The sequence below is a fragment of the Drosophila teissieri genome, chromosome X, assembly GCF_016746235.2.
Source record: "Drosophila teissieri strain GT53w chromosome X, Prin_Dtei_1.1, whole genome shotgun sequence".
Taxonomy (NCBI): domain Eukaryota; kingdom Metazoa; phylum Arthropoda; class Insecta; order Diptera; family Drosophilidae; genus Drosophila; species Drosophila teissieri.
This window is the reverse complement of record NC_053034.1, coordinates 3705114-3773895: the sequence shown is the minus strand read 5'-3', so window position 1 is coordinate 3773895 and position 68782 is coordinate 3705114. Positions and strand designations below refer to the sequence as shown.

General features: G+C 45.7%; 8 protein-coding genes across 14 annotated transcripts in view; 5 read left to right on the top strand and 3 right to left on the bottom strand.

Annotated features, from left to right (window-relative positions):
- Positions 1 to 6050, top strand: part of LOC122624601 — a 10432-nt gene extending 4382 nt beyond the window's left edge. The window contains exons 3-5 of the mRNA XM_043804241.1: positions 1 to 69; positions 295 to 596; positions 5182 to 6050. The exon at positions 1 to 69 is cut by the window's left edge and continues 418 nt beyond it. Of these exons, the coding sequence (XP_043660176.1) occupies positions 1 to 69; positions 295 to 596; positions 5182 to 6050 (1240 nt within the window). The remainder of the gene's footprint in view (positions 70 to 294; positions 597 to 5181) is intronic.
- Positions 6051 to 8252: 2202 nt separating this feature from the next.
- On the top strand, positions 8253 to 10119 carry LOC122624001 (pH-sensitive chloride channel 2). The gene is made up of 2 exons (XM_043803414.1): positions 8253 to 8764; positions 8828 to 10119. Exons 1-2 carry the CDS (start codon positions 8338 to 8340, stop codon positions 9973 to 9975), a joined length of 1575 nt encoding a protein of 524 aa, XP_043659349.1. The 5' UTR covers positions 8253 to 8337; the 3' UTR covers positions 9976 to 10119.
- A 596-nt stretch (positions 10120 to 10715) lies between these two features.
- Positions 10716 to 16672, top strand: LOC122623363 (gastrula zinc finger protein XlCGF8.2DB). Of its 2 annotated transcripts, XM_043802481.1 has the most exons (6): positions 10716 to 11422; positions 12456 to 12782; positions 14316 to 14448; positions 14529 to 14713; positions 14798 to 15365; positions 15439 to 16672. In XM_043802481.1, exons 1-6 carry the CDS (start codon positions 11384 to 11386, stop codon positions 15732 to 15734), a joined length of 1548 nt encoding a protein of 515 aa, XP_043658416.1. In that variant the 5' UTR covers positions 10716 to 11383; the 3' UTR covers positions 15735 to 16672. The 2 variants fall into 2 exon arrangements, with proteins under 2 accessions (XP_043658416.1, XP_043658417.1); XM_043802482.1 differs by lacking the exons at positions 10716 to 11422; positions 12456 to 12782 and adding an exon at positions 13884 to 14052.
- A 145-nt stretch (positions 16673 to 16817) lies between these two features.
- On the bottom strand, positions 16818 to 20145 carry LOC122623671 (TBC domain-containing protein kinase-like protein). Its single transcript, XM_043802952.1, has 6 exons — positions 19670 to 20145; positions 18073 to 19449; positions 17813 to 18019; positions 17471 to 17742; positions 17115 to 17411; positions 16818 to 17052 (listed from the first exon to the last, which is right to left on the bottom strand). Exons 1-6 carry the CDS (start codon positions 19869 to 19871, stop codon positions 16948 to 16950), a joined length of 2460 nt encoding a protein of 819 aa, XP_043658887.1. The 5' UTR covers positions 19872 to 20145; the 3' UTR covers positions 16818 to 16947.
- Positions 20146 to 20261: 116 nt separating this feature from the next.
- Positions 20262 to 23059, top strand: LOC122624007 (heparan-alpha-glucosaminide N-acetyltransferase). Its single transcript, XM_043803425.1, has 6 exons — positions 20262 to 20759; positions 20877 to 21016; positions 21238 to 21359; positions 21436 to 21610; positions 21673 to 22334; positions 22398 to 23059. The coding sequence occupies exons 1-6, from the start codon at positions 20616 to 20618 to the stop codon at positions 22883 to 22885; spliced, it is 1731 nt and encodes a 576-aa protein (XP_043659360.1). The 5' UTR covers positions 20262 to 20615; the 3' UTR covers positions 22886 to 23059.
- A 12-nt stretch (positions 23060 to 23071) lies between these two features.
- Positions 23072 to 29285, bottom strand: LOC122624006. Of its 3 annotated transcripts, none has more exons than XM_043803423.1 (4): positions 29152 to 29285; positions 25576 to 26118; positions 24420 to 25508; positions 23072 to 24352 (listed from the first exon to the last, which is right to left on the bottom strand). In XM_043803423.1, the coding sequence occupies exons 2-4, from the start codon at positions 25801 to 25803 to the stop codon at positions 23837 to 23839; spliced, it is 1833 nt and encodes a 610-aa protein (XP_043659358.1). In that variant the 5' UTR covers positions 25804 to 26118; positions 29152 to 29285; the 3' UTR covers positions 23072 to 23836. The 3 variants fall into 3 exon arrangements, with proteins under 3 accessions (XP_043659358.1, XP_043659357.1, XP_043659359.1); XM_043803422.1 differs by lacking the exon at positions 29152 to 29285 and adding an exon at positions 27204 to 27355; XM_043803424.1 differs by lacking the exon at positions 29152 to 29285 and adding an exon at positions 27204 to 27355 and having other exon boundaries at positions 23072 to 24349.
- Positions 29286 to 30481: 1196 nt separating this feature from the next.
- On the top strand, positions 30482 to 47772 carry LOC122623258 (tyrosine-protein phosphatase 10D). 4 transcript variants are annotated; one of them, XM_043802303.1, is made up of 12 exons: positions 30482 to 30553; positions 31812 to 32245; positions 39429 to 39675; positions 39758 to 40036; positions 40774 to 41452; positions 41517 to 41965; positions 42314 to 42742; positions 42807 to 44947; positions 45008 to 45266; positions 45339 to 45467; positions 45965 to 46503; positions 46862 to 47772. In XM_043802303.1, exons 2-11 carry the CDS (start codon positions 32030 to 32032, stop codon positions 46480 to 46482), a joined length of 5346 nt encoding a protein of 1781 aa, XP_043658238.1. In that variant the 5' UTR covers positions 30482 to 30553; positions 31812 to 32029; the 3' UTR covers positions 46483 to 46503; positions 46862 to 47772. The 4 variants fall into 4 exon arrangements, with proteins under 4 accessions (XP_043658238.1, XP_043658239.1, XP_043658237.1 ...); XM_043802304.1 differs by having other exon boundaries at positions 30489 to 30620; positions 45983 to 46503; XM_043802302.1 differs by having other exon boundaries at positions 30489 to 30620.
- A 4542-nt stretch (positions 47773 to 52314) lies between these two features.
- On the bottom strand, positions 52315 to 53839 carry LOC122625236. The gene has a single exon (XM_043805250.1). It carries the CDS (start codon positions 53702 to 53704, stop codon positions 52649 to 52651), a length of 1056 nt encoding a protein of 351 aa, XP_043661185.1. The 5' UTR covers positions 53705 to 53839; the 3' UTR covers positions 52315 to 52648.
- Positions 53840 to 68782: the final 14943 nt, after the last annotated feature.

Here is a 68782-nt window from a genome sequence, read left to right as displayed (position 1 = left end):
GCGGACCATCGAGAATATCTGGGACATCACCGTCTCGCTGAACATCCTCTACAAGGAGAACTGGACGAAGTGAGTACTCTTAAATGCTAAAAGCATAAACTAATAAGTTAAAGCAAGTATTTCGATGTGTTAACTAAAAAGTTGATCTTCTTAATCGGGTGCCCCGTGCGTATACTTGATGCAAGCGTACTGGGCGTATACTTGATTTCATATATGCCTCACCGACGTGACTCACTCATTCCTCTCTCTCTCTCTCTCTCTCTCTCTCTCTCTCTTTCGGTATCTCCCTCACAGATTAGCCGCACTTGAAATAGCCAAGTTTCAAGACCAATTAATCAAGAGACTGAACGAGGATGTTATGCTGCAATTATCGCACGACGATGTGGCCAACGCCCCCGCCTCCTCGTCGTCGTCGTCGGGCGCCTCTGGTGTTCCGGGTAGCAACAATCCGGCCACGGAAGCCGTGCTCCTTCACACACACTATCACCATCATCGTGCCGGAGGCGTTGGGGGCGTGGCAGTGGGCGGAGGGCCGCCGCATGAGTGGAATTTTGCCAAAGCGTTTTTGTATTCGCTGACCGTTTTGACCACAATTGGTAAGTGCCAGTGGCCTTCTGCCTTCGCAGACACAAATGGGCGACTTTCCATCCCCATCCCCATCCCCATCTCCATAAGGGAGATGGAAACAATGACCCCCACACCCAGGCATGGCTGTGGGCCATAAATTTGATGTTCCAGCAACGGAAATTTGTTTTACTTGAATGGCGAGTGCGCTCGTGTTTGCAGGATACCAAAGGCAATAGCGGCTGACACTGCAAGAAAACTGCCTATCGTTGTGTATTTCATACAAATTATTGTGATGTGATCATTAAGGTGATGTAACGAATGCACTTAGCTGAGTCTCTTGAACGCCTTTCGCTGGATAGCATTTTTATCCCAGCTGAGTGCCATTTTTGGCCGTGTATAAAAGTGGGAAAAAGGGTTGGGGGCGATGGGGGGCTATGGGCATGACCCGTACACCTTTTGACACCATCGCATGAGTGCATTTGGGGCCGCAGCTACTGCTGTTGTTGATGGCAACCAAGGAGAATAGCGGAGTGGCCCAAAGAGGGGGGCCAGAGGGGGATATGTAAACGGGTGGCGCCAAAAGTGGTGGCTGAAAACGGTGTGCAAGTGGTGGCCACTGGCCAAAAGTAACCTCCGGGTTCGCGTAGCGAGAAGGGGGTGGGGGGCAGGGGACTCGATGATGATGCGCTCCCATGGTCACATCCATGGTGCAGGTTCCACAACGCAGCCAGAGTAATTTGCGCCATAAGAACTGCAGTGGTAATTGATTGATGTGCGCGCTTGAAGCGGGCTTAAAGTGTTATCGTTACCAGACAACGATTACTTATCGTGCGGATTGCAGGTGTCTATCGAAAAAAACGAACATAGTTCTAATAGTTCTAATGGATAAACGTTTTTTGCACATTAAATGTTTAAAAATAGATAATTTAAAGACATTTTCCATCGTCGCACAATCGAGAGCTTTTTGCGAAATAGATTTCCAGCTCTGTACCTTCAATTACCGAAACTAATTCGATAAGTCTTCGATTGCTGACTCTGTCGAGGATTTCTCAATTGGCATTTGTCAGCAGCCAGTGCCCCGAAACTCTGGCCAATTTTAAATATTGGTTTGTGGAGGGCCTAAACTTTTAAGCCCCCCAAAAACATTCATCCATCAGCAGGGGGCTTTCCCGCACCTTCTCCTTCGATTTTCCTCTGTAGCTCTGCAGCTTGGTAGCCACTTGCCGGATTTCCCAGTACGTTTTCCATGTACGTTTTGCCCTCTCACTTGGATGGTAATTTCGTAGGCCCAACAAACGAAAAAAAAAACAAAAAACCAACGAGAGGAGACAAAAAACCAAGCCGAAAGTCAAATATTGATAGAGCAAAACAACAAACGAAGCTATTTGCTTAGCCCGAATGGCCACACACACACACCACACACACACTCGCATTCTTCGGTTTTATGTCCGCATACATATACATATATGCAGGAATACATCGACACGACTTTCCACTTGTGAAAATGCTATAAAATAAAATTTGCAAAAATTTTCTGCTGATCTTGGCAGTTGATGCCAATGCCAAAAGGCCAGAAAGCAAATATAGGGCCAGAAACGGTCCCTCCCATCCATCCCATTACTAACCCACCATCCCCCTCCCCTCCCTTGTCCCTCCTGCAAGTGTGCATAAAAAGGGGCGGTGGGGGCGGGGCAGTTTGCAATTGCGTTAGTCAGCAGACTGCCAGGACATTTATATTAACATGACATCCTGCCAGCTCGCCACCCACTTCTTGTCCTTGTCCCTGCTTATTATTATTATTATTATTGTTTTTGTGGGTTGTGTTTATTTTTATTTTTGCTTTTTGTTTTTTTGTTTTACTTTTCGGCCAGCGAGTGCGGGGCAGCAGGTCTTCATTGTTCTTGGCCGGGCAGCCCGAACAATATGATTATGATTATTGGCCCGTGCCAGAGCTTCTGGCCAGAGGACTAAGCCACTTGAGCACTCGAATGCAGCGCCACATTTTCCGCTGCCTTACTCGGCAGTAATTTGGGCTTTAAAGTTTGCTAGGCTTTGTTGTCAGATCACCGAAAATCTAACTCCAAGTCATGGCACTATAATTATATATTATAATTATATATAGCTGAATTTAATTTCATTATTTGAGTGCCTGGCTTGAGAGCATTTTCATTTTCATTTTCATTCATCGAGAGTATCAGCCAGTTGAGCCTTCCTCAGCTGGCCACATCCTTGTTGCTGGCGTGAGTTCTATGATTGTCTTGGGCATAAATGCGAATTTATAGTCCGGCCAGCTCCTTCCATTGCCTTCCGCTGCCTCGAGATGCCTTCTGCTGTCGCTGGCACAATGAATAGGACCCCGGATCGGGATCGGCCAATCCCCTGGACGGCAATAAGACAAGTAATTTAGCTGCAAAATAATTTTAAATTTCATTTTCCATTTGCACACAGGCCCCTCCTCCCCACACACACACAGAATGAGACTGAGGCTCCATTGCCACATCCACATCCACAGCCACTATCATCAATTGCGCATCTTTGGGGCCCTGCGATTCCGTTTTATGCTCCACCATTTTGTGTTATGTGTGCGCATAACCGAAGGCCCATCGATGTACAAATGGGCCTCAATGAGTCCAAGTCCAAGTCCAAGTCCAAACTGGAAGTGGAAGTGGAAGTCGAAGTCGAAGGCAGATTAGGTCTAGTTGTTTATGGCTGGAGTGTGTGCTTTTGCTGGGAGCGGGTAATTGTATTTGCTTGGCCGCACACGCATATTCGATAAATAATTCACTCGCCTATCGGCTTAGTGCCCCCAATCTACCCCCCTTTCCCCAAGCACAGGCCATAAACACCAATAGCGATTTATTTGCATATTCGATAGATATCTATCGCGAGGCAACTCTGTGGCGTGCCTTCAATACGCAAGGCCATCAAGGTGATTTGCCCCAGTAATGCTACGAGTAATAATAATTATTACTTTCGCCCATAACCCAGTATCCTTACAAGACTGGCGTATCCTGTGGTCTTCATATGAAAATCTTGCAATATCTTTTAATGAAATATGTAGATGCCCCCGCAATCCCCACGACCTTGCCTAAACGTTATCCGTGATATTCCATGATATTCCGTGATATCCCAGCAAATTGACAGCGCGACAGCTGAGTTTTACAGCCCCCTCGAGTCGGGTCAATGGCAATATTATTAGCCATGGGTGGTGGGCATGGTGCTGCTGGTGGGGGGGGGGGGGGGGGGGGGGGGGTAGACTCCGGGTACAGTGGTGCAAATAAATCAGCCAAGTGTGGCCGAAAATCTTGCCCCAGATTGATTTATGCCCCCTCTACCCACTGTGCCGAGAGAGGGGGGCGCTGCCAAAGGGATGTACATAGATACAGAGATATAGATAAATCGAGGGGGGCACTTTCGGGTATGCTGAGCTGTCGTCTGCTTTGTGACACATTGACATTTTGGTCCTGCGGAGTGGGGGATTTCATTTAAATTTGCTGTCAACGCAATTACATGGTTACCAAGGTATTGGAAATCCGCTTCCTGTTTCACTCACTGTTGCTGATTTCGAGTGAAGTACACCCCTCCCCCGCTTACACAGAGAGAAAATCCCGTGATGCACAAGGTCTGTCTGAATACGACTATGACTGTGAGTACCTTATTTCTTTCCGTGCAAGCCGCAAAAAGTTCTCCGTTTTCAGTAGACCGACTGCAGGAGGCACTTGAGCACTGCCACATGTGATAGCCCCATATTGATTCGATTCGTTTTCGCACACAGCTTGCTTCGAATCTCATATGACTCACTTCCTTTGGGGGGGTGGGGGGACAGCATTTGTGCAATAAAAAAGAAAATAGAAGACGCGGCAACCAATAAACCACGCCTTCCCCACGTATAAATAAAAAACATATATCGCAAAACCGCCGACTGCGAAATGAGAGCAAAAAAGAAGCGAGTACAATAAAATTAAGAAATTTTCAAATTTATGCATGACACACCTGACGACGATTTCGTGTGTGCGTGTGTGTGTGTGTGTCCCACGCCCACCTGCTCAATTGCTTCCCCGCCCCTGTTTTCCTTTTTTTTTTTACCTTCCTTAGGGAGTTTCCGGCCTTAAGCTTGTTAAGCATTTTTATTGCCTCTGCCAGCTTAATTATTTTCGGTGCCCTTTACAACGTGGGCAAAAATGGCGAAAAGAAGGCCGGAATGGCGAGGAGTGGGGGTTTACCGGGCTTATATGTGAAGTTACGGCTCATTTGGGTAATGTCAATAAGTCGGATCTCTCGGGGGAGTCGCACAAATTGACTTCTGGCAAATTAATGTGAAAAACAACCAAAAAAAAGTGAAGCACAAAAAAAGGAAATTGTTAACGGAAATTTTGTTGCAGAGGGAAATCTCTTAATAACCAAACAATAAGTGGGGTCTTATATTCACGTACATACAAGTATGTATATGCCAAAAGTTATTTAAATGAAATATATAACGCAATGACTTTACATTGCAAGGGTTCCTTAACATGGTCCTCCGAGCCGGATTATTTATTTACTAGCTCTTAAAGCGTATTAAACGAAATGTATGCCAATTTACCATTGTAATCAATGAACTTCCCCTTTCACCAGGCTATGGAAACGTGGCGCCGCGAACGACGCTCGGGAGGATCGTGACCCTGGCGTACGCCTTCTTCGGCATCCCACTGACCCTGGTCTACCTGAGCAGCACGGGCAGCATTTTGGCCCGGGTGGCACGCGAGGTCTTCTCGAAGGCGCTGTGCTGTTGCCTGTGCTCGAACTGTGGCTACTGCTGCTACGACGAGAAGCGGATGGCCGAAAAGGAGCGCCGGATGCGGCGCAAGAGGCAGCAGGAGGAGCTGCGCAAGCAGCAGGCGGTCATGCAGGAGCCGTACTACGTGCGGGATGTCTTCCATGGCACGCCCGAAAAGGATGCGGCAGGTGGAGCACCGCCGCCGAATGCCGGCGGACCGGGTGGATCCGTTGGTGGCCTGGGCGACATCGATTCGCTCAGTGCCAGCGAGTCCAGGGGCTCCATGCACGGCCTGAGCATCTTGGCCCCCATCCTGCTCTGCTTCTCCATGATGATCATCTACATTGTTTTCGGCGCCGCCGTCTTGTATCGCCTGGAAAACTGGCCCATTCTGGATGGCATCTACTTCTGCTTCATGAGCCTGTCCACCATTGGCTTTGGCGACATGCTGCCGGGACTGCGACGCGAATCGAATGCCACCACCTGGTTTTGTTCGGTGTACATCATGTCGGGCATGACCCTGACGGCCATGTGCTTCAATGTCATACACGAGGAGATTGTCCATCGCATTCGCATTGTGGTCGAGTTCAAGAAGACGAGTGCCGCCAACTCCGGCGGCGGTTTGATCGGCGGCGGCAGTGTGTCGGGTGGTGCAGGTGGTGCTGGTGGCTCCATGATGGACGTGGCGCACGAGGAGGGTAGCCAGTACTATGTGCCGGCGTCCTGACACTACGAGAAGCGAGGACATCTCTACCAGCGCAACCCCACCGAAGAGACCCTGGTGACAGGTGAGCGCGCATTCCCAAATGCATCTCATTAACAATTCGGCTTCAATTCGCGGACCTCTCAGCCGGATTTGTTTCTTAATCCGGCTCAAAGGACCATTGCAACTGTGGTGCTGTAGTACTGTATGCATTGTTAATTGAAATCCCCCTAATTCCCTCAATTCACAGACACACCCACATCGCTGGTGCTGAAGGACTACGTAAACCACGAGCTGGTGCCCATCCTAACAATGGACCCCAATGGCGCCCGCCTGGCCCCCACCCCTGCCCCCGCCTACACGCCCGCCAGCACGGCGACGGGCATGCCCGGTATACCCGGTATGCCCGGTATGCCCGGATCCGGTGAAGTGACCACTCCCGGCAACAGCTGCATCGCCCACGGCAGCGACCCGGGCCTGGGCTACTCCTCGCTGAGCAGTCCGCTCCTCGACGTCCTGAACACGCCGACGGGCGCGAACGCCTCCGGGGTCTACACCCTCGCCGAGGAGACGGAACTCGAGCTGCAGGAGACGCAGGTGGACAGGGAGCGCATCTAAGAGCGAAAGACGCCACCACAGATGACGAAAGTATTTAATCGACGACGGATCAGTATTAGTTAGCGGTTAGCCTTAGACATAGTCCTAAAACTCTAGATCGAATCGGTATAGCGTGTAAAGTGTAATGACTACATTTTTTTTGTTTTTTTTTCCTGCACCCCCGCCCCCCCAAAAATTGTGCGGGTGTATATGCCATAAGAAGAGTAATAAGTGTATGTGTGTGTGTGCATGTAATGGGGAGTTTTCCCCCCATAAAAAAACAAACAAATATGTCCCGTTGGACCAGCAAAAAGATCGTAGCCTAAGACGAACTATCACTGTACATACTATATATTGTAGCGGAGGCAAAGATACATTTCCATAGCTCCTAAGCAGATCGACCGATTGTAAACAGAGGCCCCAATAGCAAAGGAAAATAAAAGAAAACTAGTCAATGTAGGCAGAGATGCGACCCGGATTTAAGTAATAAATACATACAGAAGAGCGCAAGGAAACACGGATGACAACCGATTGAGTGGAGTGAGGTGATCGTACAGGTGTATGTATTAAATGAAACTCTAGGGATTTGGAAAGCTTTCAGTATGGGCTTTATTACTATGCTGTGATAAATGGAACATTTATTATCGCATACACCCAAGTCCCTTTCCGGTTATTTGAAATCCCTAGAGGTATTCGTAAGTGATATTGCCAATTTACATTTACCTAAGTTCGGAATTTGTACAAAACTTCTTGGCTGATCACCACCAAAAGTTTACGTTTGAATACTTTAAGCAACTTTGAGCATTTACTTCACTTTTCGATCAATTCCAAACTACACTTTCTTCAAATACGACTAAATAGAGAAGTTCCCCTTTTTATGTGTGCAAGCAGGCAGCTCCAGAACGCAACTACATAATCCACAATACCCATACCTAATCAAGACACATTTTATACGTAAATCAAGCTTAGAACAATTACAAAATATGTACTTAATACGAAATAAATATGCTACACTTAAATATATATATATATATATATAAATATATATGACTACATCTAGGTAATTGTTTTTTTTTGTAATTGTAATAAGCATGAATTGGATAAGTGGAGAAATAAACTATGCATACATATTATCAATGAATTCGAATTCATAAATTTAAATAAATGTTTAAACTACAAGAGAAAACTACGAAAAACCAAAAAAAAACCAAACCAAACTTGCGTAACTTTGTAAATGTTGAAATATACCCGATTGTATATTTATGACAAGTGCAGCAGTGAAATAAAATCAATAAAAACTTAAATGAGTAAAGGCGTTTCGTGTTTCACTGGAAAGGTATTTCAAATTTGGCGCGCCCCCTAACATACTGTTCCTTAGCAGCTGTAATGCGTAGCATGGTGCTAACATTGCGTTTGGTGCTGTACACTTCTGCTGTGCTGTTATACGCAAAAAATGCTTTTATATTTTGAACATATTTAAGTTTCCACACTTAACAGCCATTACAAGGAATTAGCGAGTTTATTGTTTGGTTTTAAATTACTTAAGTTATTTTATAAATTTAACAAGGATAGAACTATATTTTGAGTGTAGTGTAACATGGCTGTAAAGTTAGCAGTGCATACACTAACAGCACTGTTCCGCCATATTGAAATACCCGTTAGGATTTTATTGGCGTGGCTTTATTTTTAAGTTTATAATACATAGTTTAATATAATGGACTGGTCGCTGATCATATCGATTTTGCTCAACTGCCTCTACGCGTGCGCCTCTGCGCTCGACGAGGATTGCCCCACATTGGACGATGGGGATAGCTTGTCGCAGACACAGCTGCTGGACCGCTTAACCCATGGCTGCCGGTACGATCGCCTGGAGCGACCCATAACTTATTCGGAAACTGGCCAGAGGCTGCCGGTGGACGTCTATATGCGGGCCTACATATACTTCATGCAGAACCTGGAGGCACACGATCTGCAGTTCAAGATCTATGCGCTCCTCCAAATGCGATACCTCGATCCGCGTCTCAACTTTCGCAACGTGAGTCCCAAGCGAAGGCAGCCGATTTTGGGCGAGGAGCACCTGAGGAACTCCCTCTGGATGCCACACATATTCCTCGCCAATGAGCGCGACTCCAGTATTTTGGGTGAGTGGGGAAGAGAGTCTTCAGTATGCTGTATGAACTACTCGATTCCAAACGAATTTGCAGGCCTCACGGAGAAGGACATCCTCACCTCAATTTCGCCCGATGGCACCGTGATTGTTTCGAATCGCATCAAGGCGACACTCTATTGCTGGCTGAACCTCAAGAAGTTCCCATTCGACGAGCAGCACTGCTCGACGGTTCTGGAGAGTTGGATGTACAATACATCGGAACTGGTGCTCCACTGGGAGCAGAAGCGTCCGATCACCTACGATGGGGCACTGCATCTCACCGAGTTTGTGCTGCAGCGTTCCTGGTCGAATGAGACGGTGATCAATGCCGATTTGAGTGACCTGCGCCACGGTGCCTTTGCCGGCAACTACAGCTCCCTCAGCTTCACCGTTCACCTGACGCGAGTGGTCGGCTTCTACCTGATGGACTACTTTCTGCCCTCCATGCTGATTGTGGCCATATCCTGGGTATCGTTTTGGCTGCAGGCGGATCAGGCGCCGCCACGAATTACGCTGGGCACCAGCACCCTGCTGACATTCATAACCCTGGCCTCGGCACAGGGAAAGACCCTGCCAAAGGTTAGCTACATCAAGGTGTCGGAGGTGTGGTTCCTGGGCTGCACCATCTTCATATTTGGCAGCATGGTGGAGTTCGCCTTTGTCAACACGATTTGGCGCCGAAAGAAGAGTGTGCCCGTCAAGAAACTAAACAGCAAACACATCCTGAAGTCAACTCTATCGCCGAATCTGCTCAGGCGTCGCAGTCACGCCAGATCCAGATCGTTTTCGGGCACGGCTCTGCAAAAGGCAGCGGACACCGGTTCCCTGGGCGGTGCTGGTTTCAATAATTACCTAACCGTCAATCTGCCCATCACCACGATTAAGGAGGGCCAAGTTCTGAATCAGCAGAGGACCAGCCGGGGCGTCCAGAAGATGGATGTTAACTTTGTGGAGAGTGCCTTTGGATCCATGGGCGCAGCTCAGTCCACTGGAGCCATCAGTGCTGCCAGCAGCAGCCAAACTTTGACCAATAATAACCGAACCGAAGGTGTGGACCACCAGGAGGAGATCGATCTCAGTGGCTGGACCACGCTAACGCCCCAAGAAATCGCCATGTGGATTGATAGCCGAGCCAGATTCGTTTTTCCGCTGTCCTTTCTCGTCTTTAACCTGTTTTTCTGGACATTTGTCTACTGTATTTAAAAAAGGGTCCACTTCATTTTATTATTAGATTACAAAGTAGAGTTAATATTGTGAACAGTATTTAATTAAATGTGTTTATTATTTGTATCCATCGCTTAGCATAGTATGGTTAATTATTGTATTTATGTTTGTTTGCCACTTTGTTTTGAAAAATGATTTTATATTTATTCTGTTGTAAAATAAAGCTCATGATTTCATGACAGCTAAAAAAAAAACGTTTAAATTTAGAAAAAAATTATTTATTTTTGGCTGCAGGGGCCTATGGCTATGTTGGTTTACAATGGGATTGTATCAATATAGTTAATGGCTAAATAATTGCTGTGTTTGCTGTCTTATTGTTTTCAGATTTTTTAGAATAATTTGGTTGATTTGAGAAAAAGTATGAGTTTTTGTATGTTATCTGGGTTGGGTTTGCTAAGAAGGTCTAGAGGGTTAGCGTTGCCAAATAGGGCTTTTTTGGTTTGTAGGAGGGATGGGCATGAGTTTAATATTTGGCTTATTGAAACCTTGGCAAGAATAAAATGAAATACGTATAACGTAAGATAAAACTTGCGAAATATCAAAAGAAATATTAAAAATGTTTCAAAAACGATTCCATTACCCACCTCGCTATCGATTACTGGAATCGATATACATATCGATAGGCCAGCTAAGGAGCACCGGCCAAGCCAACCTGTGCGTTAGAGCAGCACGACTATACTACCGCGAATTCTTATCGTATTCGTTTTTTCCCCCACACATACACACACACGGCACACGCATACAGCGCAACAATAACATCGGGCCCCAAAAAAAAGGGAAAAAAGACGACGGACAAAAACTTCGTCGTGAATTGTAAAATACAAAAAAAAACGCATTCGAACGCGCTGGTTTGTTTTTTTTCACGTGTAACTACGCCAAAAAAAGGGCAAAGGAATTAAGCAAAAAAAAGAAGCAGAACTTCGCAGCAGCAACAACAACAGCGCCGCATATTTGCTTGTATGTGCAAGTGCAAGGCAAACATAAACAACGCGCGTGTGTGTGTGTACCACGAAAATATCGTATTAATCAAATTTATATATCATTTACTTAGTTTTTGTTTTTGCCATCATAATATGCCATAATATAGCGATCACCGAAATCCAAAGGCAATTCAAACTCTACAAAGTTAGTTTCAAATACAGCCACACACAGTTTGGATCGTGTTCACAAACTCATAGTAAAAAGAAAAAGAAAAAAATAGAAAAAAAAATTGGACAAAATAATATCAACGAAAAAAAAAACGGCACTGAATGTTAACCGGTAAAGATAGCGGTAAATTGCGAGGGAGAAGGACAACAACAACAACGACCGCGGAGGGGGCAAAAACCAACAACAAAGTGCATCTTCCTTCTCCTGCTCCCCATCCTCTTCCTTATTTACTGTTATAATGGACACCATCTGTAGGTTGTGCTTCCAAACGGCAACGGTATGTTAACAAAAAAAAAAGATATACACACATGTGATTTAGGTATATACATTTTGTTATTTCTATTGATTTTTCGTTGTTTTTTTTGGGGGGGAGTTTAAACAATTGAATTCGCGCTACTGTTATTGTGCGGGCGGGTTGTTGGCGCAGGGGGCGAGGGGTTGAAAAGCGCGCGCATTGCCCCCCTTTCCCACACACAAACACACACAGAAATAAGAAATACACACACATACATGCGACCCCAAACTATTGCTGAACAATTTTTATTTTTAGCCAACTCAGCCCGAAAAGTTGTTCAAGCCGACAACTTGAAAAAATATTATTTTTACATTTTGCTTACGCTCGCCACTCGCTTTTCACTTTGACTCCTTTTCAACCTATTCCCCCAACAGCCCCCCTGCCCCTCTCACCCCCCTCCCGCCGCCCATGAACCGCACAAAAAGAAATACATAATAAAACAAAATGACAGAAATTGCGCCAAGGCAGCCAAAACCGCAGTGGCTGCGCGTTGATTTAGTGAAGGGGGGTTACTATTGGGCATCTACGAAGTGATCTTGTATAAAAGTTAAAGTTGAGATAAGACATTGCATGGATTTTAGATTATTATTTAAACAATTACTAGTTTAGCGCTGCGGAGTAATCAAAAACGGACCCCTATTTTTATTGGCGACGCCTCTGCCACGTTGCTGGCAGAGCGGCGGCAAAGCAAAACAAAAAGCGAAAGAATAACAAAACGTTGTACCGAAGAAAAAAATAACATGAAATGAAAACAACAACAAGCTGCTGGTGCTGTTGTTATTGTAGTTTCTTTTCTTTCTTTTTGATTCTCCATGTGTGCGTGTGTGTGTGTGTTTATCTTCTTGGCTGTTATTTCTAGTTGGCGGAAAAGAGAAAGGGCTAGTTGGAAATTTGGGGACGGGGGCTGTATGAAATAAGATTGAGCTGCCATAATAAATAAAGAGCATTATTGCGTTTTTTGTTTTCCAATTGGAAGCTCTCGCTAATCCTTGTGTCCTGTTCTCCCGCCCTACAGTTGTTCCAGGTGCCCGGCTATAGCATACCCACGTGCGTCCGCTGCTCGGAGCAGTTGACAAATAATTCCAACTTCCATCAGTCGGCGGCGGCCGCTGCAGCCGTCGCGGCCTCTGCCTCGGCCGCAGTCGCCGCCTCCGCAGCAGCGGCGGCCACCTCCTCGTCGACGGCCTCCTCCAGCGACAGCGACGCCATCGCGCAGCAGCAGCACCAGAACCCGCAGCAGCAGCAGCATCAGAACTCGCAACAGCAACAACAGCAGCAGCAGCAGCAAATGCAATCATCCAGTTCTTCCGAGAACCTACAGTCGCAGGACGACTCCGAAGACGTAAGTCCTTTTCTGGGATTGGAATGCCATAGCGGGGACAGTGTTGCAAAGAGCATAGCGAGGGATTGCATTGGCTGCCAGTGTTGGGAGAGGCATGGCAAGGCAGTGGCAGTTAATGCAGTGCTGCAAAGAGCTCATCAAAAAAACATGAATAACTGAAGGTCGTAGCTACATATTTGCAAATCGAATATGAACGTCTTGATTTAAAATTTAAACCTAAGGTTTTAATAGTCCACGAAGAGTGCTCTATATTGTAGGAATCAAATCAATACAATTACCTATTCAAATATGAATGATGCCAAAAATGGCCAATTTAAATGTAATTACCGAGTTCACTGCAATCCCCTGTCGATGTATTACGACTGAAATTATGGGGGCTTGAAGACCCCGCTCTGCCGTTTTTAGAAGAGGACTTTGCTCCCCCGGGAGTTCGACTCCTGCTCCTTTTGCTGCACTTGTTTATTATTGTTGTGCTATTTTCTCTTCATTTTCTTACATTTCACTACTCCCCCACTCACAAAAGGCGCACACATACATATACATAAATACATACGGACACACTGCACATTCATAGCTGCTGCTTTTCTTCTTCGCTTCTTATTTCGCCGTTTCTTTGCATGTTCTTGTTGCCTTTCTTTTTCCATCATGCAACAGAGAATTGCAAAAAAAAGTATAAATAAATGTAAGAATGCCTTACGACGACTGTACAATACTCTATTTCAAAACTGCTTAGATACTATTTACTGCCATTGCTACTAATCATGCCAATTGCAATAGATTTTTAGAGGTACAGTTATATTTCATGACGCTGTTGACGAGGGCAGTGCTGGAAAGTTCTTTTGAAATATTAAAAACATACATGCATTGCAAACAGCTTAAAAGTGATGGGCGTGAGAGTATTTTCTATTCCACATGCTACATTTCGCACTGCTCATTTTCTTGTTTTCCTTTATATTTATATATATATGTATATATACACATATATTTTGTGCTTCTTTTTCCATTAATATCTGCTATGTCGACGTCGACGTCGACGTAGAAGTCGACGCAGCTCGGCGTTTTTGTGCGCTGTGTAAAGCGGAAAAAATTCATTTTCAGTTGGCGCTTTTGGTGTGTGGGTGTGCGTGGCACGCAGAAAAATAAATATAATAATAACAATAAAAAAAAAATTGTGAAAATTATTAAATGTGACTCAAGTGATTCCGCAATAAACAAACTGAATTCGCACGGGAATTTGCAATCCGTTCTTTTGGCCGCCAGCTTGTTGAGCGTGAGTGGGAGTGGGAGGGCGATAGTGTCCCAGTGATGTCCACTTGGCTACTGGCTACCTAATCGCCAGATCTATATGTATAGTGCTTAGAAGGACAGGGAAAAGTTTTTTTTTATTATTTTTTGATACATTTTTAAAAGTAATATGGCATATATGTAAGCCTGCATATAAAACCTTTCGATACACTTTCTTTGTACCAAACTTGCTACTTTCTGATGCAAGAGGCAAGCACTTTGGACTGATGCTCTATTTGTTACTTCAAGGTGGATCTGATATTCAACGAGGAGGGCTCCTGCCCGCTATGCAACAAAACTTTCTCGCGCAAATCCTCGCTCATGACGCACATACGAAATCACTCGGCGGAGCGTAAGTTTGTGTGCACCTACTGCCACAAAGGTGAGTCTATATACTGCTCGCACATATGATCTTGTTCTTGACAAATCCTCGACATTTCGTCGAACCTCTTCCACTTGCAGGCTTCACGCAGGCGGCCAACTTGCGGAACCACGAACGCATCCACACGAACGATCGGCCATACCAGTGCGTGGACTGTGGCAAGACCTTCACGCAGATCACCAATCTGAACAATCACCGCCGGCTGCACACCGGAGAACGGCCCTTCGTCTGCAATGAACCGGAGTGCGGTCGCAGTTTCGCCCAGGTCAGTTCCAGACAACCTTTGCGCCCGTGCTCGCAAATTGCAGAAGATTTTTGATCTGTAACTTGAAATGTTCTCGCATTGCAGGTGACGAACCTGAACAACCACATGAAGTCGCACCACAAGGTGCAGCAGTACTGCTGCAACGTGTGCAACAAGAAGTTCACGCAGGTGACCTCGCTGAACCAGCACCTGCAGGCTCACGCCGGGGTCACCGGCTACTACTGTCCGCGGTGTCCGGAGAAGAACTTCAAGCTGCAGTCGCAGCTGCACACGCATATGAAGACCCACGGTCTGGCCTTTCCGTACGAGTGCGACAAGTGTGACGAGAAGTTCCTGCAGCAGGCCCATCTCGATCAGCACCTCAAGATGCACGACGAGTTCAAGTTCAAGTGCGACATCTGCCCGAGCAGCTTCAACCAGGAGTCGCTGCTGAAGAAGCACGTGCAGCGCCATGTCGAGGGTCGCTACCTCTCCTGTCCGGTGGCCAATTGTGCCGAGTCCTTTGCGGTGCGCCAGCACCTCTCCAAGCACCTGCTCACCAACCACGCCCACCACGAGCTGCCGCCTCCGAAGCGCTCCAAGAAGGCGGGCACGCAACAGCCGCTGGCAATGATCGGCCAGCCGTTGTCCCTGCAGCACACGACAGGGCAACGTAAGTGCACGCTTTCCACTCTTCCGCTAGTCCACTATTTACAAAGCTAATTGGCCTTTCGTTGCATATCCAGGTGGACGTCCGCCGAAGAACAAGAACAAGGCGACAACGCTGGCCGCCACGGCCATCAAGATCGAGATCAACGAATCGCTCCACAGCCAGCATATCAGCAATGTCAGTGGCCTGTCCATCCAGCAGCAGATCAACCAGCACATGCAGCAGCAGGCGGCACAGCAGCAGGCGCAGCAGCAGGCACAACAACAGCAGCAGCAGCAGGCGGCGGCGCAACAGCAACAGGCGCAGCAGCAGCAACTGCTGCACTTGCCGATGGGCCAGGCGGTCAAGGCGCGTTTCATACCCACTAAGTAGGCTAGTTAAGGATGGAATGAAGGTCTCTTTTAGCTTAAGCCCCGAACGATCAGCTGCTAAAGTCCCTGATTAGCATAGCCATAGCCAAAGTAGCATCACATTCAGCACATACACACGCAAACTATGATAGATATGGCGCGGATGTTTTGGAGTCTCTGCAGATCTCAAAATAGTGTTGGGTGTCTGAAGTTGGTGAGACATGCTTCCTTCATACCCGTTACCAGTGGAGTAAAAGTGTATACAAAATGGGTAAAAAGGTATGCAGCAGGCAGAAGAAAGCGTTCCCTATCCTCTATTCTGGATCAGGATCGCTGGTCATGTCCGTCTGTCTGTCTGTCTGTTTGAACGCTACTAGCTATGTAACTAGTACCCCGACTTAGCGGTCTCCCTTGTTTATTGTCTCCTGCTTATCAAACGTTTTTGAGTACGCTATTTTGAAATCGGCAAAGGGACTGCCAAAACATCCCGAATTTAGAGTCGGCGGCAAGCTGCTGGTTCAGTTTGGTGTCTGTCTCCCACTTCCGGTTTTAAATTTTGACCAGCCAAAGCAATAGAAAAACCAAATGTCCCGAGAATAAATTTACAAGAAAATAGCAGCAATGCATGACATCGAAAAAGAAAAAGCAGCACCAGATGGACAGACAAAAAAACACAACTGACTTATAATTATGCACATAACACCCACATCTATATATACATTATATTATATAAACATGAGATCGGGTTGAGAAATCTGTAACTTAAATCGAATTAAAATTTTATTGTAATGCAAAGGCACAGCGAAACGGAAAATATAATGTTAAAAATTCAGAAAGCAAATACAAATTACCTACAATTGATAGTAATTACGCATAGAGAAAAGTAACAAAAACAAGAAGTGAAAAACAATTCGATTAAATTCGGTATGTATTTATGTTAGGCATTAGCTTAAGTGTTTTTATTTTTTTTTTAATAAACCATTACAAAAAATCAACATAAAGAAAAGAAACAAATCAAGGCTTTACCGAATGTTTTCTTCTAATTGGGCAAAGTTCTTACGTATTTGGGTTCTTAACTTTAGAAGTCCAAGGCACAAGCGATCAGTTTTATATAATACATATATAGTTTATTTGCAAATACATTCCGTTTAAAAAAGATAATAAATTTACATTGAGCTTAGGCTAGACGAGCAGAAGCGATGAGGCCAACGAGAAACGATCAGCATGTCGGGAGCTCAATTCGAGATGAGTATATTTGGCTCGATGGAGTGCAGGACGTTGAATCCTTTATGGAGGATGCAGGTGCGCTGGACGCCGCAGGCCACCAGAAAGTGCGAGAACTGCAAAATAAGGAATGACTTTAGTTTGCAAGAAGGATTATTTGCTCCAGCGGATGCCCCACCTCCACGGAGTGCTGATGGATGTTGCTCACGCAGACCACGATCTTGCCGCGGAGCTGCGCCTCCAGTTGGGGAACCTGCAGGGCCTCCAGTCGCTGTTCACCCAACTGGACGGTGGCGAAGGGAATGTTGATGCTATGCGGCACATGGACGCGTCCAAACTCCACCACACTGCGCAGATCGACGAGGGCCAGCTCCGCAGGCGAGTTGTCCAGCAGGAATTGCACATCCTTGGCGCTGATCCGGGGGCACTGCTCCTGTTGCAGGTGCTTCAGCTCGACATCCGCCACGCCAATGTCCTGGGGAAAAGAACAACCTGTAATACAAGTCATGGTATGGGTTTCTTCTCGAGACTCACCAACGCCTGTGGCGGCTGGAGGCGCAGCGCGTGCTGGCGGTGAGTAATACTCTTCGGGGTGGCCTCGTACATCTTCTGGGACTCCAGCACACAGCCGTCCATCACGATGTCCGGCAGGTCCGAGAAGAGCAGGATGCACTCGTTGAAGCCGGAGGTGAGCAGCGTGCTCCTCAGCTGGCGCAGTATGGCAATGCCAATGAACAGCGGATACGAACTGTCGCCCAGCATGAGTTTATCCCACAAATGCAGGATCTTGTGCAGCGGGAATACATCTGCAAGAAGAGCGAGTGGGTATTAACGATATCATCTGGGAAACTATCAATGGCGCAGAGAGCAACTTACGCGAGAACATGGTGAGAAACCAGGGGATGGCAAATAACTCGGGTATAAAGCTAATGCTGGCCAAATGCTGGGCGAGAAGCGGTTCATGGAAGGCAGTCAGCTGGGAGAACTTGCTCAGGTACTCCTTGATCACCGCCGAATTATCCTTGAGAAAGAACCACTGCAGATACTTTGGAATGAACTTGAACAAGCTGAGGAAGGCCAACTCTGTGGAAAGGCAAAGCGTTATAGCAAAGAAACCTAAGAAAAGCCAGCCTCACCTTCATTGTTGAAGTTCAGATAGAGAAACGGGGCCGTCAGTGAGTCCAGTCCCTGCCAGTAGACGTACTGCGGATGGGCGGTGACCCAGGCCTTGAGCAGCCGCCTCAGCTTGCGGTGGCCATCCGGCGAGGAGAGCAGCTCGTCGTACTGATGGCAGCGCGGTATGTCCACCTCGATCTGCCTATCCGTGCTCGTAGACGTAAACTTGTCGATCTTCGCGTAACTGCCATTGGGCACCACCTCCAGGAGGGCAGCCCAAATGGGACCCCTTAAAAGCGGCGGCACATCCACGGCTGCCTCGCGCTGCAGCTGCTCCGCCGTATGCGGATAGCCCTGCAGAAGGCGCGTAAACAGCCGCACGCGCTGAAACTGGTACTCGATGTCCTTTTCGCGGATCACCAGCGGCAGTTCCTGCAGTTCGCGGGCAAAGTGGGCGGGAAAACGCGGCGAGTGGAGCAATGGAAAGTAGACAGCGGCTGGCAGGCCACTCAGACGCTGGAGCAGCGCCTTCAGGCGCAGCGGCACCACTCGATCGTCCATCAGTTGCGCCTGACTGCGTCCGGGACAAACGCTGGCACCGCTCAAGCGAACGATTTGCGGCAGACCCAAAATGGGCGCCTCACTCCGGATGAGGCCCTCCTTCTTCAGCTCCGCCTGCACATCGCCGCCGGCCAGTTGCCACAGGTGGTAGATTTGCGACAACGGACATCGCAGCAGCAGTGATAAATGCTCGGTTTCTGGGCTCAAGGGCTGCATCTTCTGCTTCTTCAAATCCAATAGGACTTCCTCGAAAATCGGATGATCCAAGAGCTCCCAGGGCAGTGGTCTCCGTTTGGGCAGGACACTCAAGCAGCTCTCCAGCAGCTGTCGCAGGCGCTGGTCCATTTGCACATAGCGCTCGTGGCACTGGTGCTCGCGCGCAATCTTCTCCAGCACCCCGTTGCTCTTGCCGAAGGCCAGGATTTTCCTAACCACATTCGAGAGCTTTAGCTTGGGCCACAGCTCGATCTGCAGTATCAGCTCCACCATCACCAGGGCCAGCGACCAAACGTCGCTCTTCACATTGCCATTCAGGCCGAGCAGTCGTTCGGGTGCCATGTAGCGAATGTTGCCAATGGGAAAGGGCACATAGGCACCGCCCTTGGTCATGTGATGCAGCCCGTAGTTGAAGAGCTTCACGCGCTGGCCGTCGCTGGAGAGGAGAATGTGCTTGGGCTCCACATTGTGGGCGACCAGATGGTGTCGACTCAGGACGTTGATGCCGCACGCCACCTGGTAGAAGATCCGCAGGATCTGGGCAATGGCCAGCGGCGGATGACGCATGGCGTAGTCCTCCAGGGACAGTCCCAGGTACTCCGAAACCACAATGGTGCGCTCTGGAAGTAAGAGGTATCGCGTTTTAATTACCAGTTCGATGCGAGTCGAGGCAGTTGAATTAGTGGGTGTGATCGTGGATGATTCTGTGATCTTGGCATGTGGCAGATTAGTGGGAGTTTTGTAGGGTTTTGTAATAACAGTAGGGATGGGATGGTGGGTGTTTCCAGATTCTGCCCAAATTAGACCGGATGTGTGGATTCCCGGGAGCTGGCAACCCACCGTGCTTGCCGCGGATCACATCCAGGTACTGGCACAGGTGCTCGTCCTGCAGCTCCTTCAGTTTCTGGGCCCGTCCCAGGATCGCAATCGAGTTGGGCGTGAGGGGCAGTCCGTTGCTGCCGCAGACGTCGCCGGGATGCAGTTTCGCGAAGAAGGTGACCGCGCACAGGCGGCACTCCCTGCCGCGCTCCCGCGTGGCCATGATCCCGATGCGATTTGCAAATCACAGCAATTTCGCCGGATTCCACGCCAGCATCTTTTTTATTGCGAGCGGAATGCAAAAACAGCTGTTCACGTTGCCAGACTTCTGCGAGTGCAACGCCCCCAATTTGCTGGACAATGCTAAAGAAAGTATACACGTTCAAGTTTATAAGCGTTATAAATCCTTAGTTAAAGCGGTACTACTACGCCATCTATAACGCTAAAGTTTATTGATGTTTTCCTTAAATAGAGCAACAGTTGAGAGCGCATAGCCGCGAGGCGTTGCCAGAATTTTCAACAGCTGTTGTGACTCCTAATTGGAATTCGCTCAGCTCAGTGCGAACCGCAGTGGAAAGCTCCCTCGGTCGTTTTGCAACACCAATCGTTTGTTATCGCCTATCGGCTATCGTTTGTTTTGTTGCCGCCTTGTTGTTGCTTCCGTGTGTTGTTGCTATTGGCATAGCAATTTTGTTTTTATTGCGCACTCGAAATTGTTTTGTTATTTGCTGGCGATACGATGCGAAAAACGCTCTTCAGATGGTGCAAAATTCGGTTTAGTCCAAGCTAGTCGCTCGTCGCGCGTTAATGTAAATGCAAATGTGTGTGTGTGCTTGCGATCGCAGTCGTAAGTAACTGTTGAATGCAATTTGGCAATTGCAGTTGCAACTTAGCAAACTGCAAGCTTTGTGAATGAGAAGCGCATTAAGAACGAAAAGCAAGCCAATTAACAGCCAGCCACTGAGAAATGTCGCTTTTTGTGGAATATACGGAGCCGTTGTGGCGCCATCTGGATATGCGCGCGCTGTCCGTTGACGAGTTTTACCTGTACCTGCACTCGGAGTTCAGCAGCCAGACCCACCTGTACTCGCTGTCCGATGAATGCTACACGGTAGGCAATAAACTTACTGCTGCCCCATGCACATAATCACATCGCGCAATCGGTTTCCCTTTCAATTGGCCCACTGATGCGATTTTAATTGTATTCTTTGCCGTTTTTAATTCGCAGTGTCCGTACACCAAAGTGAAAGCTCTGCCCGCTGCCGACGTCGCTGCCGGCGTCGCTGAACCGTTACGTTTGAGTTCGGCGTTTTCGCTGAATTTCAAAATATTCGAACACGATCAGGGTCACTATGCCTACGACAATGTGTGAGTATCACTGTACAGTGGGCACTCGCGCAGTTAAGCTTAAGTACTTAAGGATTGGAATGGTTGGCTGTAGGCGATTGCCACTGTGCATCTTGTGATTTGCATGCATATGTACATATGTGTTAACTAGTTTAAGCGCAACTGCTTAGCAATGCAATTGCAATTGCACCTGTTCTTTTCAAGTTTAGTGACCAATGTGACTTGAATCAATTTCCCCGCAGCTCGTCCCTCTGTTGGCTGCGTCGCAGCGATCTGCAGGAATTCGGCGTCTACAACCTGACCCTCCAAGCGAATGGCACCTGTGCCTTTGCCGTGGACAAGCCGGGCGTACCAATTAATTATGGTGAGTGCTGCGGTAATCCGCAAGTGCCACTCCAGATACATATTGCTTATCGATAATACTATTATCCCCGCCGCAGCTTTCATTGCCGTTTTCGTGCTGGTTGCCGCCCTGCTAATCGCCCTCAAGCTGGTGAGCTGCGCCTGGCGTTGCTATCGCTATGACGAGGCCACCGCCGCCGCCGACAGCATCGGCGAAGCCGCCACCAAAGCCACGCAGAGGAAGCGCCTCCGGAGCCTGGACACCTTCCGCGGGTAACTGGGACAAAGAATGGGAAACTACTCAGATCCAAGCTCAAATATACTTATTTTTACAGCCTTTCGATTGTTCTGATGATCTTCGTGAACAGTGGTGGCGGTGGTTACGCCTGGATCGAGCATGCGGCCTGGAACGGACTCCACTTGGCCGACGTGGTCTTCCCCTCGTTCCTGTGGATCATGGGCGTCTGCATACCGCTCTCCGTCAAATCGCAACTTTCCCGTGGTAGCAGCAAGGCGAGGATTTGTGCGCGCATACTGTGGCGATCGATAAAGCTGTTCGTCATTGGCCTGTGCCTCAACTCGATGAGTGGGCCGAATCTGGAGCAACTGCGTTTAATGGGAGTGCTGCAGCGATTCGGAGTGGCTTACCTGGTAGTTGGCGTTCTGCATACATTGTGCTGTCGCAGGGAGCCCATAAGTCCGCAAAGATCCTGGCAGCGTGCCGTCCACGATGTGTGCCTGTTCAGCGGAGAGTTGGCTGTGCTGCTGGCCCTGGTGGCCACCTATTTGGGCCTGACCTACGGCCTACGCGTGCCCGGTTGTCCGCGCGGCTATCTGGGACCGGGCGGCAAACACGACTACAATGCCCATCCGAACTGCATTGGTGGTGCGGCGGGGTACGTGGACCTCCAGGTGCTGGGCAACGCGCACATCTACCAGCATCCCACGGCCAAGTACGTCTACGACTCGACAGCATTCGATCCAGAGGGTATATTCGGTGAGTGGCTTGCTGCAGGGGCTAGTTAGCGACCCGATTAATCAAATATTAAATCAATTGCAGGCTGCATCCTGAGCGTTGTGCAGGTGCTACTCGGCGCCTTTGCAGGCGTTACCCTGCTGGTGCATCCCGCCTGGCAGTCGAGAATCCGTCGCTGGACGGTCCTCGCCATTGTGCTGGGCCTCATTGGCGGAGCTCTGTGCGGATTCTCGCGTGAGGGTGGCGCCATTCCCGTGAACAAGAACCTCTGGTCGCTGTCCTTCGTCTGCGTCACCGTCAGCTTGGCCCTGTTGATCCTCTCGCTGCTGTACTACTTCATCGACGTGCGGGAGACGTGGAGCTGGTCGGGCTATCCCTTCACCGAATGCGGCATGAACGCCATCGTGATGTACGTGGGCCACTCCGTGCTGCACAGAATGCTACCCTGGCACTGGCGGATCGGCGAGATGAACACGCACTTCATGCTCCTGCTGGAGGCCACGTGGAATACCCTGGTCTGGGTGGGCATCGCACTGTATCTGGACGCGCAGGAGTTCTACTACAGCGTGTAGGGCGACAAGAATAACCATATGCACAATTTAATTGCCAAATAAATTAGAAACTATGCTAACATAGCACAAAGACCATGAGAAATGTTTAGTGTTTGTGCAGCAATTCCGAATTTTGTTCGCTGTACGAACGCAAATCGATATCAATAAAGTAATTATAAATCTGACGAAGATAAAGACACTGTGGCATATTTTCAAATATTTTATTTGTATTTAGTTTTAAAAAAACATGTTCTCGTAACACACAAATAGTGGTTTTTGTTTGTGCAGGCATTCCTAAGGCTACAATTTGTATGGTTTTGGGTGGATTCATTCGCCCCATCCGCCGGCTATGATCTTCCAGCGGCGGTGGGTAGGAGCGAACTTGGCGTTCAACTACAGACTACTAGGGCACTGAAACTACTACACGTCCAACTAGTAAGTTGATTGGTTTTAAAAATGCTCCCCGGCCTGCGATCCGCTTTATCCCGCTCAACATGGTAACTCACGAACTGCTGACGATGACTAAGTTGGGCAATTAGACAGAAACAAGTCGTTAGGCTGGCTTAAATCGTATTTACATAAACTAACGTCTAGGTTTGGGTGTTCCTTGAAATGTTAAGTATTACGGTAGACTGATATGGGAGCTGCGGCTTCGGCTGAGTATTCTACAAAAAAATGCTTGTAGGGTAGGATGGATACAAGTATTATGTACACTATGAACTGCTTTGGGGGCACATCTCAGAATAAATATGGGGCAGCCCTTCTCTGAACGTTGAGATAAAAAAAATAAAAGGTACAAAAAAAATAAATATATATATATATGTATGCATATATATATATATAGATAAGGAAGGGAGCTTGGCTTTCTGGCGCCGTTAAATAGCTTAGTTTATAACAAACGTAACAGGGAGTCGTTCCCTGCGAGACGCTAGGCATCTCCTATCTATCTCTCTCTCTTTCGTATTCAATCGCTTATGCGATTTTGGCTTCTGGAGGAGGTGGAGCAGGTGGCTCCGCCGTCAGAGTCGCGGTTGCCGTCGCCGAGGTTGCCGCTGGTCCCACAAATTTCGCTGGCTTCAGCAGAATAAACTTGGGATTTTGCACCGCCACCTTTTTGCCCACCGATGACGGTGTTATGGTCACCGTGCTGGGCGCAATGGCGTTCATGGCAGCTGTTTGATTGCTGGCTGCCAACGAGGAGGCTGGCACTATGGTGGTCACCCCGTTCTCATGTTGAATGCTGCTGGCGCTATTGAATATAGCACGCATTTTATTGCAATTGCCCTGAGATCCGCCAAGTACGTTGATTTTGAGTGGGGCTGCTGCTACCGATGGAGCTCCTGCTCCGGCTTCTCTTTGCTGCACAATACGTGCCGTAAACTCATTGCCAGCCAGCACCAGATTCTGAGGCTGTCCCGCCAGAGGCAGACCGCTGGCTAGGATTAGCTGCATGCCACCCGTGGCTCCGCGCAGTTTCCACTCGTCCTGCTGAATAGATCGAATATAGAAATTAGTCAAAAGATCTGCAGATATCATGTCAATAAGAAACACCTACCGTTGGTGGGCTAACCGACTTGCGCTCCAGCACATGCTCATCGAATCCCGAATCCGAGGAGTTGTCGTTGAACTTGGTGGCCACCGAGGACGAGGTGGAGCAGTTGGACAAGGAGGACAGCGACGAGGGCGAGGCAGCGCCCACGGAAACCACTTGAGCATGCGACTGCGGCTGTGATTGTGCTTGGGTTTGGCCGGTGGGCTTGAGGATCAGCGACAGATTGGAATGTGGCTTCGGCGACAGTGGCTGGCCGTTCGTTTCAGTCTTGCTCATTGGAATTGGACTTATGCTATGGATATCACCTTGCGGAAATGACTCCGATTGTCGCTTGCAGAACAAATGATGCTTCTTGAGTGGCCCAATCTTTGGCCCCTGGCTTTGAACTTGAGTGGTGAGTGGCGATGAATTGGGAGTGGGTGTGTCATTCATCGCCACCGCCTGCTGCTGCTCGAGAAGATGTTGCTGCTGTTGCTGCTGCAGCTGAAGCTGCATCTGCTGGTGGCGTAGGCGCTGGTGCTTCTCACACGGTTTGTACAGCTCCGGATCGATGATGTAGCAACTGCTGCCGAGGGATAGGCTCTGGAAGACCACACCGCAACAGACCTCCAGGCGAACGAGATCACTTTCTTCGAAAAAGGGCACGTTGTCGACGGCCCGACGATTCTTTTGTGGCGCCAGCTGACGGCGTCGGTTGCTGCCAGTTAGCTTCGGACGTTTGTTGGCCTCCGAGCCGTTGGACGTGGCCAGAGCAGCAGCCGCCGTTCGCTTACGCGTTTGATATGGGGCATTTCCTGGCATCTGCTCATCATCGTAGCTCTCGTTCGAGTCGCTGGGCTGATGATCGGAGGTAGGTGAGGTGCTGCTGGGTCGATTGATAGCACTGGACGATGATGATGAAGATGATGATGCTGCTGCTTCAGTCGCCGCTGTGACCTTGCCCTTGCGGTTCTTCTTGAAGATCTTGGCGAACTTCTCGGGCAGGAATGAGTTGCCACTACCATTGGCGGCCCTGCCCTCCGCGTCTGCGTTGTCGCGCTTCTTTTGTTTGGCCATGGACTTGGTGCCGGGTCCAGCACGGGCATCCACCACCTGTAATGGGAGACAGAGGATTAGTTTTACTCATTGCTAATATATGGTTTATATGTGGAATACTTACATGACCCCAGTGGCGCTTGCTACCGATAGGCAGTCGCTTGTAGCGCTTGACCAGAAGGACGCAGGCGTTGCAGATTTCGCCATTTCGCGGCTCGTGGAGATTGAAGCACTGCATCGACTCCTTTTCGTACTTCCGGGAGGCGGTGAATCGCGAGCTGCTCGATTTGGCCCGGCAAATGCAACATCCATCCGCAGAGCGGTAAACGCGCGGCTTATGGAAATTAAACATGGCTTTGTTTTATGACTGTGTTTCTGGGATATTTGGGTTTTCAATTTCCGCTGGAGATTTCACAAGTGTTACGATGACGTATTTTGTTTGTTTGACGCTTTTAATGTTTTGTGCTTTGTTGGCTTGATTTAAATTGATGTTTGTTCTATATTTTTGAAAATTTAAGTTTCTGTGTTTGGTGTGTGCTGCGGCGGTGTTCACTGTAGTTGTGCTAGTGTTATTTGTGCGCGGTCATTCCCTTTGCATCCGTTGTTCTGAGCACGTGCATTGCCAACATCCATTTCCCAGGCTTCACTGTAGCTGGCTGCATTTGTGCTGAAAAGTAAGAATTCAAAATGAGCGAATGTTGGGTAATTATCAATCATCAAGTTTTGCCTAACGATGGCAGTACGCGAAACATTGTTTTACATTTGCAGTATTTCAACTATGTCAAGTGCTGTTTAGGTTCATAGAGTCTCGAATTCAAATTCTGAACAGCTGTTGGAACAGTGTTGATAAGCGGCTAAACTGACAACATGTAAATGCATATATGCATATGTATGCTTCAAGTTCACGATAAAAATGCCATGAAAAAACCACAGACCAAAACGAATAAAACGTTGAAACATTTTGAATTTTCGCCACATTAAGCGCGGCGGAGCAATAACAAATGATAATGCTCGCATATCTTATCAGCTGAGCGTAGCAAGTGGTTTGGGTTTATTTCCAGGGCAGTGCTAATTAAATTTAGCGAACTTGTTTTACATACACAGACCATAAAACGGCAGCAGCAACAACAACAAGCGAGCGAGCACAAACAAAAACGGGGGATCAATGGGGGGTGTGCGAGCGAGATAGCTAGCTAAGCCACGCGCGCGCCTCACACACACAAACGCAACATTTTTTGTGTTGCCTGGCAATACTTCACATACGTGCATTACACATACATATGCATATGCTTAGCTCTGTGTTCGTGAGGCTGCGAGTGCAACTTTTTGGCTGTGTTTCTGCGGGAAAGGGCGGTGGGCGGGGGGATTCGATAAACAAAGTGCTAAAAGGTACACTTGAAATCGCGCTCTTTCGCTGCATTTGCAGTAGTATTCGTATTACTACTACTCCCCCTTTCACTCGCCGCGCGCAAGAAGAAGAAAACGAGAGCCGCTCTTTCTCCTGCTTCTTCTTCTTCCAGGTGCGTTGAAATTTGTATTTCTTTATTTCGGTTTCTTGCATTTTTTGGGGACACTGATTTTTTTTCAACTTGAAAAGCCACTTTCGTTGCATTTGCGAGTATGCGTGTGTGTGCATTTTATGCACCGGCTGTATGCACATACGTATACGCGCACGTACTTGTCTCGCAATTCACTTCAAAATTTATTTTCAAAATTATTAGCACGTTATGCCACGAATTCATTTAAATTTACCTTTAATAAACACACACTTTTATTGATATTTTATTAGCGTTTCAATTCAGAGCACTCTTTTCTAGTTTTTGTTTCAAATTTAAAGGAAAGCGGCGGAGAAAAACGAAAACGCGTCTGCACGCGAGAAACACAAAGGCAAATTGACGAAACTGACGAAAATCGACGCATGTACGAAATGGTGTACAAAGCGAATGCAGTGATAACGCGAGCAGCTGAGCATCGCCGTCTCGCTCGCACGCGTGCGGTGCGTGTGTGTACGTGAGAATGCGCGCAGCAAAGGCAACGGCGAAAAATTCCGGTTGTGAAAAAGGGAGAAAGAAAAAAACGTTTGTTACAACCAGGGGCGTTACAAACGGGGGTTCGTAGTTCCAATGAATGTTATGCAAAGCTAGTCAGTCATTCTCGGAATCATTGCCTACAATCAGCAAAGAAATAATTAGCAAAAGGGAATATTGCATATGGATAAATGCCCCTGAAAATGAAATCGCAATACGCCGCTGTTCACAACAGAAGCAGAAGTTCGCAGCCGGCAGGGTTGCCACCTGATTGCCAACAGCAACAACAACAGCATGCGAATTAAGCAACACATATGAATGTTGATATGCAAAATATACAGCGCAACAATTATAACACGCTCTTTTGTTGATATTCTTTGTTTGCACTGCGAGTGATAAAGATAAAGCTGAAAACGTGCCGCGCAGCTGTTGTGGCTTCTCATATCTATTTTTAGCGTTTTTATTGCAGCACAGCACCCACACGCTTTTGTGTCGCTCTTCTCCCCCCATTTGATCTTATTTTCTTTTCATCGTAGTATTTTTGTAATACGTGACCAGACACGCATAGCATAGGAAGTGGCAACTCCGCCGCGCGGTGCTTTACAACACTGTAAGTGTTCTGCTCAATGTTGTTGCTGAACCGCTTGCATTCTTCACCGCCTTTGCTTCTTCTTTTACTTTTTCATTCGGCGAAAGTGGCCCAAAAAAAAATCAACGAACGAAATGAGGCCCCAACATGTTTTACATTTACAGATGCACACAAGTGTGTGCGTAAGGCGGTCTACGTGCCGAATTAAAGCAACATAAAAAGGCCCGGAATTAACTAGGTCGCTGATGTTGTTGTTGTTGCAATCAAAACAAATTGCAAGCCGCAAATGTGTGTAAATGGAATTGTAAGTGAGTGTGGCTGTGTGCGTGCATGCGACGCCTGCGGTTGCTTCTCCTTGTTCGCCTGCCGCTTCCTCTTCTACGTCTTGCAAAACAACAAACTGTACTCAAGCGAAATTGAGCGTGAAAACAGAACAAATTCGCAGATAGATATAGTATTTAAAAATGGGCATTTCACAGCGGCTGACCTTGTTTTCATTTGCGCCTACAAGCAACGGAAAGTGAAAGACTCTGATTGGAATTCTCATAAGAATGTGAAACAGGTTGCGCACACATAACGGTATATGCATACACACACACAAGCACACACAGAGAGCAGAGGCGTAATAGCAAGGCAAAAACAAGAAAAAGCCGGAAAAAGAAAGTAAAAAGGCAGAAAATGTTTAGCTTATATTTCTAGAGCGAGCGAGAGAGGGACGTGGAGAGCGACTGTTAAGTAATAGATTTGCAGAGAAAGCGCGCGCAAAAGATACAAGAAATAAAACACCTTTGCCTGTATTATGTGCTACTTATAGATGATCCTATTTTTTCGTGTTTTCCGCACAACTGCTGGAGTTTCTTCGCGCTGCTTTTGACATTGGAAGAGTTCAAGCGGCTTTTGTTTTACGGATTCAATTTAAACTCAATTTCGATCAGCGAAGGTCAACAGCAAAACAAAATGAAGCCGACTGCACGCACACCTACTCAATATTTACACAGATACATTCACCGCATTAACTTGTCGTCTTATGTTTGATCGTTAAATATGTTCCTTGTATATATCAAATATCACTTGCAATCTTTACCTTTGTAGCCCCGCTCGTTATTACAACTCTTAGTTATCACCCTTTGTTTTCACGTTAAACTCCACTTTATCGCTTCCTTTTTGCTTTTGATTGCCACTAACATCGACTTAACATTAGCGTTGGTTGGCTGCTAGTGACTGTCTGTTACCGCCTAACAGCTTCGCTATGTTATCGATTAATGCTGTTAGCGCTACTTAACAGAAAGAATATTTTATTTCGAATGTTGTTAAAAAATACTGAATATGGTCATATTTTAATATGAAATTAGTTAAATTTTGTTAATATATTTTAAATTTTGGTGCTATATGATTAATTATATTTGTTGGTATTAAATATATCTTAGTTTACTTCACCAAACAAAATTTCGAAGTTATCCTAAAGTTCCACGAAAAAACGCAAATTTTACAGCAAATATACATAAAAACCATATGAAAATAAACCCATATTTAGTTATCCTACAAAAATTATTTTAATATTACGAGCTGTAGGCTAGTGCTTATATCAATTATGAGTTCTCTGTTCTTTGCATGGATGCATTTTCTAAATATTTTAATATGAAATTAGTTAAATTTTGTTAATATATCTAAAATGTTTGTCCTTTATGATTAATTATATTTGTTGGTATTATATACATCTTAGTTAACGTCACCCAACAAAACTTCGAAGTTATCCTGAAGTTCCACGAAAGAACACTAATTTTTACAGCAAATGTACATAAAAATCATATGAAAATAAACCCATATTTAGTTATCCTACAAAAAATTTTTTTTAATATTACGAGCTGTAGGCTAGTGGTTATATCAATTATGAGTTCTCTGTTCTTTGCATGGATGCATTTTCGAAATATTTTTAATGATATAGTAATAATAATAATAAATTTTATATTTTCGTGTTAATATTTTCTACCAAAATGATATGGGGTTTTTTATGAAGCATGGATACATTTTTGAAAAGTATTCAATATTTTCAATTTGATTTATTTTATTTTCTAGTCGAAGACTAATTAAAAATAGTTGGCAATAGTTTAATTGTAAAACAGGTGTAATTTCATAAGCAAATGTTAGTGTGACTGCAAGCATACTTGTTAAATCCACCTTCGTAAATAAAATTCCGCTTTTAAATAATTAAACAACAATATTGGTAATATGACCAAAACATGACATGATATATTAATAATAATAAAAAGATAAATGAATTGGGAAATTTTAAACAAAATTATGCGTGGGCCATATACGGTGCAAAAGATTTAGTATTTATTCGGAATTTTTGGATTTTTTTTTAAGGTTTTTGTCAGTACTACGCGACGGTCACGCAATTGTATTGTATTTATATTCATTCGTTAAACGACGCTCGTCCAAAAAGGCAGAAAATGTGGAAAATAATCGAGGAACAGTGGTGAAAAGTGCGTGCAGACATTCGCTTCGGTTTTTCGTGTCCGATTCCTTTTCGCAGCCTGTTTTTCATAAAATGTCAGTATCATGTTGTCGGTGAATAAAAATCGCCAGTTTATTTTCCGCATTATAACGGTTAATACAACCTGCATTTTTTATCTGTGATTTATTTTTTTTTATCAAGTGCGCCGACGCGCCAGAAGTTTATATTCTGTTTTTATGTTTTCCCCTTAAAATGAAACGTGACTAGTTTGTTTTAAATTGGTGTGCAACGAAAACAAGAAGTTGAAGAAGAGGGAGGAGAGGAAGCAGAAGAAAAAGAGCAACAGTCAAGTGAATTACTTTTTTTTTTCGTCCATGCCGTCGCTGCCGACGTCGACGCCGTTGCGCCGCCGCATTTAGTCATTGCATCAGTGTGTGCGTGTGTGTGTGGGAGATAGAGAGAGTGTAGGAGAACAAGAGAGTGGAGAGAGAAAGGGCGGAGTAAAAGTAAATGCGTGCAATTAGCATTTAATGCAATTACTATTAACCGCCCGCTATTGTAATTTAGTTTACCTCACTACCTTTGCCTTAGTTACACACACACACCTGTTCGGCTAGTGGTAGTGCAAAAATGAAGTGCAAAAGCGGCGGCAACAACAATTGTCTGTTAATTGCTGGATATTTCGTAATGCAGCAACAACAACAACGGTAGCAAACTGTAATAGCACAGTGGAGATTGGATAAATGGAAAAATTCCATTAAGACTAACATGGTTGGGCATATAAATCATATCGGTTCTTTTTTTGCATAGAGTATAAATTTCATATTTTACCCTAATTTCTGAATCGCAGTAAATGCTCGCGTGTCCAACTGCAGAGATAGCCCACTGTACTTGTAGTAAAGCGCCGTTACAGCCACAAATGCGCGTGAGTGTATGCATGTGTGTAGTGTGTGTGCATCAAATCACACACTTGCAGCGCTCATGCACACGCACTTGTACTTGTGCGTGGCTCACATTTCCATAGCCCCCCGCCCCCTCTCTTTGTTGCTTTTCACCTGCAGCTTTCGCTTCTGCTTCTTCTCCCGCCGTCGGCGCGCGCATACACATGCACGCATGTGCCGTTACAAATTTGCTTGGGCATAAAGCATTTTTCTTGCATTCGCCGGCGATTGTTAATGGAAATCGTATTAGAAAACAACAATTACAATAGGCCCACATCTGCCGCTCTCGCTCTCTCTCGCTCGCTTACTCACCTTTCCTCTCCCGCTTCCCGTTTCCCGTTACAGAGAGTGCAATACAAGTGCAATATTAATTAAGTAATAGAGGAAACGTAATATGCGTGTGCAATACAAACAAATTACCATGTAACCAGCCAAGAGAAATATATATGCAATACATACATGTGTAAAACAATAACCGCAAAACACCGCCCATTCCCGCTTGAAAAGTAAAACCAACAATCTGCGAAACCTTCGACCATCATTGGGTTTTACTGTACTTGAAAATGGACTGTGCCACGCGAAAACAACAACAATTACGGGCACATCATCAGCAGCAACAACAAATACAAATACAACCACAAACACATGGACGAAAGCGGCGGCGATTACAAAAACAACAGCACCACCGCCACTACTACCACCACCACCACAATCAACAACAACAACAACAACATTTCTGGTGGCTTGTTGTTGGCATTTTGACAATTTTTTTGGCTCAGGTGAGTGAGAAAAAACAACAAACAGAAACAAGAACAACAACAACAAAACATAGCGATAAAGATAAAGCGACAGGTAAACCCACAAAGTTAGTTACCTTTATGATTTGGGGAAAGATTTTGTAGTTTTGCCGACCACACAGACAATTTGCAAACTATTTTGGAATTTTTTCGTTATTTGTTTTTTGTTTTTTTCGAAAATTACAATCCAACTATTTTCCACTTTTAATGGCAGAAAATGTCTTTACTGGGTTTTTGCTTCGCTGAGTGCGTTTTAGGAACTCGTTTGGCCGGTTCTAGTTGGGATTTTGGCTGGGTGTTATGTTATTTTAATATGAACTCGCTCAACCGCTCACTAAAATTGAACTAAAATCACGATAAATCCAGATTTTATATAAAACTCTGATCAGTGCGATATAAATATTTAATGTGTCCAATGCGTCAAACCTGGTTTACTTGTTATTTGATTTTAAATTCAATTTTCGGTAGCCTAACTATTAAGCATAAACTTTAGCCGCTTTTCATAGCGCGAAACATTTTGCCAAATTTGCGAACTAAGTTGGCTTTTGGCCAGAAGCGCACTGCATTTGGTACGCAAGTCGATCTAAAATGACTCCCACAGTTGATGAATCCGCTGATTGAATGGACAAATGTGTGTGTGATTTTGATGGGTGATTTGTGGGCCTATTCCAGTGATTATTCCTGGTTTTATTGCCTGAGTTTTTTACTCCAGCCCCAGCTTGTGTTTTGTTCACAAAACTCGTTTCGTCTCGTTTCGTTTCGTTTTGCATTGTTGTCGCATTGAAAGACAATAAAAACAAAATCCCAACCACATCGCAACAAGTAAAAAGTTAAAAAACAAAAAAAAAAAGAAGAAAACACTAAAAAGCGAACGCAAGTTAAGCTCAAGGTTGGTTCTGATGATGACGCTGTCATCGGCAGTTCCTCACTTCCTCACTCAGAAACGTTTTCAATACGCTTTTCGAGCGATCCGAGATTGCCAAGCATTGTCGTCAAATAAATCTAATTTTCAAACACCAATGAAGTAAATTGCCCCATTAATCAAACGCTGGCAAACTTGTATCTTTTTTTGGGCAGATTTGTTCGATGCAGTTTAGTATCTCTGTATCTTTGGGATGCACAACAATGTTGTCCTTGACTTTGCAGTTTCTGTTACCAATAACTGGGCAAAACTTCTTGAATATGCGAATATGCGAGTATGCACTGCTGTGTTAGTTTTTTCCACATGCTTCATATTCAAAACTCACGAGTTGGCTTTCATTTTATCTGGGCATTGCCGCGATTGCGGATCGCGGATCGCGGGTCATTACGTGCCGGCTTATCGCCCGAACTTGGAACTTGGCCGAAAGTATTCGTATTACTAAGCGTCCAAAACATACAAATGCCAAAATGTTTATAAAAAATGCCAGCGAAGAAGAGTGGCGATGACATCAGCCAGGTCTTTTTTTCACTTTATTCACTTTTTTCACTTCGGGTGAAAAGAGAGTGGGGCGGAATGTTAACAGCGTAAGAAGGTGTAAATTTGACTGATTTTTTATGGTTTTGGGCATCGCAAATGCCCATTTGCTTCGTGTGCTCTCTGTTGTGGATGCATTTTGTGGATTCACTCGCAACTTTCGCATTTCTTTTGGCTTTTATGTAAATGCAAATGCAATTAGGCAGTAGTCAATTCATACCTTTTCCTTGTCAGTCCATCGCCATTCCATTGGTAGGGAGCAGTCTGAAAACTCAATTAGAAGCGAGGAGATCGAGAACCAAGTGGCGGCAATTAAGCCCCCTTTTTTCGGCTAATATTGGAACTGTGTCAAGTGGTTTTCCTTTGGGGGTGTGGGGGGTATGTGTTGAGGGAAATTAAGCAAAGCACCCCGAGAATAAAACCAAATTAGAGTCGGAAAACTACACAATTGCCTGGGCAATGGGCCTTTCTTTGTTTACAATTTGTGGGATCGATGTAAAATTAACTTTGGCTCCATTAATGGAAATTGTGTGTTTGTGTGTTTTCCATTCCAGTGGAAGTGGGAATGGGAATAGGAATGCCCCCCTTTTGTTCAGTTTTCCTCGTTGCCACTGTTGCCACTCTCAAGATGCCACTGTTTCGTCCACTTTCTTGTGGGCGCTGCTTTTTATTGCGTACTTGTGTGGCAGTGCCTGGTTGTTGGCACCTTCGACTCCGTTTGCCGTTCACTTTATTGTTGTGTACCTATTACCATTGTTTATGTGGCAGCTGCAGAGGCAGTAGAATCAGTTTGGAGTGGCCCAAAGGGAGGGAGGGTGGTACTTACAACTAATTGGCATGCGGGTGGAGTTGGGAGTTGGGCGAAATGGAGCACACACCCATTGGAATGCTAGAATTTCACATTGTCTTATGCTCCACCCACCTCACCTCAGCTCACCTGTCGAAGAATGCGCAAGAAGAGACCAGTGAACTTTGGAAGAATCTGCGGCTTTCTCTCGGCAAACACAGGAGATGGAAAACAAATAAGACAGGAAGCGAGTTTCGCATGCCAACGCAAGTGACAACTCAAACGGAGAATCGGAGAATAAACAAATACTTGTGCATAAATACAAATATATATATATATATGTAAACATAGATATATGCATATATATATATATGTAAACATAGATATATGCATATCCATTTATGGCTTGTTAATCTCTATTTGCACTTGACTATAGACCCCATCAATTGAAGTGGAGGCTTCTGAAAATAGCTACATCGCAACATCACATGCTTGGGGTCCCACATCACATCGAATCACATCATTATTTATCCACTGGGAACTCCAGCTAAACAGCTGAACTCTTAGCCCGTTTGGCAATCGAAATCGCAATCGAAAGCAGTCGCTTTTCAATAAATAAATACTTCATAAATTATACTTTATAAATTATACTTGATGCGACTTTTCCCAGTTTAGTGCTATCTTCGCCCTATCCGGTTTCACTTCGCGTTGGGTTGACTGACTGACTTATATAAACCTATAATAATTTGTTGCTGCATCGCTGGCGCTGGCTAAGTGCCCATTTATCAATATAATTATTGTTTTGTTTTGTTAAACACTTTTCTGATCCGCCGAATGGGGCTTACATGCCACATTTGCGACGCCATGACTTCTGGCTAATTTTTGTGCTGATTCCTGACTGCTGACTGCCGATTGCCGATTGCTGATCTCCAATTATTTGCGTTCGTACCGAATTCTCGTGCTGTTCTGACAAAGCAACTACTAATTAATTGATATTAATTGCGGGGCCAACGCAAAAACTGGGCCAACTCGACCCGAACCGAAAGGCCAACAACAAGTAACAACAAATAACCAGCTGGCCGAAAGAAAAGATTTGCTTGGCCAAAATCAGTTAAAGTTAAAGTTACAGGTGCTGCTGGTGGTGGAGTTGGAGGTGGCGGAGGAGGGGGGCACATAAAACGACAATTTGTTTATTGAACGCAAAAATATGGGTACAGCTAAAAAAAAAAAAAATAAACATTAAAAATTCCAAAAAAAAAACACACAACGCACGACAAAAATTGAAGCAAAATTCGAGAGAAGCCTTTGGCTCACCTAACTGGTTTTGGTTTTCGATTTTGGTTTTGGTTTTGAATTGGATTTGTATTTTATTTTTACTTTTATTATTATTTTTTTTTGCTTATTTTTTTGCGTTCGAGCTCTCCATCTCTCTTGCACGCACATACAAATAATTAGCAAACAACCTACAGCGTTTTATACTTGGCGAAATAAAAAAAAAAAGTGAATAAAAAATAAGACGAAAAGTCGCACATTCACAAGAAAAACAAGCCTCAAATTCGATCTCACGCATTCCACGTTTGCGATTTCAATTTGCGTCGCGTTGCGTTTATTTATTTTTTATGCCGCCCGGTTTGATTTCAATTTATGCGATATTTTCGCACTGGCTTCATATTTTCAAATCGTTTAGTGAAAAACTATTATGTTCGTGCTTACTTTACTCAAGTAATTATGGGGCTTCGACAAAGAGCTACGTTGTTCACTTTAAAGTTCAACGGAATATTCCTGCGGCTAGAATCGATATTCCATTACGCACTCTGAGTAATATTTGATTTAATCCCAAACTTTCCCAAAAATCTTGGTGGCTTAGCGGCAAAAAACCAAATAAAAAGTGAAAGGCAGGTCCGAATAACAACATGAAACAAAATCCAACTTAAATTGTCAATCAAATTGGCTTAACCCAAATGTAAGTAACTGTCGATTACAGAAATGAACGTGTGTGCAAATTAATCGAAATAATCGATTGCACCAACTCGCATTATAATCGATGTGCAGAGGAAGTATTTAGTCGGTGCTATATAATTTTAGGAAAGCCATGTTATTATCTTTGATTTCAAATCGATAGCTTTGTTACAGAGACATGCACAATAGTTACTCCGCATTTATTGGATGTTTGCATTGCAAAATGCTCGCATTTTGATTAGAAAACCCCTTAAATTGAATATCTTCTCATGGCGTATTCCTCCGAGTGATTAAACCTTTGATGATTATTGTTTAATTGCCATAGATTTATTTTGATTGCTATAATAAAGTCGTAGTTGCTGCTTTTTACATACCACATACCACATAGCTTACATACATTAGCTAAATCGTTTCAGTTCAAATGATGACGATACTCTTCGGTTTCCGTCCCATCACTGTCATAATCATGCCCATCATCCTAATTATGACCATTAGTATGATCATTTAGGCTTAAAGGTCATATTCATTTGCCGAATTGAAGGACACAAAGCGAAGTATCAGAGGCTACTTCAATGTGCTTCAGTGTGCTATGTGCTGTGTGCCGTGTGCTGTGGGCTGTGAATGGGGGCGTGATCAGAGGTGTCGATGATAAAAAGGGGGCGGTGGGTGGGCATTATTATGATAAATGGGCGGCGGCTGATCGCTTTTGGCTCGATTTGACTAAAAACCACTTTAACTTCCGTTTTCACATGCAATTTGCCATTGTTATTGCTCGTTTTCAGTTCGCATGTGACATGCAATAGCGGCAACCACTGCCACTGCCTGCAATCGAATTAAGAAATCATATTCAAATTGCATATGCAGTTTGGGGCGTAGGAAAATTGGTTTGCTTGTTCCTACCATTCAGGTGGTGCTGCCTTTTCAATTGCCATTTTCCGGATATGTTTTCCAGCCAGATCGGAAACTCCATTTCCCATCTCCCATTTCCCATCTCCTTGTACTTTTTATTATTATCTACTACTTTTTTGTTTTTGGGTAGCCCCCTGAAATTCGATATCTCATATCCGCTGTTCTGCTGACGTCAGCATTTGCCTAATGTCCGAATAACGTTGCAAACGTGATCAGCGTCATTATCATTCATATATGTAGATATACTACACTATAGATATACTTCACTATAGATATACTATACTATGTATCAGTCGTCAGATGATCGGACCATTGGAAATTAACAAGTTGCGGGCAGAAACAAAAAGCAAAAAATAAATAATAAAAAACAAAAAGCAAAAAACAAAAAACAAAGATCGAAAATAAGCAAATAGATCGCAATCGGTTAATTTGATTTTTGCATTATATTTTTTTATGGCGATACTGCACTTTATATGTGGCTAATTATCAGCTCACCAGCGACCATAGATATTAACTGCGCAATTATCGCAACTTAATTGTACTCATTTATGAGGACGCCCGCAGAATAAATCACCAGATTATTGCACTTTGGCACATTCACAAGTAGATCCCAACATGTAACCCCTTGAAAAAAGAGGATGGCGTTTCAATGCGTTTACGCAACGGGAAACCCAACTATGGACATTCCCGAGGGTACCCAGAAATCGATCAAGTTCGCATACTTGCAAACACTTCCAAGCACTTTATTTGCTTTCGATGGGCCGGCCAGACAGGAAATCCGATCGAAGGGCTACTGTTTCCCCTAGAAATGCCGAAGAAATGCGAAGCAATCGTAAACACATTTTGTATATAGAGTAGAGTTTTGCCTTCGCATACCTAAGGGCAACCCGAGCACGAACACGAAAGGGTACAGAAATGCCAGGAGAAGATGTGTGTGTTTTTCCTGATTTTCCCGATTTCCGCTGAAGCAACAACGAAACAAAGTCGTCCGTGGGTGGGTGGTGGAAAAGCCCATCCCATCATCACAGTGATGGCCACTCTCGTCATTTCCAGAGGCCGCTCATTGAAGATAACTGATGTGTCGGGGCCGGTCATGTGTGAGCCATGTGCGCCTTATATAATATAATACAATATAATGCAATTTAATAATAATTTCCATAGCTGCACACAGCACGAGATGCACTGCACCCAGTGGCATTCAGTGGAACTCAGTGGCACTCAGTGGCAGCCAAACGGAACCCTCGTGAATCACTTTCGCTGGCTGGCTGGCATTGTGTACCAAGTGGTGTACAGTGTGGTGTGGTGTGTTCCACACTTGGTGTTGTGATTGTGCTACAGTCATGATCAGTGGGACGTGGGACTGAGAGAGAGATTCATGCTCTTATCGCCGAATACGATTTCCAATATGCAGCACTCGGCTGCGTTATCTCGCTGATTAATGGGGGATTGCAGCGATGTGGGTCACTTTTGAGGTAGGCTGAGGTGGGCTACCGCAGAATGTATTCCCGATTGAAATACCCTTGTGGATTGGGGATTGCAGATTGTTGATTCACGGGCAGACTGGTCAAGTATCGGTCATATGCGCATACTGAAACATTGAATACTCTACTCACTCGGCTCACAGTGAGTTGTGAGTTGTGATTTGTCAATATGAATAGAACTCGGACTAGAACTGTGTGCCTGTTAATCACACAGCACACAGCAATTCCGACTGCGAATATTTCACTGGCAGATGTGTTTTGGGCAGTATAGAGATTTACGGCGATTTTCGTGTCGAGAACAAAAAAGCCTGGGCTGGCGTAATTGTTGCGGTTAGCGTTTGATTTATTTGTTCAGTTCTAATTAAACTGTTTTTAAGATTATTTATAGACGCTATTAACCGCAACTGGAGGGGTTTTTTGTGTTGTTCTGTTGCTTGGTCTTTAATGCCTTGTAGTTGTATGTTTTTGCCCACTTTTTACCCACTCATATATATATATATGAGCTCTTGGAGTTGATTGTAACGTTTCAAAGGGTTTTATAAATTGTAATTTGCTCTCTGCTCTATTTTTTAGCACACAAATGCCGCCGATCTAGTGATAAATGTGCCGAATGCGAGCAGCAACGCCAACGCCTTCTACAGAATCGACTACAGTCCGCCCTTCGGCTTCCCGGAGCCGAACACCACGATCCCCGCCAGCGAGATTGGCAAGGACATCAAGTTCTCGAGAGCTCTGCCGGGCACGGAGTACAACTTTTGGCTGTACTACACGAACTCCACGCATCGGGAGCTGCTCACCTGGACGGTGAACATAACGACAGGTGGGTTTCTATTCTCTGTAGTAGAAGTGTAGTCTGCAGTGGAGTGGTAGGATTGAATTGATAATGCTTTGATGTGCAACAGCTCCCGATCCGCCGGCCAATCTGAGTGTGCAGCTGCGGTCCAGCAAGAGTGCCTTCATAACGTGGCGACCGCCGGGATCGGGCCGCTACTCGGGATTCCGGATCCGGGTGCTGGGCCTCACGGATCTGCCCTTCGAGCGCAACTACTCGCTGGAGGGCAACGAAACGCTGCAGCTGTCGGCCAAGGAACTGACTCCCGGCGGCAGCTACCAGGTGCAGGCGTACTCCGTCTACCAGGGCAAGGAATCGGTGGCCTACACCAGCCGCAACTTCACCACAAGTAAGTCGGGACAGCGGACAGGAACGCGTAGTCCGCACCGCAGGTGCAACTTCTAGTGCATCGAATAACTAACCGCTAACTGCAAGCGGTGATCCGTAATCCGGTGGTGCTGGGCCATGACTAACATGTTTAATTCCACTTGTCTCACTCTATATATATCCTATAATGCTCTCAAGTCGACGGGAATCTGAAAGTCTGAGCAGCCCGAAGGTAACCCTCTTTACACACACACCCAACTAAATCCCTAATTTCACCAGCGTTTTACTAGTGTTTTTTTTCGTTAATAAACGGTTGATTAGTATTTCGTTCGAAGCGCTTTTAAGCAGTGGCGCCCAATTCGATTTGAAAATTGTTAATTTGTAATGATATGTAATGATTGGATAGATATTCACACTCAATTCAGTAGCTAATTCCTCGCCATTGGCTCGGGATTTGGGGACCACTGTGTCGGGCGTGTTGCGTCTTTATTTCTCTGTATATAATTTGATTAACTTTATCAACTCTGTACATATCCTTCAAATAGTAGATAGTTTTTGCAATCATTCTTACTTTTCACGTTCCTTCCTTGGCTAAAAACGTATGGTAGACTAACCCAAACACACCTATTACCTATTAATCTACTCACCTTAGCTGTTAGCTTAGCTACCTTAGATACATTTACCATTTAGCATTTACCCAAGACTCATTGCATCTCCGAATCCCTCTCTGCCCGCTGCATCTTCACCTACCGCGCACAGAGCCCAACACGCCCGGGAAGTTCATCGTGTGGTTCCGGAATGAGACGACCCTCCTGGTGCTGTGGCAGCCGCCGTTTCCGGCCGGAATCTACACCCACTACAGGGTCTCCATAACGCCGGACGACGCCATCCAGAGTGTGCTGTACGTGGAACGCGAGGGCGAACCACCGGGTCCGGCACAGGCGGCCTTCAAAGGCCTCGTTCCCGGGCGCGAGTACAATATCTCGGTGCAGACGGTGTCCGAGGACGAAACCTCATCGATCCCCACCACAGCCAGATATCTGACCGTGCCGGAGCGCGTGCTGAATGTCACCTTCGACGAGGCGTACACCACATCGAGTTCCTTTCGCGTCCGCTGGGATCCACCGCGCACCTACAGCGAGTTCGATGCCTACCAGGTGATGCTGTCCACGTCGAGGAGGATATTCAATGTGCAACGCGGTGCGGAGGGCGAGTCGGTGTACTTCGACTATCCGGATGTTTTGGAGCCGGGTCGCACCTACGAGGTGGTGGTCAAGACCATTGCGGACAATGTGAATTCGTGGCCAGCCAGCGGCGAGGTTACCCTGCGGCCACGCCCAGTTCGCAGTCTGGGCGGATTCCTCGACGATCGCAGCAATGCGCTGCACATATCCTGGGAGCCGGCGGAAACGGGACGACAGGACTCGTACCGCATCAGGTGAGTAATGCTTACTTAGTTTAATTAGTTATAGCAAATACGAAGTAACACGCGCTACCTTCAGCTACCACGAGCAGACGAATGCCAGCGAGGTGCCGGCACCGTTTCCGGTTGCCGCTGAGTCCCAGATCACCACGAATCTCACGGAGTACACGCTGGACTCCCTGCTGGCAGGACGTCGCTACCTGATCGCCGTGCAGGCCTTGTCCAAGGGCGTGGCCTCCAATGCCAGCGACATAACGCGCTACACGCGTCCCGCGGCGCCGCTCATCCAGGAGCTGAAGAGCATCGATCAGGGCCTCATGCTCAGCTGGCGGAGTGATGTGAACTCGCGCCAGGATCGCTACGAGGTGCACTACCAGCGCAATGGAACGCGCGAGGAGCGCACTATGGCCACCAATGAGACGAGTCTCACGATCCACTACCTCCACCCCGGATCCGGTTATGAGGTGAAGGTGCACGCCATTAGCCATGGAGTCAGAAGCGAGCCGCACTCCTACTTCCAAGCTGTTTGTGAGTATTTCACTTTTGAGTCACGTGGATTACTTGGAGATCAATTCTAGTCAAGTCCGTTTGTGGATATCGGGTTCTAATACCTTGTTGCAGTGCTAGAATTTGATTAAGCTTGACAGCGCTATGATATATGTGCCATTAAATATGAATTTAATTCCTTTATGGAGGTTTATTGCCTATTGCCGCTTATTAGCGAACGGCCAAACAGGTTGTAGTAATCAAAAGTGGTTGGATTTTGTGTTTCCCAAGTTCTACGGCCATTGGTCAACTTAGATAGCTGCTTAGCTTACAATGTATTCCCAAAAATAATAAAATTAATATTAATTATTGGTTCCATTCCCCTAACAGTTCCCAAACCGCCTCAGAATCTCACGCTGCAGACTGTGCATACGAATCTAGTGGTGCTTCACTGGCAGCCGCCGGAGGGCAGCGACTTCAGTGAGTATGCGGTGCGCTACCGCACGGACGCCTCGCCCTGGCAGCGGATTTCCGGACTGCACGAGAACGAGGCCAGGATCAAGGACATGCACTACGGCGAACGCTATCTGGTGCAGGTGAACACCGTGAGCTTCGGCGTCGAGAGCCCGCATCCGCTCGAGCTGAATGTGACGATGCCACCGCAGCCGGTGTCGAATGTGGTGCCGTTGGTGGATTCGCGTAATCTCACCCTGGAATGGCCGCGACCCGATGGCCATGTGGACTTCTACACGCTCAAGTGGTGGCCCACCGATGAGGAGGACCGCGTGGAATTCAAGAATGTAACGCAGCTGGACGATTGTGAGTTGTTGTACGATGTGCTCAACTGTGCGTTTAATCTAATCCCAAATACCCAAATTTTCAGTGAGCTCTCCCAGCGTTCGGATACCCATTGAAGAGCTGTCGCCAGGTCGCCAGTACCGCTTCGAGGTTCAAGCCAGTTCCAATGGCATCCGTTCCGGGACTACCCACCTGTCCACGCGCACCATGCCACTGATCCAATCCGATGTGTTCATCGCCAATGCGGGCCACGAACAGGGTCAGGATGAAACCATTACGCTTAGCTATACACCCACTCCGGCGGACAGCACTCGCTTCGATATCTACCGCTTCTCGATGGGCGATCCGACGATCAAGGACAAGGAGAAACTGGCCAACGATACGGAACGCAAGCTGAGCTTCTCGGGACTGACGCCTGGCAAGCTGTACAACGTAACCGTGTGGACAGTGAGCGGCGGAGTGGCCAGTTTGCCGGTCCAACGGCTATATCGCCTGCACCCGCTGCCCATCAGTGATTTGAAGGCCATCCAGGTGGCGGCCCGCGAGATAACGCTGCATTGGACAGCACCTGCCGGGGAATATACCGATTTTGAACTGCAGTACCTAAGTGCAGACGAGGAGGCACCACAACTGCTTCAGAATGTGACCAAGAATACAGAGATCACGCTGCAGGGCTTGCGTCCGTATCACAATTACACATTCACCGTGGTGGTGCGTGCGGGTTCCACGCAGGGCACTGATTCCGACGTTTCCGGCAGCACCCTGATGCGCAGCAGTGCTCCCATCTCGGCCAGCTACCAAACGCTGACCGCTCCGCCCGGCAAAGTCGAATACTTCCAGCCCAGTGATGTGCAGCCCGGGGAGGTTACCTTCGAGTGGAGTCTGGAACCCGCCGAACAGCATGGACCCATCGATTACTTCCGCATTACATGCCAAAACGCCGACGATGCAGCCGATGTAGCAAGCTACGAATTCCCGGTGAATGCCACTCAGGGCAAGATTGAAGGTCTGGTACCCGGCAACCAGTACATATTCCGAATACAGGCCAAGTCGGCTCTGGGCTACGGAGCCGAAAGGGAGCACATCCAAACCATGCCCATACTAGCACCACCAGTACCGGAGCCGAGTGTAACGCCCCTGGAAGTAAGCAGGACCAGCAGCACCATCGAGATTAGTTTCCGGCAGGGCTACTTCTCCAACGCCCATGGCATGGTTAGATCCTACACGATAATCATAGCCGAAGATGTGGGCAAGAATGCATCCGGACTGGAGATGCCCAGCTGGCAGGATGTGCAGGCATACACCGTGTGGTTGCCTTACCAAGCCGTAGAGCCCTACAATCCCTTCCTGACCAGCAATGGCAGCAGAAAGAGCAGCCTGGAGGCGGAGCACTTCACGATAGGAACGGCCAACTGCGAGAAACATCAGCCTGGCTACTGCAATGGTCCGCTGCGGGCAGGTACCACCTATAGGATTAAGATTCGCGCCTTTACGGATGAGGACAAGTTCACGGACACGGTGTACAGTTCGCCGATAACCACCGAACGCAGTGATACCGTCATTGTGGCGGCTACCGTGGCGGCTGTGATGCTGGTGGCCATGGTGCTGGCGGTGGTCTACTGTCAGCACCGCTGCCAACTGATCCGTCGCGCCTCCAAGTTGGCCCGCATGCAGGACGAGCTGGCCGCCCTGCCCGAGGGCTATGTCACGCCCAATCGACCCGTTCATGTCAAGGACTTCTCCGAGCACTACAGGATCATGTCGGCCGATTCGGACTTTCGTTTCAGCGAGGAGTTCGAGGAGCTGAAGCATGTGGGTCGCGATCAGGCTTGCAGCTTCGCCAACCTGCCCTGCAATCGGCCCAAGAACAGGTTTACCAATATCCTGCCCTTCGACCACTCCCGCTTCAAGCTCCAGCCGGTGGACGATGACGATGGTTCGGATTACATTAATGCGAACTACATGCCGGGTCACAATTCGCCGCGCGAGTTTATCGTCACCCAGGGACCGTTGCACTCGACGCGCGAGGAATTCTGGCGGATGTGCTGGGAGAGCAACTCCAGGGCGATTGTCATGCTGACGCGCTGCTTCGAGAAGGGTCGCGAGAAGTGCGATCAATACTGGCCGGTGGATCGGGTGGCCATGTTCTACGGGGACATCAAGGTGCAGTTGATCATCGACACGCACTTCCACGACTGGAGCATATCGGAGTTTATGGTCTCACGGGTGAGTTGTTTAGCATTCATCATGGTCTGTCTACCTTTTGCTAATCCCATCGTTTTGCAGAACTGCGAGTCGCGAATAATGCGGCACTTCCACTTCACCACATGGCCGGACTTTGGGGTTCCGGAGCCGCCGCAGTCGCTGGTGCGCTTTGTGCGCGCCTTCCGCGACGTCATCGGCACGGATATGCGTCCTATCATCGTCCATTGCAGCGCTGGAGTGGGCAGATCGGGCACGTTTATCGCCCTGGATCGCATCCTGCAGCACATTCACAAGTCCGACTACGTGGACATCTTTGGCATCGTATTCGCCATGCGAAAGGGTGAGTTCTTTGTGATATTCTGTCCATTCCCCCTCCGTGACGATTAACCATAATGATTTCGCATGTTTGCAGAGCGCGTGTTCATGGTGCAGACGGAGCAGCAGTACGTGTGCATCCATCAGTGTCTGCTGGCGGTGCTGGAGGGCAAGGAGCACCTGCTGGCCGATTCGCTCGAGCTGCATGCCAACGATGGCTACGAAGGTGAGTGGAATTGCATTGATTGCTGTTCCTTAGCCAGACTCCCAACTGTTCTATTCCCCCTCATTTTATCTGATTTTTCTCTATTTTCACTCTCTTTGCGGATCAAGTTTTATAAATATTACTCGCTGATTAACTTAATCTGTTTATTTGAACACACAATCTGGATACGGGCTATATAACTTGTAATTTGGTGCTTATTATTTTTATTTTTATTATTATTTTATATCGAGTTCCTTTGGCTGCGGTTCACCTAGAGGTTCTTCATTACTTTATTTGCGATTGTAACTAACCAAAAATGTTCAATAATTTATTTTCTTCTTTCTTTTCACAATCATTCACAAAAAACACCCATCACACAACTAAAACACGATTGTAAATCACACAAAAATTGCCTAACCTCCTACACATTTTCATATGCTTCTACTCCTGCAAACGAATTGAAATCGAATCGAAATCAAATCCGATCAAAAACACCGAAAAAAACAACCACAAAAAAGTGACTAAAATTTACTTAGAGCGCCAGCCACAAACGAAACTGGGAACCTTGCCCATACGAGCTTCTCTGGCCATGGCCGAGAAACTGGACGCGGATTTAATGACCGACAAGGATGAGGAGGAGCAGCACCAGCAGCAGACTCAGAACCACCAGCAGCAGCAGCTGGCCAAGGAAGATAAGCAAAAGAGCAGTGATGACGATGAAGAAGACGATGACGACGACGACGATGACGAAGACGATGACCAGCAGCCGTTGAACAATGAAACGACGGCCACCTTGTCATCGGGCAGCTGCAGCAGCAGCACCCAGGATGTGCATGTGGATCTCCAGAAGACGATCTCGATCTCGATCTCCATAGAACACGCCGCGCAAGAGCAGGAACGAATCTGCACCGGCGCAAAGTCGCACTCAGACACCGAAACTGACTCAGACGCGGACTCAGAGGACGATGATGAGGATGGGGATGGGAAGGTGGCCAAGGATGGGGCTGTCGCCGATGAGGATGGCTGGTGGTATTGATAGAAAGGTCGACTTTTTTAGGTTTGTACCCCACATAACAACACAACACTACAACACAGACCCAAAATTTGTATGTTCCATATCCAAAATGACTGCTTAACTCGCTTTTGCCCCCGACTAAACAAAAAAAAAACAACCACAAAATTCTAACCGCACTGGAAAGTGAACTAACTTACATTGACACATCAACACACGGTTATGGGTTAAAAAAACAACCAAAACAATCAAATCAACCAAAACATTAGATATTGCATCGAAAAACCAAAAGAGAGACAAATTTAAAACCCGCACTAGCCTGTTTCAGTTCATGTGTTATGTTCTCGCATCCGAAGAGCGATGTTGTCAGCCCGATTTCTAAAGTATCTTTGCACTTTTCCAGATGACGAGGGCATAGCTGAGACGGGAATCTGAGGATGCTTGCTGCGGGAACATCTACATATGATATAAAGTACCTATAGTTATTTTTTTTAACATGTACTATACGTAAAATCTGCCTGTGATGTGCTGGATGTGATTTGTCTACGAAGTGGCGATCGGAGTTGCTGTCAAATGAGTTGAGTTTGTTGCCCTGCCCTTATTCTGCGGAGGATCGCTGGAGAGTCGCCGAAGGATCGCCGGGGGATAAAGGTCGCGCTTTTTGGCCTGTGCCATGTGTGCGAGTACGCCGTACCGCCTGTTTGCCATAGAGCTAAGCTAGCTAGCCCGCTTATTTAATGTAATGCCGCCAAACTAGACCAAACCAACAAGAGCGTAAACTTAAGCTTCAGGTGTAACAATCTGCTACCTATTTTTGTATCTACCTATCCCTGTACCCTGTAACCTGTACCCTGTACCTACTATAGTTACCTTTTACCTATTACCCATCACCTTTTGCTCTGTCGTGTTGTGTATAGATTTGTACATTTGTTTCCAATTAGTGTGCGCGTCGATCGATATTATGACCATACTATGTTTACCATTACTATTACTACTATGACTATTACTCTAAACGATTGTGTATTATTTTATTATATAGTTTATATAGCCTAGTTACGTTGTATCGATAGACTTTAGACCACGATTAGTCAGCGAAATGTTGGCTCTAACTGCATGCAGCTTTCCATCTCGAAAGTCTCGAGTCTCGAAATAACCAAGCGATTCCATCGGCTCTGTCCGAAGCAGCATTAGCAATTGTACACTAGCAATTGTGCAGTTAAAGTTATTAGCATTTATTTTACTTTATTGTATTGTATTTTTTTTTAGATGTGCATCTACACAAGATCAATAAATTTATATTGAGACCAGAACAAACATAACCTTGTTTCATTTGCATGCGTTGTTGTTGTTGTTTCCACTTTCAGCGGGCCGAAGAACCGGCGCATGGCGAGGTTTCTGAATTTCAGCTACCAGGCGCACAGAATCGAACAGCACGTGGAAATAGAACAGCTGATCGCTGAAACTGAAGCTTACTTAGGGATGGGAAATTCAAATGAACGGGGAGCTTTCGTGTCTATCGGTGCAAAGCTCGTGTCACGTCCTCAAGAACAGCGCGATCGCCCATCTCTAGGAGAGCAGCCTAGAACAGCTGATTAGATTTACTGGGAGCCATCGACGGCCACCTGCTACCCGTTTCTGTTCGCCTGGTATTCAGCATCGGTACAACTGGCAATTTTGGCCGAAGAAATTGATTGTGGCGCTCCAGCGATGGAGCAAATTGGTGATTTTTCGATTTGAAGTACCAGGCGAACAGAATCGAATAGCAGGTGGAAATCGAACAGCTGATCGCTGAAACTCAAGCTTAGTTAGGGATGGGCGATTCAAATGAACGGGGAGCTTTCGTGTCTATCGGTGCAAAGCTCGTGCCACGACCACAAGAACAGCGCGATCGCCCATCTCTAGGGCAGCCATCATGAAAAGGGAACAGCTGATTAGATTTACTGGGAGCAATCGACGGCCACCTGCTACGCGTTTCTGTTCGCCTGGTATCCAGCATTGGTAAAACTGGCAATTTCGGCCGAAGAAATTGGTTGCGGCGCTCCAGCAATGAAGCAAATTGGTGATTTTTCGATTTGAAATACCAGGCGCACAGAATCGAACAGCAGGTGGAAATCGAACAGCTGATCGCTGAAACTCAAGCTTAGTTAGGGATGGGCGATTCAAATGAACGGGGAGCTTTCGTGTCTATCGGTGCAAAGCTCGTGGCACGATCTCAAGAACGGCGCGATCGCCCATCTCTAGTTCGTTTGTGCAACCTAACGGTTGTTTTCCAGCAGCTGACGACCATAAATGCGGCAGCCCAAAAGTATGCACTACTTTTTAACGATTGCAATAAGCAGCCTGAAAGTATGTTACGGAGGCTGTCCAAGTTTTATGAAGAGTGCTGAAGAATGTGTGAAAAAGTGCTGCATACGTTCAAGTCAAAGCTAAATAAAATAAATTTTTTATGTTAAATAAAATACTTTATTCCATGCATTGTTTACAGGTATGTATTAAATGTTTATGGTAAGTACAAATATTTATGGTTAATACGAATCAATTTGTAATTTTCGCGCAGCCAACGACCAATTCATCCACTCGGGGTTTCAGCACCTGAAATGAAAATAAGGTATTAGAAAATTCAAATGCAAACTATAAAAGACTTAAGCTAGGTTTAAAATTCAATTAAATGTTACAATTAAATGTATTATACAATATTAATCGAAGATTCCTGCGAACGTGCGAAAATAATTGATGGACATGCTGATCCTAAGATCTACGTTTTAAGCGCAAAACTAGCTTTCTCCTTAACCAGATGGATAGTAAATAAATAAAATACTTTTTTAATTGTGATCCGATTTCGATGGGATTTTGAAATTTCCCAGCACCATTGCAGAAGCAAAAGAAGCACAACCAGAGACAGACAGTCGGGCATTTGAGCCATCTTAATGGGCTGAGCAGGCCAAATACAGCGAAAATCATTGGAGCAATTATAAGGCATCTAAATGTTGGCCCGATGACGAACAGGAGTAGCAGTTGCAACATGCTGTTTGCTGCTAGCTGCTTGCTACTAGCTGCTTTTGATCCGAATGCAACAAGTTCCAGGAAGAGGAAGACGAGGATCGGAATAGCTAGATCATCATGATCACTGTGTAAGTATGTTGGCGATCGTGTGTATGTCAGTGCCAGTCGGCATTCGTTTTAAACAAATAAAGCCCGCGACTAATTGCATTTGCACTTGTTGTGCGATATTTCTTTGCTGGAAATTACACACGGCCACAGTGCATGGAATACGAAAGAGTCGGGATCTGCGTTCTCTTTGGTTAAAGATGGGTACTGAGCACAGTTTAAGACACGTCATTTGTCATTTATCTTTCGTGGCCTTTTAGCGTTTGGCTTAATTGACTTCTTCTCCATCATCGTAGCTGCAGCGAAATACAAAAACAAGCCAATGGACAAGCAAAGAACGAAAATGTTGTATAGAATATAAGCAATATTTTCAGGTGTAAAAAACTATTTCTTCTTTTTCTTCAAAATTTGAAATTAGAATCGAGACAGTTGTCTGTCAAGAAATAAATATTGGACATAGTTTTGGTCTTCCATCAGCTTCTGCATACTTTTTTCTCTGTGCAGCCACTTTGGCTGCAGCCTAAGCTGAAAGTCTTGGTCGGAGTTTTGGTCTCATCATCTCTTCTCCTTGCCTTATGGTCAATACCAATTGACCGTAGTGCGGAACATTTAGCTTCATTACGTCGGGCCATGTTTGCAGCCTTGGCCATCGCCGCACTGCAGAACCGTTTTAATTAGATGTAACCATAATAAATCATAGGAGAGCCAAAATCAAAATCAGCCAGGAATGCGGCCGCATCGAAAGGGAATTTCCAGGTTGCCAACTTGGGTACTTAGGTACTAGGAAATAATACAGTGAAGCCTCCGCCGCTTAAATGGAAAGACGCAGTGCACTTGGCAATTTCAAATGTCTGATTGTGAAATACCTCACACCGCAAATATGCAATTGCAAGTGTAGGGAGCATGAGTACGAGTATGCCTCTTAATTCCTGATAACTTTTGCCATTTGCCCCCTAATCCACACTTGAGGTTCATCAAGTTGCAGACAACTATGTAGTAGGAGAGCTAATCCAACTTTGGGACCGTATCCCGTTCTCATAACTCTTTTAATTCGCATGCCAAAGAATGATGTTCTATTGACATGCAAGTTGGCAGTTTTGGCCGGGCCATAAAGTTCTCGCTGGCAAATGAGGCATTTCTACCCACCCTCAAAGCCTGGCGGCCTTTGAGAAGTGGTTCCGCGTTCTGTCGGTTCTTAGCTCCTCAGCTATTCAGCTAGCCAGCTTTCCAGCTCTCGCTGAAGCGTTCAATCCAATGGAGAATTGTCTACCCTTGGATGTCTGCTCTTCGGTTTGGTTCTGTTCGTTGCGAGCTGATCTATTAAAGCTCTTCCAGAGCTGGACTTAACCCACATTGTGGCCATTAAAAAGTCATTCCCCATTTTGCGAGGATGGCCATTTGACAACGCCCGGTGCGAAATGTAAAATGCAAATTGCACTGGAAATTGCCACGCTTCATTCCGCCCCCTCATTTTCTGTTCCATTCCCTTCCTTTTCAGCTCTCCCCAATCTGCAATCCCCAATCTGCAATCCGCCATCCGCAATCCCCAATCCTCGCCAGCTCAGACATCACCCACTGCATTTGCCACATCTTAGATAAGTGCATTGTGCATTGCATGCAATTTGGTTGCATGTATTGCCGGCACAGCAGCAACAACAGCAACAGCAGCAGCAACATGCAACAGAGCAGACCCTGCAACTTTGCCTCGCTCTTGGTCTTGAACTTGTGAATTTGCTAGACAACAAGCCGAAAACCAGGAGAAGCAGCCACCACTGGCAGCACCAACAGCACCAACAGCAGCAGCAGCAACAGCAGCAACAACTGCCAGCAGCAATCAGCGGCAAGTGAATGAGCTTAAATTGTCCCAGCCACGGTGGGCCCAATAGTCCCATTATTGGACTAAAATCTGGCATTACCGTATAAGTTATTAAATCTAGTACGACTACTAAGTTTAAAGTATTTCTTAACCTATTAGTATTATGCATGGCCCACTGTGCAATAGCTGCAGGGGAGTTGATTTTCGGTCGGTTTTGGTGGTGGCCATGATGATGGCTTCGCTTGCTGATTCTGCAAACCATCAGCCCATCAGCCCATCGCCCCCTCTGAGCCCCTGAGCCCCTGGATGGCATGTTGCTGCCTCAACGCCCTCAGTACGCTATTATATGGTGGGTATTTATGTACATACGTATATGTATATGTATATGTATCTGTGCTGATGTTGCTGTTGCTGCGAGTGATGTTGTTGCTGTCTTTGCTACCATTGCCGTTGTTGCTGCTGTCTGGTCGTCTGTGGAGCATCAAGGCACTGGGGCAGCGAGGCATCAAGTTCGCAACGGGCGACATGAGATGGCTAACACACACACAGGCACACGCGCACACACACGCACACGTGTATGTACATATACACATCATCTATGCAACAGGGAAAAGATAGAGCGAGGAGCAGCAACCGCAGTTACTTTTGGCTAAGACTGCATAGACAAGGCTCAATTAAGTTGCAATTGCAGTTGTTGTTGCTGCTGCTGTTGTAGCTGCTGCTGCTGCTGCTGCCGCTTTTGTTGCCGCCTTTGTTGCTGCTTTTGTTGCCGCCTTTGTTGCTGCTTTTGTTGCTGCTTGGGGAAGCGTTGGCGGCATCGGAATTCCACTCTGGAGCTGCCCACGCGCGCGCTGCTCGGCTGCCTGTTTTGCTGATAAAGTCCGAAATGATGTACTACCCATGTGCTGGTGGCTCATTTTGTTTTTTTTTTCTTTTCTTTCTTTTCTTTCATTTCGCATTTTCCACTCCGGCAGCCCGCTGCCTCCCACTAGCACTATTTTTCATCTCAGCACAGGAGCGCACTTTTACCTGCGAACTCAGCTACACGATAATTTTGCCTTTTGGTATTTATTTTTGTGGTTAATATTGGGCATAATCCTTAATTTTTTCTGCCAAGCAATGGAAATCCGTCTTTCAATAACTCAATAAATTTTCTATCTTATTTCCTAATGAATATTGTATCGTATTTTTTCCGTTGAAACTTGCTCCCATTGTAATTGTATTCTAACTCTGAGACTCTGATTCCTTCTGAAGTTAATTTTTGCATCAATCTTTGATGGTGGAGCCCCTTGGAATGGTGAACACGTCGATGCCCTCAGTTAGCTCGGTTGGCTGAGTGTTCCTCAGTGTTTCATCGGTGATCAAATTGGACTGGCGCGGCGTGGTTGGGATAACGACACCGAATTGCTGGGCCTTCAGCTTGATCTGGTCCAGTCGCCCATCGATTTCGGTGTAGATTTCCTCGCTTAGGACCTTCAACTCGGCGATCTCGTAGCGGAAGTCGTTGACATGTCGAGCGATGAGGGCATTGCGCAGATATCGACGGCTGTAGCGAAATCCACTGGACATGTTCGTCTTGGTCACGAGCAGGGCCATCTTTTTGGTGAGCTTCACGGCGGCCAAGGAGCGATGTCTGTGCTGGCAGTTGCTGAGATCGTTGGCACACTCCTCCGTCCAGGCCAAGTGGACGAGGTTCTGGTTCCGAATGACGGCAATCCGTCGCTCCAGACAGGTCCACGTTTGGATCAGGCCACGCAGCATATTGCGGAGAGCATCGTAGCGGCACAGGAGTTCGGTTATCTGGCACTGGAGGTGGTGCTGGGCACGTTGGATGCAGCGAATCTCCGATTGCTTCGCATTCGGGCCACTGCACGAGATCCGATCCTCCGTCGGTTCGGATTGCTGCGTACTGTTGTCCAACTGCTGCCTCCTGCGGATCTGACTCTGCAGTATATCGATTCGCTTCAGTATCTGGTCCAGACCCTGAATGGCACCCAGTGTTCTCGTCTCCTCATCGGTCGTAACTTCCCCCTCGACCCCTCCGCACGGCAGGGCGCCCATCTCCTCCTCCAGTGAGTCGGATTCCTCGTACGGACGTGTCGATGGTGGGCGCTCCAAGGAAGGGGCTATCCGCTGACTGTCCGCCGAATCCGTCCGGAGTCTGGTGTACTGACATTTGGCGGTCGTACGCGCTATCACATCTATGTCCGCCAGATTGGCCTTGTGGCAGTCGCCCAGGTCGCGCAGCAGATGCAGTTCCTCATCGAGCGAATACTCCTTTGTTTCGCCGGCCTTGCTGTCCCTCATCGTCACCTTATCCATCTCTTTTACGGAGTATATAGAGTAGATGGGGTCCAAAATGTGTGTTTGCAAGTTTTCAAGTTATAAAACAATTGTTACTTGGGTTTTTCCAACTGTGTCTGTGGACTGAATGGGCATAGCCCACTAGTACCTTAATGTGGCTCACTTGGAAGCCACTCCAAACCGCTCCTGTCTTTCTGGCTCGGCGCTGATAAGAAAATTTATGGCTGCTCAGTTGCTCTGGCGGCATAATTGCGCACCCACATCCAAATCCGCAGCAACATCCAATCCACATGGAGTCCGGCAGCGGAAAACGAAAAACAACGATGGGTAACAAAAAAAACAAAGAAAATAAAAGAAAAAAAAAGCAGAAAAGCAGAGAGCTGTGGGGCAGAGGCTTGTGGGCTGGCTTTTGGCGTGTGGCTTCAGTCCTCGCCCCCCTAACTGCCCCCTTGCTTCCCCCGCTCCACCATCCAGCACCATCAACTGCCGGCAGTTGACTTTGTTTACCCGCAAGTTGTAATTTTCTGCGAAAACCGTCAGCCGCAGAATTGCTTTTCTCCATCTCCATCGCTCGCAAGCAAGCTCAGTCTTCTGTCTCTGATAAATCCCGCTTCTGTCTGTCTTCCACTCAGTCATCCACTCAGTCAGTCTTTCAGTCTTTCCTCGCCCCTTTCTTCTGGGCTCCCATCCGAACCCATCCGAACCCATCCCAACCCATCCTAGCCCAGCCAATTCTTCCCCTTTTTCTCCAATTGCAATTGGTGCCCCTCCCCCCAAAGAGACCGCGGTCTTGCGGTGATCTTTCTTCTGGGCCTTGCCGTGCTAATTGCTTGCCAGAGATTCGGGCCTCTACTTAGGACATTATCCCCAAACCCATTCGAGGCAGTGAACAAAATTGAGGTAGCCCAGTGATTCTAGTGATTTGCCTAATGCACATCTTTTAATTACAAATTAAATTACTGCGAAAGGTTTCTATAGTTTTGCATTATTCAATGAACGTTGCCGAGTTATTTCTCGAAGTTAGAAATTATCAGAATATTGTGTTCAGTGTTTGCCACGCAACTTTGGCGATTGACAGGCTTTTAGCCAACTTTGCTATTCCATTTGGAGCCAGAGCCATCTCTCCATCTCGCCATCTCGCCATCGGGGCATCTGTTGAATGCTGAATTGTCACATGTGGAATTTCGCAGGTCTCTAAGAAACGCTTAGGCATGTGAGCTGCGATAGGATACGAAGGCCCAAGAATGGGGTCAGGTTAAGCAAATATTTGGTGAAGCCTGGCAAGAGCATTGGCAACATGTATAGTGATGTGCACAGAACTCTTCTCTTGGAACATGGCAGCCAGAAGTGCGAATGCACAGACGCCAAAATCATTCCCACAACTTATATAATAATGTGCGCTATTTTATTTGCATTTCACGAGTGCAAAAAAGACGAATGAATAAGAATAGCCGACAGAGCCGAGAGAGAACTGTACCGCTAAGATGCCTAATTACATCCAAGACGAGTGACGAGCGATGAGCGATGACCGATGATGGCCATAAAAGTTCACATGATCTGCTGATCTCCCGCAGGCCTTGGTCATGCAGGAAGTTCAAGTGCGCGAGAATAAGTATACGAACTTGGGGGAATACGATCCAGACACCCAGACATTCAGAGATTCAGACATTCATATATTCCGACTTGAGTTGCCCCAAGTTGACTTGACTCAACCTGGCGCGGTCAAATCTTGGTGGCTTCTGAGCTTCTGCGCTTCGGTAGCGAAAATCAGCAGCACCAGCAGAGGACTCCGCAGAAGATAAGCGATCATAAAACAATAATAATAATAAAAAGAACAAGAACAAGAAAAAACAGCGCAGAAACAGAAACAACTGGGAGAAGAAACAACGAGAGGCGAATAATGCAATATACATTAGATATAGAACAAGTCTATAGAAAATTACGATTTATGTAACAAGTTGAGGAATTCAAGTGCATTTATTTCCGCATCTGGAACTAAGTGGAGAAGCCAGCGCATAAAAAATAATGCCAAACTCTGGCTGCATCGACCTGGTGATATCCTGTAGAAAGAAATGCTTCTGTTTTGCGCAACTCGCACAATTATTAGTTTATTTGGACAAGTGTTTTCCAATGATGCTTGACTTTGAAACTCAAAACTCTAGTTACCATCTGGTCGAATATACTTTTCCAGATGAAAATCAAGAGCAACACGCCGATCAAAAGCAAAGCAAAGAAGTGTGTTGGGGGAGTGGGGAACCAGTGGGGTCTAGGATCAGATTGGATAGGATGGCATCGGATTGGATCGGCTCGGCTGGGATCGGTGCAGTGCATCCATCAGAGCAGCGCCATGAGTCCGTCAGTTAGTCAGTCAGTCAGTCAGTTAGTCAGCCATTCAGTCAGTCATCCATTTAGTCAGTCAGTTAGTCAGGCAGTCAGTCAGTTATTAAATGTGACCATAAGAAATAGAAACAACACCAGACACAGGCGGACGATAAGAGGGCAGTTACGGCGAGTTATTACATAACAGCGGGCACAATTGCGAATTGCGAATGGGATTGCTGTGTTTGTTGTGTGCGCCACAAGAAAATACAACAAACAGCACAGAAAACAACAAAAAATAGGAAAAAGGAAAGAGATGTGATGAGATGGCAAAAGAGGTGGACTTGTAAAAATCATAGCGCTGCTAAAGCGTAAAGGCAAAGAATTATAATTTTCCAATCAACTGATAAATTTTTAATGATGCGACGGGCCAGAGGACTTGGGATGGGATCGAATGGGATGGGATCGGATGGGATGGGATGGTATGGGATCTCTAATATGTTGTCCAAAGTGCATGCTGGAATCCCACCGCGTTGCGCGTTGATCATGATCATTGCCAGCTGGTAATGATCGTGGTATAGACGTTTGGACATGTGTTAGAGACATTCCCATAGGTGTGATTGCCGGCGCGCAAGAACAAGAAAGACACCAAATTACTGTTACCCAGACGTCCATGGGCGGGTGGCCAGTCTGCGGGGGAGGGGGAGGGGCTGCGAGCTGGAAAATCGCTGGAAAAAGAGGCGCCGCAAATTCACTTGGTGACGAGTGACTAGGTGACTGGTGACTGGCGACTAGTGACTCCTCCGTCGCCATTGGCACTGGTCCAAAAAGTGGTTTCGTGATCGATGCGGGCTTTTGATGCCCCTGACTACTAGCTACCAGCTACCAGCTTGATTTCCCCCCTCCTTCCCGCTCTTCTGCCGCACATTTCCCATGCAAATATCCCCCGCGTTTTCTAATGAAGTTGTCTGTCTGCCGGCGATTTGAGCCGAGTCTTTAAAGCTTTGCCATTTGCAAAGTGCTCAATCAAGGAACGGCATATCAAACAGCAGGTAGATCAATTTACAGAACTTTTTTACTGCAGATAAGAAATATTCATATTTTCTAAGCGCTTTTGTCATAACTTGCCGGAAAACTATCGAAGATCTAAGGGAATGACTGTTTTATGCAGCTCATTACCAACGCTAACGATTCCTATTACTTTTTTAATGATTTCGGCAAAAAAAAAATTTTTCACATTTTCGCATTTTTGGTAAGGGGTAACATCATCTATTTTTGCGAAAAATTGTCAAAATTAAACATTTCTAGGCTGAAATGTCACTTTATTGGAAATTTTCTTACGAATTCAACGATGTATGGCATTCTATGTTTGGACAACTATTTTCGTTGTTGTAGACAAAAAACGGATTATTTTTGGGCAGAAAATTGAAATACGAATTTTTCGCAAAGTAAGAATATTTTCATTTTTGTGTCATAACTTGCCTGAAAATGATCCCAGAAACAAAAGGATGACTATTTTATGCAGCTATTTATCCAGTCGCACTATTTTAATAACTTTTGTACTGATTTTTCCAATAACAAATTTTCGTTATTTTTTGCATTTTCGGTAAGGGGTAACATCATCTATTTTTGGGAAAAATCGTCAAAATTTTACATTTTTAAGCTGAAATGCCACTTTGTTGGAAATTTCATAACGAATTCAACGATGTATGACATTCTATATTTGGACAACTATTTTCGTTGTTGGAGACAAAAAACTGATTATTTTTGGGCAGAAAATTGGAATACGAATAAGAATATGTTAAGACCTTTTTGTGTCATAACTTGCCTAAAAATAAACCCAGAAACAAAAGAATAACTATTTTATGCAGCTTTTTATCCACGCTGACTATTTTAATAACTTTTGTACTGATTTTTCCCAAAACAATTTTGTGTTATTTTTTGCATTTTTGGTAAGGGGTAACATCATCTGTTTTTGCAAAAAATCGTCAAAATTGAACATTTCTAGGCTGAAATGCAACTTTGTTGGAAATTTCATAACGAATTCAACGATGTATGGCATTCTATGTTTGGACCAATACTTTTATTGTTGTAAACAAAATACTGATAATTTTTGGGCGAAAAATGAAAAAGGAGGATGTGGCCTTTTGGTAGGAAACTTTTGGATTGGTGCGATAATTTCTAGTTCTCAGCTGCTTTTCAGACCCCTCGGTTGGTCATGAGAGAATTCGCAAGCGCACATTTTGGCAAGCGATCGATTGTGACCGTTATTTAATAAGGAAATTTTATCAGGTGGTGGGGGGCGGGGGGTTTTGGCCAGACTCAGGTGGCAAAGTGTCCATGTCGACGTCCCAGTCGAAAGGCGCCAAAAGCTCGCAACGTTTTTCATTTCGTGCAGTTGAAGTTGCAGTTGCAGTCGCAGCCGCAGCCGTTGCACGCATACAAATTACGAATGCAAATGCGAAATCCCAGACCCGAGTTTTCCCGCTCCCCCCCTCCGGGTTTCCCCTCCCTTAGCCCATCAACCCGTGTGGTAGCCTCAAGGAAAAGGCGGATCGAATGGACAGCAAATTGTTCGCACGCTTCGCTCCAAGGTACAAAAAAAAGTTACAAAAAACAACGAAAAAAAAAGAAAGAAGACAAAAAAAAATCGAAGAGAGGGTCTTCTAGTAAATGCGTTTGCGATTTTCGCGCATTTTCTTTTATTTTTCAATTACGACGTGTTCGAGGCGAGACAAAGCCAACACACACGAACGCGGATACCCACAAAGTAAGCTGAGGTGTGCACACTACAAATGTGTTACTACTCAAGATGAAAGGATATCACTTGTAGAAACAAAGAAACTTATAGCTGTACTGAAATAAAATAACATGAGTATTTGTATCTTGTTCTTTAGTTTATTTTATTTTTATCATCGAATTCAAGTTTTGAATTTTTTTGCAGTGCAAGTATCGAAGAACGATCGCGGTTCGCAGCAAAGCCAATAAAAAGTTGATCGTCGCTGCTTAGCCACATATCTCTCCTTTAGTTTTTTTTCTCTCCTTCGCCTTCGCCGATCTCACTCACTTCTTCACTGATCATCGCAGTTTGTCAATTAATTGATTGCATTCTCCGCAATTGCTTGGCTAACAATAATAACTGTCGTATTTGCGCTTAAATATGTGCATCTCCTTGGACCTCCCCCCATCACTGTGATCTGCGATCCGTACTGAAAGTTCCGTGGAAAGAAAGAAGTTCGTTGCGAAGGCTGTTTCGTTTCGCCTTGTACCCTCTCACACAGAAATGGACAAATGGCACTTGACGAGATGTAGGAAAGGCAAAAGCTTTGAATGCTGAATATATCTACTTGGAATGTATCTACTTGGAATATATCTACTTGTAGAAAAGAAGTAGGTCCTTTGCGTATCTCATGGAACACATGTACAAGCGATTCAAGTTTTAAAGAGCATTCCCGCGTCGGGTTTGCACTTGGGTATAAGCATACACCTGATACTCAAAAATAAAGGAGAAAAAAGCATGGTGGAGCTAATGCAAAAGACTGAGGCCCGAGGGTCCGGCATCAATTGATTTATCATATACTTATATTCGCTGTCAAAGAGCGACTTGCAACCCAGCCATGGCCATAGCCATCGCCATAGCCATCGTTTACCGTTCAGCGTTGGCCCACTTGGGATTGTTCTCAGGCTCAATTAGCCAGCTTTTGAGTCCGAGTCCGCGGCGAATTTCCATTCCATTCATTGCCGTCAACGTGGCCCATTCATTTCCCATTTTCCAGTGCCATTTTCCCCCAGCTGCGGCTCTTCTTTCGCCAAATAAATCATCTCAGCACTCATCTCCCTGCAGTTCATCTTATTTAATTGAAATTAAAGTGAATGCAATTGAACTCTGCTCTGTCGATTAGCCGATTTCCCCCCCGACAAAAATGTCAATTAAAATAAATAAAGTTTGAATACTGGCCCAATTTGAACTACAAAATATTTGGTTATTCCAGTTGCCAAGTTGAAGTCTTGCAAGCTTGATTCTCAGCTTAATTCTAAGCTAATTCGATATGTATTTCAGCATAACTAGTTTAATTAAAGTTAATAGTATGGAAATTATTCCTGTTTTCCGTGCGCATTTCCCTTGCTTTTCCGCAGTTTCCCTTGATTTCCATTTGAATTAATGCAGCCAGAGAGCTAAAAGTGTTTCCCTGTTGAAAGAATCGAATCAGTGGAAAACAAAAAAATGTAAATTGATAATGCAGATTCATCTGCTCCATGGACTTCCACTGGTTCTCGCATAAAAGTTTTATGGACTTGCCTTAGTGCCTTACATTGCTGGCGCGCACTGTCCGCTGCTATGCTATGCCGCTTGCATTCAAGAACCCGAATTGATATGCGTATATTTATTTATTTATTTTGGTTTGGTTTGATTTGGTTTATTTTCTTTTCTTCGATGCGACTCGTTTCATTATTCTTTACATTTCGCCTGGCTTTGTTTCTTTTCATTTTTTAATTGTCCCCCTTTGGTTTTGTTGCCCAATTAGGATTTTCTATAGAAAGCCAATGGGTTTATTTCGTTTTATTGGCTTTTAATGAATGCAATTCCAAGTCCACGCATTGGCGGCCCATTGTTGGCCCTCTGATTTTGATGTGTTTCTAATTGGGCGGCCGGCGGCGGGGAAATGTCAACTTGAGTCAACTTGGGTTGCAATCGATTGAATCGACACGATGAGTTGGGGAATGATGGGGAAAGGTGAGGAAAGGTGGGCAAGGTCGCCCTCAAAATGGAAAACACAAAGCCGCCTCGAATGTCCGAAATGTTCGAATAAAGCAAACATTTCTGGTTTTCTTAGTTTTATGTTTATGGCGCTGTCCCTACGACTCGATTCGATTCGATTCGACTAGACTTTGTCCACATCGAAATTGGGGAACACAACACTTCTGATCATCGCACAGTGCTAAACATCTCATTTTGGCAACTATTTGCTTTGCATAATAATGGGACTGAGGAATGAGGCCTAATATTCCGAGTTTTATGAGCATTCTTCGTATTGATCGATATTGGGGTTTAATGAATCGTTAGAAATGTAAAGCTATTTCTTAGTGAAATAATCAATATTTATATAGCTCTCCTTAATACGCGCAGTTTCGTGTATTCTTTGTCAGAGTTTTTGATAAACCATTTTATGATCATTTTAGGATTTCCGCTTCTCATGGATCGCGATCCCATCGGTTATTTCGATTCCCCTCTGCGGAAGTTAACCCATGAAAAGGCCAACAACTTGAGTGATTTTCTAACCCAAAACTCAGTTCCCGCCCCTGCTCCATCCTTCCTCGGAAATTCCCATGTCCGTTAGCTTGATGAATAAGTTCACGGAACAGATATAGTTTATATGTAGTTCTATAGTTTTATAGAGGGAGCAGCATCTATTCATTCCCATTCAACCAGATTCAGATCCATCAACCCTTCTGCGCACCCTTGATCATCTGCTGTTGTTGTCTAGCCGAGGATCTGTCACAGGTAAATGGTAAATAGGGAATCAGGAGAGTAGAGGGTTGTTGATATAGAATAGGTGAATATTTGACTAGTGCTACCTGCCTGCGTCTGCGAATGCAAACAGAAATGCGCTCCGCTTCTCACATATCGATCAACACAATTTGATTCGCATTTCGTTGGCACCCTCGCCAGATTTTCCACATCCACCTCCACATCCATTTCCCATTTTTCCCATTTGCAAGTCGTGGGAAATGCTCACAGGTGCTGTTTCCAAATGGCCCATATGAAACTCAATACTTTTGCTCGCTCATATTTCCATTTCCCTCAAACATTGTTGCAAATATTTGCTTAATCCGATTTGTTTTGTGAGAATTTCTCATCTATGGGCGTGTGCGTTGGATAATTTTTTTGCTAAAGAGGATTTCGTATAGTTCTTTCCCTTCCCCCTCCGCAACATCGCATCTTTGCATTTTGTTTCGGTCTTGTGTGGTCAATGGGATTTAGAAAAGAATCGAAAAGATCTGGCAATTAACAAAAATGAGTTGATGAAACAGAATAGAACAGAACAGAAGCTGGACAAAACGACAAGACAACCGCAATAATGACAGTCGGACAAATCAACAAATCACGATCACACGAAAATCACGATTTCTTGTACCCAAATATCAATGCCATCGAGCAAAAGAAATGGGAAGAGAGCACAGCCAGCTGAAACAGTAGCCAAAAAGCAGGCAATCTGACAACAGCAACAACCAGAATTTGGCCAAACCCTTGGCCAAACTGAGAATTGCTGTTCCCAATCTCTTTAACCCCACATCTTGCAAAATAAACGTTCATAGGTGGACTGCAAACTTGAAATACTCTTGTACTGTATAAGAAAGGGAACTTTAAAAACACAAAACAATGCAAATCTTTGGTTTTCAAGCGATATTAGCTAGATATAGATGGGCTTAAATTATTTGTGCAATCTTAAAACAAAGCTGTAATGCCCGTGCGCATAATGATACCCTATCGAATGCTGCCACTGACTTTTGTCATGGCGCATGCTCAACAAGAAAAACAAGAAAACGTTGTTCAACAACTAGCAGCCAAAACGAAATGTGGCCAAAATGTGTAAGCAATTTGTCAACTTCACATGACAACCGAGCCGAGTTAAGCCCAACAACCGACTACGAACAGCAGCAGCAGCAAAGCAGCAACAACAGCAGCAACATCTGCAACATTATTGACATTAGGGCACCTGTTTGTTTGCCAACTAAACTATGATTACCGTTGGCCATACCCTCACTCGAATGCGCAGAGCTACTCGCATTGCAAAAGGGGAATATGGCAAGACAATTCTGTGTACAATCGAGTGAGTGACTAGATATTCAATTTTAAACAATAATAAATGATACAAATATATTGTTTTTGGCACATTTGGTGACCCTTCACACAACTTGTTCGTTTCCTGCTGTTGCCAGAAAACCATAAACTATACAAAACTCTGTGCCACAGAGCCGGCAAAGCATTTGCCATATCTCAGTGCCGTCGTAACACTATTTTCCAGCATACTTAGCTCGCCGAGTAGTGTATTCCCAGCTCTGTTGGATCTGCCGAAGAACTGCGATTGCTTTCTTGTCTGTCATTGAGCCGACAGCACGCGTACCTCCAACAACAACCGCCGGCAACAACAACCACACTGACAATGGCAGCAATATCAACAAGTTGGTCATAACTCGTGACTGACTACACAGACCAGAGAAGACCAGGCCCAGAAGAGTCTGCGCGAATTGGATGTGACTGTGGATGTGACTCTGGCTGTGGCTGTGACTGTGGATGGGCAGACCGAAGAGCCAAGTCAACGTTAATCACAGACACAAAAGTACAGTGGAAAATCGGGCCATCCTTGGCGTGAAAAACAATACAATTTCCACATTCAAGATCAACAACAATTAGAAATAGAAGATTTTCTGTGTTATAGCTTTAGTACTAATCTAAATACTTTGCAAATTGAGCTGCACATATAATCGATGGCTTTGTTTTTTGGCTTAGTGTAAGCCGGAGTCAAGTGGCCAAGTGAAAGAGCCAAAAGTCCACGAGGAAGTCAAAAAGTCGGAGTCCAGGCTGCACTTTGTGGCCACAACTCAATGGCAAAATGTTTTCGTTGCTTTTGTTGCTTTTTGGTCAATGAACAAGAAAAATGGGTTTTCACGGTTACATGCGTCCGCGGCTCAAATGCACGGAGATATACTTACTCATAAGCATATGCAAATGGCCCAAAGAAAAGCGGAAAACCAGCCGCATGTGCACTGCATGTGCAGGTGTGTGATATATCAGCGTTTTGGTTTTTTCATTTCTTTCGTTTTTTATTTTGTTTTAGTCGGCAGGAATATTGCATAGCATAGAAAACATCCTGTCAACGCAATGGAGTTTCTCACGATAACCGAACTGGGAAGCGCAGAAAGGAGCAGTCCCGAAAAAGGATCTCGTCTCGATTTCCCATTCCCATTCACCTCACGCCTCTTCTCTTCTCAGGTAGAACTCCGCTTTTCAGCAGGTAGTGAGGCAGTGGAAGGTGGAGAAATGATTTCGAAATCACATCTTATCTGTACCCTTGCCAAAAATTGCATTTCAATCAGGGTCCTTGCTCTGTTCTGTTTCCTTTTTTTGTTTCCATTGTCCTTGACCCACTTTCACTTTCACTTCTCGGCACAATCTTATCTTAATGAGCTCAGTGAGTAGAACAAAATTGCCTGCACCCTCTGCCAGTGAACTAACATTAAATTATGGTAATTCTTTGTTTGGCCGAGCCATTACATGGCTGAGCAATTTCCCATATCCATAACCCCCCAAACTGAACTAAACGAAACGAAGCAGCTGCTGATTCCAAGAAGTTCAAGTGTTGAAAGCCATTTCATGGCTCTATTCTCTAATTAAGCAGTTGCTTCTCCTTCAGCTCGAAACAAAAGCGTGCACTGGCAGAAATGCAGATGAAGAACACTGCAGAAATGTACAGAATTACTAAAGTAAAGTAGTAAAGTAAACCTTTGTATACCTACATTTGAATACTTTATGACTTTTAGTTAATATTTAAGTAAAGCAACTGATAAGGACAACATTTTTTGTTCTGTGTAAATGGGTGGTGGGTCAAGGTAGACCCACTTTCTTAGCCAACTCCAGCCACTCGATGGCTAATGACAAGTTGCACTGTTGCTCTGCTGCGCTGGCATAATTAATGTGCATTAAAGTCGCAGTCTGAAAAGCCACAACTGGCATTTGATTTATGCAAAGGGGTATGTACCTCCATCTCTGTGTGCACTTTCCTTAGTGGGCCACGTGCTGACCTGCGCTCGTCTTGGTCGCGTGCCCATCCAAAGCCCCACCCACAAGTCTAGACCTATAGACCTATAGACCCTCCATCCTTATCGCGCTGACCCTCTGGGTTTTCTTGTTTTCTTTCAGAGATCGAGCATGGAGCATGGAGCACGCTTGATGGCCAATCATGGCAGTCAGCCGGCCGTTAAGCTGGACTGTGTGGCTCAACTGTACATTGTGGCAACTCCCTCTCTCGGCGGCAGAGGCACAGAGGTACGGGTACGGGTACAGTGACAACTCTGCATGATCATCTAATCAGGCGGTGTCATAAGGGGAAATAATCGAAAAATCACTTGGATGTGCTACGAAAGCATGAAGTTATTAAAACTGGTTGCAAATAAATATATTATAGAGAGAAGCTGTGGCTGGCGCTGCTCGCGTGAGAAAACAATTTGATTTATAAATCTGCAGTTAAATGTATTCTTTTGATATCCTTCAAGGTAATGGCGAATGAAATAACAAATATTGGTTGTGTACTAGAAGGTCCTTCCCTCGGAGCTAACCTAATTGCAAATACATGTAACATGTAACATGTCCTAATTCAATTAACACGCAACACGCACGAGGCCCACATGCTGCACATCTCTATTAAGGAGACAGTGGGCAGTGTGGGGAGTGTGGGGAGTGTGGGGAGTGTGGGGAGTGCAGTGAATGTTGCATGTGGAGCAGCTGCAACAACTGTGAACTCGAACTCGAACTCGTCTAGTCGCGATTGCGGCTGCCTTCACGTTGTCTCTCGAGTATTTGTCAATTAGATTTTTAATTGCTGAAATATGAATGTAGGCGCAGCAGCAGCAGCAACAAATGCCTTGACTTTGACGTTGACAGCGGCAACAGCAACAGCAGCAGTAGTAGTAACATGCAGCATCTGCAGAATTCGCAGCCTGTTTTGCCTGTTTTCTTGCTGTTTCTGTGGCTGCTCTTGCTGCTGCTGCTGCTGCAGACGACAACGATTATTAAATGCAACTTAGATCAGATCAAAAGCAGCAATTGCAGCCAGAGCAGCAGCAGCAGCAGCAGCAGCAACGAACGCGATTAAATCGAAATTCTATGCGCCATTGAACGACCTCCGTTCCTCCTTCTCCGTCTCCTTCTGCGTCTCGAGAACGGAATGAAAAAGATGGAAAATATAATCCCCTCGCGCGTATGGAAAAGATGGATCGCGTGCCAGGCGACTGCGACTAGTTGAAATATTGTTATTATGCTATGGCTAAAAGTGAATGATTGCCGGGAAATCTCGGCGAATTCTGCACACCACACACCAGACTGCATGTGCTGCAGCTGCAGCTCCAGACGACCGACGTGTGTGTGTACTTACTACTACATACATATATGTAAGTTGTTGCATTTGCAACATTTTCCCAAACGGTTGCTGCACTTGCAACATGATGCATGCTGATAGACGACGATAGATTATCAGCAACAGGCTGCCAACAGCAACAGCAGCAGCATCTGCAGCATCAGCAGCAACAGCAACCTCTGAAAATCTCGATTGGTGAAGGTTGTTCTTTGGCGGGCATTTAATGGTTTATCAAACAGGTGATCAAGGCAGTGCTAGCAGGGTTAGCAGCCACAAATAGATACTCGAATATAGAAATTAGCCATTTACTGCAAAATACTCGCACTATTGAATACTCTAAGCAGGCAACTAAGTGCAACTGCGTAAAGAGATGTACCACCAACTAGAATTTATTAGCACACAAAAAATGTGGGCAACTGGGAAAAAAAACCAGGACATCAGACGCTAGCCATAACTTGAGCTACTAAAACAGCAATTAAAGCTTTGACCGGCAGCAGAAACAGCGGCAACATCTCTGAGCATCAACAATATCAACTGCAGCAACTGCGGCGACTGCGGCAACTGCGACAACTGCAGCAACTGCGGCGACTGCGGCAACTGCAGCAACTGTGGCAACATGCCGCAGCAGTGGTAATAAATTAATTAAGCAGACGCCTTGCGATTCCCCGCCAAATCTGCGCCGTTGTTCGCGACTTCTTTTTGCACCTCGGGGCCCCAATTAACATTAGCGCCAGATTACGCATACGCCACGTGTGCGGAGTCAGGGAATAGTCTGGATAGGGATTACGCGGGCAGCAGCTTAAGTTGCGCCAAGACGGCTTCAGACGGCTCATCATGTGGCAAGTACCCTGGTACTCGTACTCGTACTCGTACTCGTAGCGCTGATGTTTGCATAGAGTGCACTTACCGTTAGCTGAGGAGGAATCAATGTGCGAGTCTGTGTATAAATATTTTCATTTGCCGCACGGCTGCTAACTGAGCGACTCCCAGACCCCGAGTTCTCCTCCCGATCTTCCGATTTTCCGATTTCCCGACTTTCCCGACTTTTCGACTTTGCGACTTCAGCTGGCAACGTGCCTCGTTCGCAGTTCCATGGCTTTCATGGCAAAAGTGGCGGCAGTTGTCGTGCCATGTGCAACACACACACACACACACACACACACACACACACACACAACTGCAAGGCATAGTAAAATAAACTTATCTTGGGTGAATTTGTTAGGTTCTGATTTCACATACATTTCCAGCTGCTCTCCTATTTCAACAGTTTAAATCGAAATATATCATTATTCATAACCCAAGCCAATGATATTCACCTTCCTTTCTCCATTCCGACTGGCTGAATGGTTCAATAAATTGTTGTTAAATAGAACAAAACAACAAAAAAAACAAGCAAGAGTCAAGTCAAAAGCATTCGATTCGAATCATATTAATTCATATTAAAAACGGGGAATTGGGGGGCATCTTGAAATCTATATTGAAATCAAATGAGATACAAAGATGATACCCAAGAATGTGGCGGGCATATTCGTGAGACGCCAAGTGGAGTTTTTGAAAAAGTTTCACACATTTGAGGCTACTAAGTAATCGAACTTCTTGCATTTGAATTCTTATAGTTTGAATGTAAGGAAAATTCTTCACTCCGCTTGTTCTCAGCGACTCTAGATTTCGTTTCATAGTTCATCGATTTGTCATTTTGCATTTAAATATTTCAACTTGAGGCTGTTGGCTGTCGGCTGTCGGCGGCATTAGCATTTCAATTGATCGGAGCGGAGGTGACCCACACGAGTGCTGAACTTTAGCGTGCGCCAAGCTCAGCAGTGATCCCATACCTCCGCCGCCGAGTTTTTAACACCTTCCACTGGCTGAATAAATTCGAGAACGATGCTAACGAGAATAAAATCGGAGGAAAGGCCCGGGCGACAGATAAAGATATCAGTTTTCAATGGACAGCAGTGGAGAGGCACCTGTTCTGAGGCCAGTTCTTGGACAGCATCGCCAGCCTTTGCCTTTTTGACACTTTCGAAAATTTGTTAGCGGCGATTTGCATATGTTCACAGTAAATTCCAAATCTACCATAATCCCGACGTCCCTGTCCCCACGGCTGCCCATCTCAAGCTAACTAATCGCTAATAAATACAGACTCGTATTTCAAAATGATTTGAATATTTTTGAAAGGCCCTCCCCTTGTCTCCTGTTTTTTTTTGTTTTTTTTTTCCGTTCCACCCGTGGCGTTTGTTTTGTTCAAAATCAAAACATTTCCCGCTGCCCAGGGAGACGAAGAAAAGCTGTAATATTTCACACCTTTCCCCAGGAACTTCGACTTGGACTTGGACTTGAAGATGGGGTTTCGAGAGATGAAGATTGCCTTGCTTCGATCTTTAGAGCACAGCAAACGAAATACTAACAACTTAATCAAAGTCTTCAGGGCGTATGTAAATTTCTGTTGATCGAATAACTTGTACATTCTTTCGCCGGAAAAGCCAACAATTAATGGAACCCTCATATGGAGAGTTTAAAGAGCTGTTTGCTTTCGTAATTCGTAAATTCGGGCATTTCTCACGATCTTTGCTCGAGTTATTCATTGTGCACATTTTCTTGGCTTATTGATATTTATGAGTGATCATTGTGGCTTTTAGTA

Coding starts and splice junctions, on each gene's coding strand:
- LOC122623363 (XM_043802481.1), top strand. CDS start 11,384: ATGGACACCATCTGTAGGTTGTGCTTCCAAACGGCAACG. Junction 11,423..12,455: donor TGTGCTTCCAAACGGCAACG/GTATGTTAACAA, acceptor CCCGCCCTACAG/TTGTTCCAGGTGCCCGGCTA. Junction 14,449..14,528: donor GTGCACCTACTGCCACAAAG/GTGAGTCTATAT, acceptor TTCCACTTGCAG/GCTTCACGCAGGCGGCCAAC.
- LOC122625236 (XM_043805250.1), bottom strand. CDS start 53,704: ATGGATAAGGTGACGATGAGGGACAGCAAGGCCGGCGAAACAAAGGAG.
- LOC122624001 (XM_043803414.1), top strand. CDS start 8,338: ATGGACTGGTCGCTGATCATATCGATTTTGCTCAACTGCCTCTACGCG. Junction 8,765..8,827: donor GCGCGACTCCAGTATTTTGG/GTGAGTGGGGAA, acceptor ACGAATTTGCAG/GCCTCACGGAGAAGGACATC.
- LOC122624006 (XM_043803423.1), bottom strand. CDS start 25,803: ATGTTTAATTTCCATAAGCCGCGCGTTTACCGCTCTGCGGATGGATGT. Junction 25,509..25,575: donor GCAAGCGCCACTGGGGTCAT/GTAAGTATTCCA, acceptor CTCCCATTACAG/GTGGTGGATGCCCGTGCTGG. Junction 24,353..24,419: donor AGTCGGTTAGCCCACCAACG/GTAGGTGTTTCT, acceptor CGATCTATTCAG/CAGGACGAGTGGAAACTGCG.
- LOC122623258 (XM_043802303.1), top strand. CDS start 32,030: ATGGACTGTGCCACGCGAAAACAACAACAATTACGGGCACATCATCAG. Junction 41,966..42,313: donor CTCCTACTTCCAAGCTGTTT/GTGAGTATTTCA, acceptor TTCCCCTAACAG/TTCCCAAACCGCCTCAGAAT. Junction 42,743..42,806: donor TGTAACGCAGCTGGACGATT/GTGAGTTGTTGT, acceptor CCAAATTTTCAG/TGAGCTCTCCCAGCGTTCGG.
- LOC122623671 (XM_043802952.1), bottom strand. CDS start 19,871: ATGGCCACGCGGGAGCGCGGCAGGGAGTGCCGCCTGTGCGCGGTCACC. Junction 18,020..18,072: donor TCTGAACTTCAACAATGAAG/GTGAGGCTGGCT, acceptor GCCTTTCCACAG/AGTTGGCCTTCCTCAGCTTG. Junction 17,412..17,470: donor TCCAGCCGCCACAGGCGTTG/GTGAGTCTCGAG, acceptor TCTTTTCCCCAG/GACATTGGCGTGGCGGATGT.
- LOC122624007 (XM_043803425.1), top strand. CDS start 20,616: ATGTCGCTTTTTGTGGAATATACGGAGCCGTTGTGGCGCCATCTGGAT. Junction 21,017..21,237: donor CACTATGCCTACGACAATGT/GTGAGTATCACT, acceptor ATTTCCCCGCAG/CTCGTCCCTCTGTTGGCTGC. Junction 21,360..21,435: donor GGGCGTACCAATTAATTATG/GTGAGTGCTGCG, acceptor TCCCCGCCGCAG/CTTTCATTGCCGTTTTCGTG.